At 37.4% G+C, this 65639-nt stretch overlaps 1 protein-coding gene across 4 annotated transcripts; it reads left to right on the forward strand.

Annotated features, from left to right (window-relative positions):
* The first annotated feature begins 16471 nt into the window (after window positions 1-16471).
* MNS1 (alpha-mannosidase 1) lies at window positions 16472-53454 on the forward strand. Of its 4 annotated transcripts, XR_016079457.1 has the most exons (17): window positions 16472-17030; window positions 17804-17851; window positions 18171-18353; window positions 21702-21814; window positions 22505-22570; window positions 22799-22970; window positions 23508-23597; window positions 24081-24205; window positions 26242-26307; window positions 40156-40264; window positions 40371-40469; window positions 43910-43990; window positions 44077-44247; window positions 52167-52392; window positions 52468-52581; window positions 52903-52963; window positions 53062-53454. XR_016079457.1 is itself a non-coding variant. In XM_010278407.3 (15 exons), exons 1-15 carry the CDS (start codon window positions 16878-16880, stop codon window positions 52488-52490), a joined length of 1725 nt encoding a protein of 574 aa, XP_010276709.1. In that variant the 5' UTR covers window positions 16472-16877; the 3' UTR covers window positions 52491-52723. The 4 variants fall into 4 exon arrangements, 1 of the variants encoding a protein (XP_010276709.1); XR_016079456.1 differs by having other exon boundaries at window positions 52903-53454; XR_016079458.1 differs by lacking the exons at window positions 52903-52963; window positions 53062-53454 and adding an exon at window positions 52786-52883.
* Window positions 53455-65639: the final 12185 nt, after the last annotated feature.

The following is a 65639-nucleotide window of genomic DNA, read 5'->3' on the forward strand; positions in this document are numbered from 1 at the left end:
TCTCTAGGGACTCACTCGTACTAGAGGGAAAAATCACTTTGTCAACGACTATAGGTAATGGGCCGAGGATGAGCACCATCATGGTTGACTCAAGTCACCCTACAATGTCATCATCAGACGACTGACCTTGAAATCACTACGCGCTATAGTCTCAACATATCACCTTGTAGTGAAGTTCCCAATTGCACATGGTGTAGGCATTGCTCATGGAAACTAGTGCACAGCAAGGCAATGTTACGTGGTGACCTGCAAGGGAAAGGCCCCTGCTCGGGAAGCACTTGCCACTGATGGCTTAGACCTTCAAAACGAGCTTCTACCCAACAAAGTCAGCACGTGGAGGGTCTGACTCATGTACAACTCTTCAACTATAACTTGTAGAAAACCATCCAAGTAGGCTCCTTATTAGATGTTCGGATCAACATTGTCGAGTTTCTGAGAACTAACACAAATGTTTTTGCTTGGTCTATAGAAGACATGCGGAGACATGATCTACAAAAACTTTTGGATGTGGGCTTCATCAGAGACATGATCTACATGGACAAGCTCACGAACGTGGTGATGGTGAATAAGGCTAATGCAAAGTGGAGAATTTGCATTGACTTCACTGACCTAAACCGAGCTTGCCCCAAGGACATCTTCCCCCTGCCAAGGATAGATTAGCTTGTCAACATAACAGCATGGCACGATTTACTAATGTTCATGGATGATTCACAAACTACATCAAAATGCACCCCAAGGACCAGGAGAAAACCTCCTTCATCACTGATCGAGGACTCTACTACTACAAAGTGATGCCCTTCAACCTCAAGAATGCCAACAAAACCTATCAAAAGCTAGTGATCCGTTGTTTAGAGATCAACTTGATTAGAACATGGAAGCCTACCTCAACGATATGTTGGTAAAAGGCAAGAAGGTCGCAGACCACCTGGTCAACCTAGAAAAGGTCTTTGATATCCTCAAACAATACGACATAAAGTTGAACCCGATCAAGTGTGCATTTGGCATCAATTCTGGAAAATTCCTTGACTTCTTGGTGACATAGAGAGGAATCGAGGCCAACCCAGATAAAGTCCAAGCCATCCAAGACATGCACCCTCCGTGGACACATAAAGTAGTACAACGCCTCATCGGACGGGTCGCCGACCTCAGTCAGCTCATGTCGAAGAACATGGACTGTTGTCTCCCCTTCTTCATGGCCTTGAAGAAGGTAAAGGACTTCTAGTGGATGGAGAAATAACGCTTTCCAACAACTAAAGCACTACCTCAACCCACCACCCATGCTAGCAATGTTAAGCCCCGATGACCAGCGACTATTATACCTTTCAGTTGGTGACGAAGTGGTCAGCTTGGTCCTAGTTAGGGAAGAAGACAGGGTCCCAATACCGACTTACCACACAAGCAAAATTCCTTGCAGACACAGAAACTAGATTCCCAAACTTGAAGAAAGTTGCCCTAGCCCTCATCACCTCGGCTAGGAAGCTCTGGATGTACGTACTTCCAACACACAACATTCACATCCTGACCAATCAGCCCTTGAAGCAAATACTGTAAAAACATGAGACGTTAGGGTGGCTGGTAAAGTGGAGCGTGGAGCTCAGCGAGTTTAACCTTATCTATGTTCCTCGGCTTGCAATAAAAGCCCAAACCTAGTTGAGTAACCCCCATCTTGGATGCTGCACGTGGATGGGTCGTCCAACCAACAAGAGAGCAGTGCCGACCTCATTCTCCTTGGGCCAAACAACATTGTTCTCGAGCATGCCCTCAGATTCGAGTTCAATGCCTCCAACAATGAGTGGAGGATGAAGCCCTCATTGCCGGACTCTACCTTGCATGAGAAGTCAAAATGAAGTGGGTCAAAGTCTTCAACGACTCCCAATTGGTGGTGAACCAGGTGAATGGACAGTTTGAAGCATGAAAGCCTATCATGGCTAGTTATCTATAGAAGGTACAGGAGCTCGTCACATAGTTCGAACACTTCACCATACAACAAATACCAAGGGCTAAAAACCTTCGAGTAGACGCCATATCCAAACTTGCGATCTCACCACGAGCTGAGTTTGGAGGAACAGTTTGGATGGACACCCTGGCCACCCCAACATCTCTGAAGCAGCCATGATGGTCTTGCTAGTGAAGCAGGAACCATCCTAGATAGACCCCATCTTGTAGTATCTCTAGAGCATGATCTTTCCCAATGATCAAGCAAAGGCCAAAAAACTCACCCATAAGGAATCTCGGTGCTACATCATCAGGGCTCATCTCTATCGCAGCCCGTACACCCTGTCATACCTGAAGTGCCTCCCACCAACCAAAGCCGATAATGTCCTTAGGGAGATACATGAAGGCATCTGTGGTGACCACCCCAGTGCCTGGACCCTAGTGTACAAAGCCCTCCGACAAGGCTACTTTTCACCGACCATGAATCAGGATGCAACTCAACTCATACAAAAGGTGCAACCATTGCCATAGACACTCCAACTTGCTTCACTAGCTACCAGTCCCCCTAACACCGATCCCTAGCCTGTGGCCCTTCGCCTAATGGGGCATGGACATCCTTGGTGCTTTCCCCACCACTGGCAGACAGAAGAAGTTCTTCCTCGTCGTCATAGACTACTTCACAAAGTGGGTTGAGGTTGAGCCCTTAGCTCGAATCATTACTCAAAATGCCAAAGATTTCCTTTGGAGGAACATCGTTTGCTGCTTCAGCATCCGCAAATGCTAATCACTAACAAAGGATCGTAGCTCATAGACAAGAAATTCGAAGCGTATTGCACCAATCTCAGGATCAATCACTACACAATGGTAGTACACTGACCTCAGAGCAATGAATAAACCAAAAGTCACCCTGGTGCACAAGCTAAAGAAGAGACTTGACAAAGCCAAAGGTAGATGGGTAGAAGAGCTGCCAAGTATTCTCTAGGCCTACTAGACTACAGCAAGAACAACCATTGGAGAAACCCTGTTCAACCTAGTGTTCAAAGTCAAGGCAGTGATTCCCATAAAGATCGGATCCCCCATGCTCTGAACCAAGCTCTACAACAAAGAAACCAATAATGAGGACCTCCATGCTGAATTGGATCTCCAAGAAGACACCAGAGACCAAACACAAGTTAGAATGATGGCATACCAACAAAGGATGGCCAAGTACTATGATACCAAGGTCCACCGAAGGGAATTCAAGAAAGGTGGCCTCATCCTCCGCAAAGTCATCGTGCCAAAACCAGGTGTAGGTAAGCTTGGACCCAATTGGGAAGGGTCATACAAGGTCACCAGAGTGCTTGGACTAAGCCCGTACAAGCTAGAAGGCCTCGACGATTGACAAATACTAAGGAACTAGAACACTATCAATATGAGAATGTACTATCAATAGTCAGTGCTGAGCCCAACGGCGGTCGAACCCACTTGTACCTTGCATTCAAAATAATAAAGAGCAGTCTCTCTTCAATGAACCGAGCAAGCACCACACAATCATATATCCCAATACAACACACTAATTCCTGGTCGAATTGTAATGGTCGAGGACCGACCTCAACCACACACACACAAGGACCTAGCTAAATGTTAACGGCTGAAGTCCGACATCGAATCAGACTAACAATGTTGTCGGAACGACACCCCTGCCACTTATGGTTGGAGAGGAAGGCAGTCGAACTCTGCACCCTAGTGTCAGCAACGGCTCAGCAAGCTGAAGATACCTAAGCACCCATCGGACCCCACGTTGAAGCAGAGTCGACCAAGGACCATAACCAACCCAACCAAGGAGCCTAGGCTCCATGGGACTAGGTGCCATTGAGCTCCCTATTGCGACTTTTGAGAACTCGGAAGCACCTCGACCAACACAACCCAAAGTATTCTAACGATGGAATTTTAGCTAAGGACACGCGTTTCAAGTCCTCCCCCAACCAAAGATCTTTGAGGATGTCCTCAGTCTAATAAGTGTAATGAAAAGAATAAAAATAAGCAATGAACATAGGGCACTGAGGATTGAAGCCAAAAAAAAATTAACTTACATTCGCTTATCTCAAAAGGAAAGGGAAGCAAGGGGTCATCACTCATCGAAGGGGGCATCGTTAGTATGGGGGCATCCCTGGTTAGACTGTTCCTCGGTCGCCTCCTCGGGGTACCAAGCACCGAACCCTTCCACCACATGGACCACCTCAGGGCACAGATGCAAGACACCCTCCTCTTGCACCTGGTGAATCCAGTCTGCAAGAGTTCATGGCATAGTCTCAAAAGGAAAGGGATGCAAGACCGCCTCTTCCTTCGCCCGAGCCACCTTCGCTTCAACCTCCTCAACTAATTTCCTTGCCTTGTCCTGAGCCTCCTTTAAGTAGTATAGGTGGCTCTTTATCTTCTTCAGGTCATCGTCCTTGTCCGTTGCGGCCTTCTTTAGCTCAGCCACCTTAGCCTACATGCAGGCATTCTCTATCTCTCTGGCCTCAACCAGCTTTCGGAGGTTGCTCATCTAGTCCACCAAAGTTGTGACCATGCTCAACAAATAAAAATAAAATAAAAAAAAAGAGAAGGAGATTAAAAGGGGCATGAAAGGGAGAGCTATATCGCCATCAGGTCACGAAAGGTCATGCTCTCAAAGACTCCATTTATATGTAGGGAGGCAAATGGATCAGATCGGATTTGAATAAGGGTATATTTGAATCCGATCTGACATTGTTCATGGTGGATCCGATCAGAGGATCTTATAGGCCTCAATCTGATTATGAATCCTATTGGTAAGTCAGATTTCTAGATCTAATCCGATCTGACTTGTTTTCTTTAAAAAATACTAAATTATTAAAAGAAAAATAAAATATACTAATTTAAATAAAGAAAAAACAAAAAATACAAGCATTTCTTAATTATTTTCATCATATATATACATGCTTTTTATAAAAAAGTAATATAACAGTTTATAAAAATACAATATAAATAATATATTTATAAATAAATAAATAACATGTATACATGTATTATATATATATATATATAACATATATCAGATTGGATCTTATTGGATCAAATAGGGGTGCTCCGAATCCAATCCGATCCAAAGATCCAAACAGGGGTGATCCAAATTCGACCAAATAGGATCAGATCTCAGATCGGATCGAATCATGATCCAATCCATTTGCACCCCTATTTGTGTGGCCAAAAGCCTCCCTCTAGATCTCCCACAATAGGATCCCTTGAGGTAGTTGCTCGGGCACACCCTTAATCTCCAAACTGTCCCCCGATCAAACACTCCAGTTTGGTCAGTGGATCCCAACCTCTTCCTCTACATGGGCCAACAGGACTAGACCTTTAAGACTGCCCCGAGGAATTAGCTACAAATGGACATGCTGAGGAGTCACCTCCTCCAAGTCAATCTCTATGACCTCCCCTTCCGCCGACCTCGACCTCTTTGACTAGCAAGGAGTTGTCTCACTAGATTGCTACTATTGATAAGTCGCGCTTGACAACTGAGCCGCCACTCTCCTATGGTCCACGGCTTGCATACACCTCACCCTCTCTTCCATGATGCCAACCATAACTAGGTCTACAAGAACAAAAGATATGTCAACCGTCAGAAGCAAAAGAGAAAGAGGGAATTTACACTAAGTCAGGACAAACCAGTCGAGGGCTCCATCAGCCCAGCTCGGACCAACATCACGGACGAGGTAATCTCAACTATAAATACGCCCAAGGGGTACAACTAAGATCATTAGAGAATGTAAGTGGAAGAGGGGTTAAGAAGGTTCGAAGAACACTCATTACCCCATTCTGAAGAAGTAGTGGTCTCTCCTAGGTCAAAAGTTAGGTTGAAGCTCAATTTCTACACGAAGTGTTAATCAAGGCAAGTTTCTACTGTAGAAGAACTAGGCCGAACCAACCCCTCTAGCCTTGGTTCCAATCGGCCTCTTAGATCCTACCATGTATACTGAAGTAGGATCTGACCCTAATATAATGTTATCCCTTGCCTTCTAAATATTACAAACCAAATAACATGCTTTCTTCATGTTGCACCTTGGTTGTTTGCTAATTCTTGAAAACCATTGGGATTTCTTCTGTTGTTGTGGATGAGCTGAAATCCTATTTGATCCACTAATTCCATGAAATCATAGCTAATGTGCAATCAAGGAATAGGCAATCTATCCTTTCTTCATATTGGGAACAAAGAAGACAATCATGATTGATATTCTGGCCCCAAGTAGCCAACCTTGATCTAGTTAGAATTTTGTTGAGATTCCACCTTCCATGACCTATGTTCTAATTGATAAAATCCTTGATTCCAGAATCTATATTCAATTGTTGATGATCTTGTATGAGAATGTGCTTGATTAGAGGACTCAATTTGTCCATTTGTCCATCCAAAATTTAATTTTCTCACAATACCCATCCTCCAATTGGATCCCTCAATAATCAACTCTCTAGCTTTTAGGATCTTGTTCTAGCAAAGAGAATTAGTTTAAGAGGCTCTATAATCCATAAGTTCGTTTGTTCTTAGATATATGACTTTGCACACTTTAACCTAGATGTTATCATGATCCATTAATATCTTTCATCTAATCTAAGCTTCGTTATGTTCACTTTGCTGAACTTAGAGCAAACTTCATAAGAACTACTCTACCATCCTTAGAACGGATGTTACCCTTCTTGCCAACTAAATAACAAATTTTCTTCTTTTCTATATTTTAAACTTTTGTGGATATAATTAGGATTAGAACAAGAAAAAAATAAAGCAAAAGAAAAGGAGGAAGAAGAAGAAGAAGAATTCCAATATTATTCAATATTTCAAAGCATATGTTTTTATCTTTGAAAACCCCCTCATTTTTTGGAATTATCTTAAACTTACCCTAACTTTTGTATACCTCTAGGAACTCCCTAATTTCTTCATAGTCACTAAGGAAAGGTAGGTATATTAATAAAAAAATATTTAAAAGGGGGGTCTTTGGAAGTATTGAAAAGTCAAAGGTAAATTTAAGAGAACCCCAAAACGTGATAATTTTGAAAAAAAAAATTCTAAGCAAAGGAAAAAATTTGGTTCTTTACATTTAATAGCTTGTGTGGTCCATAAGGTTCTCCTTGTACTACACCTTAATCCATATGTATTCCATGCAATAGAAATTGTGTCGTTTAAATTAGCTAAATGTGATAATTATATAGTGGGGTTATTGAATCAATGATAACATGCCAAGCATAAATACCAAAGTAAGAAATTGAGTGGTTATAACCAAGGTTTTAAGAACTGACCCGAAAGTAGGATAGTTTTGGGCACCATTTTCTGGCTTAGCGATTCAACCATCCAAATTGAATGCTTCGACTCATGATGTCATAAATAAATTAAAAATAAAATTGGAAAAAAATCCATAAATATAGAAAAAAATCCAAAAAATAGAAAAATAGAGATATGTTTCCTAGTGTATGAAGTATTATTTTAAATTTTTAACATTTTAAGACTATATGATGAATTTCATGATTCACACCTCACTTTTATGTAATAATAAGCATGTAACATGTATCCCACAGAAAATTGCAAAAAAAAAAAAAGATATGTTTCCTAATTCCTAATGCTTGAAGTATCATGTATCCCACTAATCATTATTTCGCTGTAGTGAAACATAATGATATTCCATTCTTTTCAAAAGCTAGATTATTTTTATTCTTTACCCCGTTTACCATAAAAGTCATCTATAAAAAATCTGTAAGCTTGTAACATGTATTGCAGTATTATGTACCTTCATTTGATGACCTAAAATTCAAATAGCGTCCTCATGAATCTGCCCTCTTATTCTTCTTGCTAGAAGCTTTACTTTTCCTCGAATGTTTTCTTTTTATATTCTCTACATGAGCTTCATAAATACAAAATATGAAAATAAGATAAAATAGTATTTTGAACCCAACTTATACAATTTAGATATGAGAATTGAGAAGAGACTCACCTTACTCCAACAATTTCCTATGAATTAATGGCCAATGGTGAGTTCATGCCTAAGTTCTTGAGTTCTTGAGCTCATGTTTGAATTCTTTGTGCTTCAAAGTATAAACTTGAGTTCTTGTTAAAAAGAAAAAAAGTAAGGAGACTAAAGAAATAATTAAAAGTGCAAGAGTGAAAAAAACTATATTATGTGAATTCATGCATCCATAAACTACCACAAAACAAGACAATTATAATCATCAAATTAAGTAAATTTTCTAAGTCTCCATAACTCATAATTTGAAACTAAATAGAAAATATAAATCATAAAGTCCACAAATTAAAATCCAAGAAGTTCCAATGACTAGTCACTGAATTAAAATATAACTAACAAGTTCAAAATCCAAATCCATAAATTCTTTGTCAACGGAACCAATTAAAACCAAGTGTTATATCATCATCCTCATCTCCTTGTTGTGTTTCATTTTCATCTCCAGGTTGTATTTCATCTTCGTCTGCATCTAAATGGCCATATCCTGGATTTTCCCTTAACATCTCATTGAAAAAATTACGATCATCTAAAAAATAAATAGACAAAATTAAAATTTTATACACATTAATCATAAGGCTCAAGATTCAAGAGTAGAGTATGAAACCAGGAATATGAGATGATATTAACCAAGCAACCTTCATTCTTAAATCATTTGTTTTCTTGAGATTCCAATATTGGATTTATTGTCGCATCACCACAAAACATATCATCCTTTTCAGCATTGTCAAATAGTTGAGGAATCCTGTCCTCATCTACCATCTTCTAGAATATCAATAAGTTGATCCTCAATTAGGTCAAACTTTTGAATTTGTCTCCCACATGCTATTATCACAAATGACAAAGTAAGATGTAATGACATAAGAAATTAGAATTACATTATAAAACATAAAATATATGTTCATCCATCAAGCATTTGTTACAATAAATGTATACCAGATCATTAAGCCTTTGATACTACAGCCTATTCCTTCTCTTTGTGTGAATGTATTCAAAAACACTTCAATTACGTTCACAGCTAAATGAACTACAAGTCTGGCTAAGAATCCACACAACAACTTTTGCAAGAATCGAGGTGCCACAACCATACCTCATCCACCATTCACCTACAAATTACATAGACCAAATAAATAAAATGAAATAAAAGATTACATAATAAAAATGAAATAACAAACATGTCATAATAAAGAAAACAACTATTACTTGGCGTCATTCTCTTAGCTTCTCTTAAAGCCATGTCCCTCCCAAAATTACCAAGACAAGATTCAAAAAGAGAGAGCTCTTTGTTAATTTGTATTTGCACATCAAGAACAACTGATATAATGGTTGGGGCTTTAACTTTTGAATTTAGATCATATAGAAAGGCTAGATTAAGATAATAACCTACAAGATGAATCTTTTGACCCATTTGTTTATCTCATCTTCTTTTAATATTCTACATAATTGGGTCATATTCAAATCTCCTATTATTGAAATGTTTTTTAATTGTTTACTTTGCCTTCAACATGATATGGTACATAAAACCCATTGTAGGCCTCCTATTTGAATCAACAATTCTCAATGCACTAACAAATGGTGATGTGAAACCTACAATTATTTTGCATAATTTTCAAAATGCAAGATCCAATACAATCATTATCACTTCATTCCCCTAGGCATCTTTTGTATATTTAAATTCATTGAAATTTCTATCAGTCACCAAATGTTATAGATCATGCATGTGCTTTAAAATACTATCTAAAGCAATGAAACTAGTTGTAATGTAGGTGGCTCCAAGATGCACTATCTATGTCCAACCAAGTCTCTTCCTTAGCATTGATAGTACAAAAGTATGACTGTACACAAACTTTGTTATTTTAGAAGCACATCGAATCACATCTACAATATAATCAATCTCTACAATTTCCTTCAATATCAAGTTCAAGCAATATGTTGTACAAGATCACAAAAAAAAAAATGGAAATTCTTCCTCCAATAATCTTCCTGAAACTACATAATTTGTTGCATTGTCCATGACAACTTGAACATCATTCTTAGCTAAACTCAATCCATAACTTCTTGAACAAGCAAAATAACTTCTCTACACTCTTAACTATGTCAGAGGCACCCACATATTTAATAAATGTAATTCTTCCAATACAGTATGCTAAAAAGATTATCAAAGTTCGGTTATGTGTATCTATCCATCCATTAGCCATTATGATACAATCAAATGCTCCTCTCTCCCTATGAAAAGTTTATTAGTAGATAATTGAGCCTTATTGACCAAATCTCTCAACAAACTAGTCTTACAACTATTATTTGAAGGAGTTGTATAACCTAAACCAACATTAACAATTGCATCCAACATAGGTTGAAAATATTTTGAGTTAATAGGATTCAAAGGAATGCAAACATCACACATCCATCTCATAACAACACGATTTACAAGGTTAATTGCTGCCTTAGATGCTAATGTACTCTTAATGGATGGTTGTGCACTTGGAGTGGTTTGTGGAGCAAAATGGCTAGTTATTAGTCCTGTAGGTGCTTTCTCCTTTCCTAAGGGTACACTTAGTTTTTTCTCTTGACTATTAATCAAATTCTCTTAATTTGTACCAAATGGATGCACTTTCCTAATATCAACAACATCACTTGTTTCAATACTATCCAATCCAAAACCAGAGCTAGAACTTTTTTTTCTTTTCAATAATTCTATCTGCTCCATTTTAAACTTAACATCATATGATACTTTTCAACAAAATGCAATTTCTCCTTTCCTTTGTGCAAGGTGTTATTTCATCCTATTAATGCCCCCTCTTTTAAAGTCTTCTAACAATGCATGCATGTCATTCACTTTGCTCCACTAATAGGATCTACTTTAAGGAATACATGATCCCATGCGGGATCAGTTTTGGCCCTAACATTTGAAGAGGTAGACTCTATTGTTGATTGTAGATCAGATTGATCATTATTTATGTTTGTTTCCATATCTATTCAACAAAAGAATTACAAACACCCATCAAATATCTTCAACTATTCATAAAAACTTTAAATAATAAATTTAGAATAGTTTAAAAGAATCATTACGCTTTAAATTCTTGTTTCGTTTTCACATTCTCATTGACTAAAAAGAAAATTGAAAATCTAGAATCATACATTTAATTCTCCCCAAAAGAAATAATATAGCATAAAAAATTGATTCATTCTCATTGATTATAAAACAAATTATATATATATACACACACTATTGATTAAGAAAACAAATTAAATTGAAATCGGATAAACAACCTAAAATTAAGCTAAAATATATATTTTTGGTATTAATAAAATAAATTGAAATCAAGATGAAAGTTTTCAACTTGATTTTATATGATTTTATATCTGAAAATAAAATTATTATATGGAAAATCAACCTGAAATATATTTTGTACCTAAAAAATAAATTAGAATGAATCAATGAATCATATAATTATATTTATGTAACCAATTAAACTAATCATATAATTATCTAACATATTGAATTTAAACAAATAAGTTGAATAACAATTTAAGTTATTTAAGAAAACAAAATCAGCAAATTTAATAAACTAAAATTCTAAAACCACAACCACCTATTTTGTTTATGTTGTAGAGATTAAGAACACTAATACAAATCAAAGATTATATAGAATATACCAGTTTAAGCTTCAAAGAAAAGTATAAAATACAGTGTGCGAGAAATGGTGGTTCTCGGCTCTAATGAAGTTTCCACTGCTCAATACTTGCCAACGTAAGTGGTGGTTTTCGGTGCAAAAAATCCCTAGTATAGCAAAAAAAAGGGAAATGAGAACCTAAATGTCTAATGCACAAAGATATGATCATATGAGAGAAAAAATAAAAAAAACACCAAAAATGGAAGTTTTTTACCTGATAATTGCTATTGCAATCCTTCCATAGTGGTCACCGATAGTTGCCGCAAATCTTGGTTGTCATAGGTTATGATGAGGGGTGATTTGGCCTGACCTGTAAGACAGCGGACACGTGGACGCAACTTGCCGACTAGGCTATGACTCAGCACATTTACTGCCATCTCAGCACCACTTGCCACCTCGGGTGTCTCGGGCACCTCGGCAATGACTGAGGCCCGAGTAGCTCGGGATCGCCCAACTTACTGAGGTGACACGTACTAGACTTCTAGAAGCATGCCATTTGTCTTCGAGCTTTTCGGGATCATGCCATACAACCATAGGACTTATCCTCATCCCACCCAAATTCGATAGACACGATAGGCCTTATCGACTAGCACGTTATCCACCTCCTGAGGCGGAACAGACTCCTAACAGTGCAGGCCGGGGATCTCGGAGGTGTTTCGTGAGACCCACGACATCCCATCTATATAAGGGAATTAGCCCCTGAGACCCAGGTACACACGATTATTTTCTTACTAGCTCTCACACTTACAAGCCTTCAGCTTGCATACAGCCAGTTACTAACTTAAGCATCGGAGTGACCAGACCAGGTTAGCCACCCCAGGTTCTTTGATCCTTCCTGCCTTGCAGTTTGATCCGCCAATGAAGCAACCAACGTTCGAGCTGCGATCCGTCTAGGAGTGACCAGATCGCACACCATCAAGTTGGATGTTTAGAAAGATAGGTGTCATTGTGCGGCAAGAGATGTTGGATTGTGGAGCATGGATTTGCACCCCAAACCAGTCACTCCACTGTGGTTGTTGGTTGTCATTGCAAATCGTGGTGGTTGGTGGTTGGTTGTTCAGACTTCAAGAATGCAAGTGCTCGATGTGCCACCATTCTCTTCTTCAGTGAAGCTTGAAGGAGATGCTGGGTTTTGGCAAAACAAAACCCTAAACAGGGAGGCATCGAACAAAAATGTTTATGGGGACATGTTGGTCATTTTTTATTTTGAAATAAAATAATGGATAAATAAATTAGAATGGCGAATCCATACCTATTACCCTGGTCAAACGATTCGACTATTCGGGTTGACGGGTATTTTACCATTTCAACGGTTTTAAGATGGTTGACCGTTCAAGGTAAAACCTAAACCGTTCAAGCGTTTGGTTTCTAGTCCGAACGGTCTGACTGTTCGGGTCAATGACGGTTTGAAAACATTGGTTATAACTTGTAAGCCATATATATTTTATTTAGGGTCATTTACTCTATAGTTTCACATATTTACTAAAACTTACTCTATTTTGCATGAGGCATAGGGTTCAAGATAAAAAATGATCCCGATCGGATGATCGAAATTGGTTCTGGCTTCGAGTCTTGAGATGAAGGGGTAAATGGCGTCGGATTTGGGTGATCTTGGTGTTGTCAGACTTGGATATTTGGGATCTATGTACTTATGATTTTGGATTTCAGACTTGATGTAAAATGAGGTTCAAGATCAAAATGACTCCGATTGGACGATCATAATTGTTTCCAGCTTTGCGTCTTAAGATGAAGGGGTAAATGGTGTCGGATTAGGGTGATCTTAGTGTGGTTGGATTTTGATTTTTGGGCTCTACATACTTATGGTCTCAGATTTTGGACTTGATGCGAAATGAGGTTCAAGATCAAAATGACTTTAATCGGATGATCAAAATCGATTTCGACTATGGGTCTTAGGATGAAGGGGTAAACGGTGTTAGATTTGGGTGATCTTTGATGTCATTAGATTTGGATTTTTGGGATCTATGTAACTATGGTCTCGGATTTTGGATTTGATGTGAAATGAGGTTCAAGATCAAAATGACTCCAACCGGATGATTGTAATCGATTTCAGCTTCGGGTCTTAAGATGAAGGGGTAAATGGTGTTAGATTTGGGTGATCTTGATGTCATTAGATTTGGACTTTTGGGCTCTACGTACCTATAATTTTGGATTTCTGATTTGATGTGAAATGAGGTTTATGATCAATATTATCTCGATTGGACGATTGGAATCGATTTTGGCTTCAGGTGTTAAGATGAAGGGGTAAGCGATGTTGGATTTGGGTGATCTTGGTGTTGTTGGATTTGGATTTTTGGGCTCTATGTACCTATGATTTTGTATTTCTGATTTGGTGTGAAATGAGGTATAGGGTCAAAATGACTCCAATCGGATGATCGAAATCGGTTCTTACTTTGGGTCTAAAAATGAAGGGGTAAACAATGTTGAATTTGGGTGATCTTGATGTCATCGGATTCAATTTTTGGGCTCTACATGCCTATGGTCTTGGATCCTTGAGGCCCCAACTTTTGTATAATTCCAAAAATACCCCCGGGTCAGCTGAGAGGTTAGTTGAAGCATACTTGAAGCTCTAAGTGTTGCAGAAAGACTAAAGATCACAAAAATGGGGTGTCTACACAAAGTTTTACTAAATGTTTTTCTTTTTCTTCGTAAATTTAGGACCTCTGTGATGAAACCGAATTTAGTTAGTGCAAGGCACGTCCGAATAGCCTCTATAACCTTGCATTGGGAATATCTCCCCATGAAATAAAGCACAAAAATACGGAGATGTTCTCAATGCAAGGCTTTAAACACTATTTGAACGGTTCATGCACTAATTGAATGATCTCGGATATGTCATCATTTTTAACATTAAAAGAAAAATGAATTGGGATCTGCTCCTCACACAGGGCACCTTACAATGACCTCACAGGCACATCCTACCGTGTATTGGGAATGGCCGGTGGGATGTGCCTGGGAGGTTGGTGTGAGGAGTAGATCTAGTCTCAAAAAGCATTTAATACAATGCTGGGTAGTGTTCATCCACCATCCAACATCATGTTTTAAAGGACGATTGGTAAAAATATCAAGGAGTGAACATTTTTTCCCAAATGATAACAATTCCACGAAAAATGACTTTTTTGCTTTCCATCCAAACGATTAGAAAAGTTGAACTTTTGGTTAATGACTCCAACAAGAACTAAATTTTTTTTTGGTGTGATCTAAACTATAATATTTACCATGTTGTAAATTTATGGATGATCCATCACATCTATAAAATTAATTTTTTGTTACATTTTATTTTTTAATTTTTGTTATAAAAAAATAATTGTTTGAATAAGAGATAAATAATCATTTAAAAATTATAAAAATATTTTATTAAATAATTATTAAACTTATATTTTGTAGTTATAACCTTATTAGAGAATACCCTTATGTTTTCGTATATTGATTATGATATATATTGTTTTTTATAAAATCACTAAAGGATGTGTTTTTATGTATATATATCTCATTTAGGCTCTATATTTAATGTTATTGATGTATATTATGATTTATTGAAGTATTTATAGTGTTTTCATGTGTTTCCCTTTGTATCTTAATTTTCCGTATGTATTTATGCATATCTAAGGGTATCCCGATAGGTCTCTTAAATTTGTCTTTCCGATACATTTAGCATTTACTAAACTTTGAACATTGGGTGTGTCTAAAATATGAAGGGGCATTGGTCCAAGATTTTTATTCCAAAAATAACTTCTTCTATCAACATTTTAGAAAACAAATAAATGTGATATGAAAACTTTTAGGGGTAATCTTTTCTTTGTATTTTGAAAGGGGTTATGGTTAAAATGGTCATTTCCTTTTTTAAATAAAATTTCCTAGGTTCATGTCCCCTCACATTTTCTACGTGCTTTAGGAGGTCAATAGCCATTCCCTGATAAAAATAGTGTAGGAGGGTTGAATAAGTAAAATAATTACAAACTATAGGGACGGTTTAGTAAAACGCAAATGGATAAGTATTTGTAAAATGGGGAGCTGGATAGCCAAAGTTTTATCAAATGTTTTTATTTTCTCCGTAAATTTAGGACCTCCGTGATGGATACGTCGTCATTTTCAACATAAAAAACACTTAAAAGCTGAAAAGCACTTAATACAATGCTGGGTATTGTCCATCCAACATCCAACATCCAACATCCAACATCGTGTTTTAGAGGACGATTAAGGGTGTTTATAGTTCGATTTGGAGAAGATCTGAGACCAAATTAGTAAATTATGATTTGAGAAATTTTTAAATCGAATCAAATTATTTTGGTATGAAAACCAAATTAAACCAAACTGTTTTATTATGGTTTAATGTATTTTCTAATACGGTTTAGGGATGTTGGACCATTCTATAGTTCTTTTGGTCTTAACTCAATTAGAAAGCCCAAATAGTTCCCTTAAAAATAAAAACTTAAAAACTTATTTATTATTTTATTATAAAATAAAGAATTTATTATATATTTATAATTTTACGCATTTTATTTAGATATATTATATATAATGTTTATATATCATATATGTATATAAAATTTCGATTTACCGTTTAATTCGATTTATAAAATTCAATAAACTAAACCGAAACTGCAAATCGTAATTTAGAAAATTCTCAAATCGAATGAAACCATTTATAGAAAATTCTCATACTCGTTAAAAATATCAAAGGAGTGAACAATTTTTTTCCCAAATGAAAACAATTCCACGAAAATGACTTTTTTGCTTTCCATCCAAACGATTAGAAAAGTTGAACTTTTGGTCAATGACACCAACAAGAAGTAAAAAGATTCCAAACGTAGTGATATTCGGACTGAGTCTACGGCATGGACGTAGGCCCCATGTCTTAATTTCCATTCCAAGCATGAAGCATCCAACCGAACCAACTCTCTCTCAGTTCTACCGTCCACCCGAGACCCGACTTGCCGAGTCTTCCCCCTTCTTTGCGACGACCGACGAGCGTCAACTCGTCGACCCAAACCAACAAATATTTCTCTTCCAAGTTAAGATTTCGAAAACACATTAAACAAATGATCTACCCAGAGCCAGAGATCCCTGATCTCTTCCTGCCCACGTTACTCCAGAAATTAGGATCCAATTTGAGATGAAGAACAAGAACATTTAAGATTTTTAAGAATAAGAACATCTCTTTCTTGTTTTTCTTTTTCCTATTTTTGTAAATTATATTGTGTAATTTCTGGGTCCTGATTTCTGATTCGTGAAAGTCTAAATTGTAATGGCGAGGGCTAGATCTTCATCCAGTCGATGGAGATACCTTCACCCATCGTATTACTTGAAGCGGCCAAAGCGTCTCGCTCTCCTGTTCATCGCCTTCGTGTCTGTCTCGTTGGTTGTTTGGGATCGACAAACCCTAGTCAGAGAGCACGAGGTACTGCTTCTATTTCTTATTCTTATTGTTGTTGCTTAGGCTGAGATTCTTGTTCTCTTGGGTAATCAGTTATGTTTTAATTTCTGAATTTTAGTTTTTTAATGGGATTTGGTGTTTGGGTTTCGAAGAAAGTTTTGCTTTTTGTATTTAGAGAGGAGTTTGTTAAAGATTTTGATTTAGGAATAGATATCTCTTGGAAAAGAACGAAAGAATCTCAATTTCGAGAAATGCTGTAATAAAGAATTATACAGTTATATTCTCCATGAATGCTACAAGAGAAATTTAGAAATGATGTCTTTTTAATACAGAATGAAATAAACATTATGGATTTGTAATGGATTTTCTTGCTTAATTGTATTAGTACCGCAAAATTTTTAGCTTTTACTGAACAATCAGTGGAGCAGATTTGTTGCTGTTACCGACTTACTGGTGGTGTTTTAGCAAAGGATAATACAATATTTTGCTCATCTGATCTGTCAATCTATTTACCCCCTAAAAAATTTATCAGGTTGTGGTCAGTTTTGTACTGGCAGTGTCCTCTTTTTGATGGATTTTGTTCTGCCTATATGCTTTATGTGTATATAACCTTTGAGTACTTCTGGGGAAGTGCTAGTTTTGCTAAAGGTAGCTTTTGAGAATGCCTTAGATAAAAATGATTTGTATTTAAATATAGTCATGAATGTCTTATAATCAAAGCCTTTCTCCCTCTTTCTCTCTCATTATGCATTTTTAGTGCAAGGGATTTACCTGGTTTAACATGTTCATATTTGCAGGTGGAGGTTTCTAAGTTAAATGAACAACTGGTCCAACTTCAGAATCAGGTAAGATTTATAAAATGCTTGTCTTCCATTTTTTGACTATTTCGTGTATGTCCCATTCAACTACATTTGTTCCTGTAATCCATAGCCTAAAAGAATGCAACAGCGAGGACGACCCACCTATACAGCCAGTAGCGTCAGGCTGCTTTGTCTATGTGCGCTTGTGTGCATTGTAGTTTTCTATTATCATTGTATATTATCTTTTTGTTGTTATCGTGATTGGGTTGGGGGGGGGACAAATTTTAAAATGTTTTAAACTTTAATTTTCTTTCAAATGTTCTGGGAGAAGCATTTAGACTGAAGTTCTGTTATATACTTGCAGCTGCGTAACTATGTAGGAGATGTGGATGACATCATTAAGACTAGTGGAAAAACTAGTGAACCCAAGAAGCAAGCTATTGAGGATGATCCTGTTGACATTGAACGAAGACAGAAAGTTAAAGATGCCATGATTCATGCATGGACGTCATATGAGAAGTATGCATGGGGCCAAGATGAACTCCAGGTTTGCAGTTTCTTTTTAATAGAAGATTACTGTCACTTTGGATTTCCACTTACATTGCATTAAATAATTTTGCTTTTACATGGTTTCTGACTTGTTATCTTATAACACGATAGGCTTGTGAGAACGTTATGTTTTTCTTTTCTAATTTTTGGTACCCATTCTTTTATTTCTTCTTTGTTTTTCATAAGCAAAATCAGTTTCATGTGCTATTTGACTTGCAGATCCAACTAGCTGATTTGTCCAGCATTAGAATACTAGATATAGAGTTTTTTTTTTTTGGAGTACATGGGGTCATCACCAGAATGTAGAGAAGTTTATCATCTGGGGTGGAGTCATCTGTGAAATATTAATAAAAAAATCTTAGGAGTTTTTCATTTCCTGAGGTCATAAAATGATCCCAGTTGTAATTCTATTATCGTTTTCTTACAGAGAATTATGCTTCCACATGCCTTTGGTATCCTCTTCTCCAATGAGGGAGAAGAGGATGCTTTAGTCAAACAAGGGGTGACTTCATAAAACTGAATTTTGATCGGAGCAGCCAAGGTAATCCTGGGCCTTCACGAGTAGGAGTTTCTAGAGATGTTGGTGGTAACATTGTTGCCTTGTTCTCGGGCCTGGTGGGTGTGGGGGGTTCTGTTAGAGCAGAACACTATTGAGTCCATACATTTCAGATGGACAATCTATAATTTCAGGGATCATGGAAATCAAGATTTTTTATCAGTAAAAATATGCATGCATAAGCAACATACACTATTACACTTTGTCTTTGAGCAGGTCCAACGGAGCTTTGTTTTCGCCAAAAGGTGCTAACATTAATGAACCTGTTCCCCTCCATGCAGTACTAATGGCTTCACTTACTACTTACTGATCTTCTGTCTCCTCCTTTGTTGACACCACTGAATGACCCTCCCGGTTTTCTCTCCCTTTTCTGAAAACCATTTTCATCCCTCCAGCAAAACTTGCCGAAGGTATCTTTCCTTCTTTCTTTGGGTTTTCATCTAAGAGATTTTTACCCTTAGTTTCCTGCCTGCCTTTTCAGCATCTCCAGATTGTCCTCCAAGATCCTCAAAAACTCATTAATATGATTCAGAATCTCCCTCCAACCTGCACTCCCTCTTCCCTCTGGAAAACAAATTAGTTGTTTCTTCCCCTGTCCAAAAAAAAATCCCAAAGAGCTAATGTCTCTTCTGTTTGCACTACTCTTTCTTTCTGCTATATATCTTCTTTCATTATTTTCTTTCAAATCCTTCCAATCTTCTCCCTGTTTGGTAGAGACTGCACCTTGTAGGAAACCTTTGAACCAAACAATGGCATCTCCCACTAACAGTATGAATGCGTTCTTAATTTCTCTGATCTTCAAAACTTGTTTCCATTTGATTCTTGTTTCTTCAAAAATAACTCTTTTTCTGAAACATTCCAATCTTCTCCTTAAACTCTTGTATTTGCATTACTTTAAGGCCTTGTTCGTTTGCATCTTTGTAACTTACCCAAGTAAGTGCACTTACCCATGTTCTTTTGATTTACAGGATTCCCAGTTAAGTAACAGAATGACATTTTTACCCATAAAAAGCTAATATAAAAATGGGTAAAGTTGTCCCATTATGCTTTATAAAATTTCCCCCTAGGTGGGAAAGTTGCTTGCCCACTTGGGAGATGGGTAAGTATTACCCGGGGAAGTGGATCTTATTTTACTGTGGGGTCCATTAGTAAATGCAAAAAGAACATTGTAAAGTTGGTCAATGGGAAAAGGATACCCATTGACCAACTTTCCCAAGCTTTTTTACCAGTAAACGAACGGGGCCTAAATAGCTAGTGTGATTTTAAACATATTGCACTCCTAATCCTAGGAGATTAGAAAGTGGGGGGAAGTTACAGGTTCATCATCAAAAGCCGATTGTAATTCAGAAATAGTGGGTGCCACTGGAAAAGAGCTTTACCAAACTTAATTTTAATGGTAGTATTTGGGAAATCCAGGGCCCTTAGGAGTGGGAGGGCTGTTCATAGATGATGGACATGCAGTGGGAAAACTTTTGAGCCCAATTGGAGTTGAGGGTTCATTAAGGGCAGAAATTATGGCTATTATACAAGGGATTCCACAGGCAAGAGAGTTGAAGATGGAAAGATTAGTCATTGAAGGCAACTCTAAAGTCTGGCTGATGAACAGTGAAGCTGCATTTCCCTACAGAAATGAAATAAAACAATTTTAGATGGCTGATTAAGGATGTTCAAATTCAAATTAAATGGGTTCAAAGATCAGCAAACTGTATGGCTGATGTTTTTGCAAATTGGGGGGGGGGTAGAAACCAGCTCTTTTTCTTTCGGGGGCACAATTGTAAATTAATGTTAAGGGGTTGAGGGAGTAATTAGTGAAGTTGCTCCCTCTAAAAAGTGTATGTAATCTTGTATATATATGTTGCTCATCAATAAAGCTGGTTATTACTTATCAAAAAATAAATGAATGAATGAATGCTTGATAAATAAATAAATGAGTAGGTGAGTAAATAAAAATTCTAGGACATTGGCCCTTTTCCTCTGGAAGGGCCCCTCGAGGCAAGGATCCTATTTGCAGGAATATGGCTTCAGGTGTTTAAAAGGTCTTTTTTTTTGTATTATAGAAGTTAATAAACCATTACTAGTGAACAAACATCAATAAAAGGTAATTTAGAAGTTGATGAACCATTAAAAAGTTGTAAACACATAAGAATCCAACAAAAAGCAGAAAGAAAGGCAATTTTATAAAAACATGCACTTGGGTTGAGGAACAAGGTGCACATGCCTGGATTTAGGCAAGGCACGCCTAGCTTGTGTGCTTAAGTGTGCCTTTCTCTTCCCTATCTCTTGAGTTTTAGCAAATTTTTCTTGTTACCCATTTTTTGATAATTAATTTTTCTTGTTACCTATTAAAAAATTAGAATATAAGTTACTGATTAACTTGCTGTTTGGTTCATAGTTACAGCTTAACTAGGACTTTTTACAAAAAGCAATTCCACTCAACTAAATAAGGGGACACAAAAATACTTTTTAATGTCAATTCGAGAACATGGTAGATAGGTAAGCCATGATTTGCTATAAAAGATGTAACCTATGAATAAAGTGTGGAGTTGCTAGACAGTCAATAATTACCACAAGTGGTAAATATGAAATTTGATATGTTTATCTATGATTTATTAGATGTTTCACAATGATCTTTTTATTGGTCAGTCAGCTTTTCTATAATGTATGAGAAACTGTTGGAGATAAGTGATCTTTGGCTTTTCAGAAGTATGTATTGCATGTATGTTTTTCCTTCTTTGTCTGTACTGACATAAATTTGACAAGTAATATTTCAAATTCCTTTTTCTTAACCAGCCACAGACAAAGAATGGTGTCAATAGCTTTGGTGGCCTTGGAGCAACTCTAGTAGACTCTCTTGACACATTATTCATAATGGATCTCAAGGAGCAGTTCCAGAAGGCTAGAGAGTGAGTTCCCAGTTTCTCTTTCAGCTGGTCTCTTTTGAAGTATGCATGTGTGTGTGCACCTGCCTTTTGTTCCCTCTATACTAGCTTAAATCATTTTCAATTTTGACGAAGGAGTGGTACATGGATTGTGGTTGCTTTTCAACTGGTTCTGGAACATAAAACCAGTAGGTGTTCTTATATATTTGGTTGTGGTTCCAAAAAAACACAAAACCCATGGTTTTGGATTCATAAATCTCCCACTGTTTGAAAACTCCAAAATCTCGTCTTTCAGAATCAACAACTTCAAAATCTCATTTTTTTTGCTGATGTAAGTATGAAGTCATCAGGCATGCTGTGAGACATAATCATTATTCATATGGATTTTCAACTACAAAACCATGTAAACGACACTGCAGGCTAGAGAACATTCTCAAGTGGGTTTAAGCACCAGTTTTCAGTTTAAGAACAATGGGGTCCAATCTTCTCAACCACACCATAAATTCTTTCAACACTCTATTGAATACCACCTAAAAAGATTTCAAAAGCAATAAATAAGGTTTTTAACTTCACACTATATGTTATAGAATAGATTTATGAAACTTAAAAACCTTTCCTTTTCTGTCATTAATATATTCTTAATGATGCAGCGAAGAGAATAATATACATAATACCAGTAGTTTCTGATGGTGTGCAAATGTTGCTATATGGCAGGTGGGTTGCAAATTCATTGGATTTCAACAAGGATTATGAAGCAAGTGTTTTCGAGACAACCATAAGGTTGCATAATAAGGTTTAATCTTATTGTTTTTTTGGCAAACTTATACTCTTCCCTGTTGGAAAGAGTCCTATGATGGTTTTGAAAATTTTACTTTATTAATCAAAAAGAGTCCTATGTGCACTGTGAAAACTTTTCTTTCCTAATATGTCAAGTCAGGGCAAGAGACTAAACTTTCCATGCTCTACCTTCTCCTTGTCCATCTCATATTTGTTTTTATGGAATTCCAGAGTTGTAGGTGGACTTATGAGTGCATATGATCTATCTGGGGACAAAGTTTTCCTTGAAAAGGCAAGGGATATTTCAGATAGGTTGCTTCCTGCATGGAATACACCTTCAGGGATTCCTTATAACAGGATTAACTTGGCACATGGAAATGCACATAATCCAGGATGGACAGGGGTAAGTTGTGATTCTTTCTTCATGGACTTGCTTTTCTATTTTGATATACTCTGTTGTTATTGTATGGAGTAAACTTCATTTATTGTTCTCAAAGTTATGGTCATATAATTGTTGACAGAGGCATTCTTTTCAATGATTTAGAGCCTCGAAAATTTGAGTTTTTTTTTTCCTGGTATTGGTTGAGGCATGGCAAGTGATCAGCCATTTGGTTTATTAGGCTCTTGTTGTGTGGTTGTGTGTATTGTACTACTGCTGCAGGTAGTATTTATTCCTATTTCTCCATTTAATCTATTTTTATGACTAACTTTACTGAGCTTGTTGTTTAATGGTTTAACCCTTTGTTGGTATGGAACCATGACAAACAACAGCTTTATAGGTGATATCTTGTTCCTGTACTGCTTATGATATACATAAATCTGTTGATCCATTAAGCATGTGCACCTATATGCTGGACCTGTAAATCTTCTTAGTAGATTCCATATTGCATGTACTTTATGAATAATTTAGTTTAGTAATTTATAGAATTTTTGTTTATAGGGTGACAGTATCCTTGCGGATTCTGGCACAGAGCAGCTGGAATTTATTACTTTATCCCAAAGAACAGGAGACCCCAAGTACCAGGAGAAGGTAAGTTCTGTTTATATACATGGATGCTCTAGTAAAAATTTGTGAATGTACCCTTGCTTTATTAGTTGAAAAGATTATCTTTCCTGTTTCAGCTGGTAGATATATAGTAATGTCAAATTATTAACTTCTTTGCTTATGCATAAGTAAATTTTTTTACAAAATCATAATAACTGTGGAATATTTCATTAAAAATGAGCTTTATTAGGGGTTCGATTCCCTGGGGTTTGAATTGTACTCTGCATTTCTGGGTTCTTGAAATTTATAGAATGGGGGTAGTCTTGGGGCTTCTCCTTTTAATCTCTGGGGTTGCTTGTGAACGTTTCTCTCCATGTATCTTCTCTTTTTATTTAATAAAACTTGTCCATCATTTATTGACAAAAAAGTAACCATAGAATGGTTCATTTTTTGGGTTTTAAGTAAAGCTTATCACTCTTTGTTGGTTTTCTTGCAATAGACTGAGTGCTTTGCATACTGATTTATCAGGTGGAGAATGCTATCACAGAACTTCGTAAAACCTTTCCTGCTGATGGCCTGCTCCCAATCTATATCAATCCTCACACAGGAACAGCCTCGCACTCAACAATCACCTTTGGTGCAATGGGTGATAGGTATTGGCTTTTCTAGGTTTCAGATGTGATATATGTTAAAAGTTTGACAATGAGCAATGCTAGAATCACAGGCTTTGTTCCTCAGACCTTAAGTCTCCGTTTGGGGACATGCAGATACATATATGCATGGTTCATACACATAGGCTCCATTTGTATTTGCACTCTTCCTAAACAGAGCCTAAATCACAAAAAAAGACAAACTGTAAACATTTTTTTTCTTCAAATATGGGGGCTGTGACATGTTACATCTGGTCCTTTTGTTATTTAAGGACTCCATTTGACTGCCAAGCCCAAGATGCTAGTATTTGCCAAAATAAATTGAGGCCATAAATATCATATAGGTTTCTGATTTTCTTTAGTTTCTTTCCAAGTTCTGAGATGCAACTGGGCTGAAATAATTTTTAGGTCTCCAGTTGTGAAATGACCTTAGAGATACTAGACGACAATATTCTTAAGCCTTTAAGGTTTGTGGTATGATATCCCTTGAAGGTATTTCCTTTTATACATTTTAACAAAACCAGCAAAGTGGTGGAGGGTGGTATTCCAAGGTAGCTATGGGTTGGCTAAAGAACAATAATCAAGGTACATGGCAACATCTGCACACATTAAGGGAAATTAAAAGGATAGCAATGGATCTGGTGAGCTTCTTACATTGGGTTCATAGATCAGCAACTGGCATTGCAGATTTGCTAGCAAAGCATGAGGTAAATGTGGAAGAGTTCTTTTGGGGGACAACCAACTTATGGAGTATGTAAAACTGTATGAGGGTGGGTAACGAGGATAGGCCAACAAAAGGGGCCAACCATGTTACATTCTTTTATCACAGTAAATATTAACAATTAAAAAAAAAAAACTAAAATCAATAGTGACAAGCACATTTTCTTTGAATAGGGTTTCACTAGATTCTTATCAATCTTCAAGTTTTTAATTCCCATCAGGGATAAGGGGTGTGTTCAGGAATGCAGAAGGGAATATAATTGCTTTATACTCGGGCTCTGTATAGTGGGGGACTCTATCCATGCTGAGTTTCAAACAACTTTGCAGGGAGCACAGTTTGCTAGAGAGCTGAATGTGGATAGATTGATAATTGAGGGGAAGTTCAAGTTGGTAGTTGGATGGCTAATGGATCCGGACACGGTTATTTGGACTTGCAAGGAAATGGTGAAAAGATTTAAATGGTTAACCACTAATATGACTGTAAGGAATGCAGAAGGGAATATAATCGCTTTATACTCAGGCCCTGTATAGTGGGGGACTCTATCCATGCTGAGTTTCAAACAACTTTGCAGGGAGCACAGTTTGCTAGAGAGCTGAATGTGGATAGATTGATAATTGAGGGGAAGTTCAAGTTGGTAGTTGGATGGCTAATGGATCCGGACACGGTTATTTGGACTTACAAGGAAATGGTGAAAAGATTTAAATGGTTAACCACTAATATGACTGTAAGGAATGCAGAAGGGAATATAATCGCTTTATACTCAGGCCCTGTATAGTGGGGGACTCTATCCATGCTGAGTTTCAAACAACTTTGCAGGGAGCACAGTTTGCTAGAGAGCTGAATGTGGATAGATTGATAATTGAGGGGAAGTTCAAGTTGGTAGTTGGATGGCTAATGGATCCGGACACGGTTATTTGGACTTACAAGGAAATGGTGAAAAGATTTAAATGGTTAACCACTAATATGACTGTAAGGATTATTTTGCAAAGGAAATCGGTCAATGGGATAGCTGATTACTTAGCTAAGCTGGGGGTGCATGTGGAGAATATCTGTTTTGGATTCAATGGAATAGCTGATTAATTCCCATCCTATTACTTGACTTTAAGGAGTTGCCAAATATATTTCTATGTGTATTTTAGCTTGAATGTTCCCTTGACTTTAAGGTCTCCTTGTCTATTTCAAGGAGACCTTTAAGAGCTCTAGAGGAATTAGCTCTGGGATGGAAATTACTATATGTAATGCTACTTCTCATATCATGTAATCATGCTTAGATTGTTTTTTTTTTCTTTTTTCATTGACTCATATTTGATGGTTGCAGCTTTTATGAGTATTTACTGAAAGCTTGGATACAAGGGAACAAGACTGAGTCTGTAAGGCATTACAGGTAACAAACTTCTCATGTCCTTATTTTCAAAGAAGTTTGTTATGGTACCATCCGGAATTTCTTGTTTTATTGAGAAATTGTATGCGACATCTTGCATGTTATTTACCTGCATTAGCCTTCATTCTTTATTTCAAGCTGTGAGGTGATGACTAGTAATTTTGGGCTCTCTAGCCAATTGGATGACTAGTTGATGCTTTGGTTTTGACTGGTCATCTAAATAAAAATATGTTATAAATTTGAGACAGTGATACAATCTCATAAGTTAATATAGATTGCAAATATGCATTAAAGAATATGTCTCTCAAATTCAGATTTAAATCAATAAATGAATTTCTTTGCTGATAAAAAAATGCAATAAAGAATGATATATAACATTTAGTTTGAAGCCTTTAGAAGAAATATAATCCAGCAATAATCCTGATTTTAGAGAAGAGAAAATAAAGAAGGAAGAAGATGTTCAGGGGAAAGAGAAAGAAAGTGGAAGAGAGAAGAGATGAATCGTATCTCTCTCTATATCCCACAATCGATTTATATATGCTGAATAAAAAAAGAAACAAAATTACATGGATGCCCCTAGTTAGGTGGCTGACCCAAAGCACATAAGAAATAATAAGTTTGAGGCCCATAAACAAGGCACAATACAACAAAAATAAAGATATTGAATAAACAAACTCCCCTTCAAGCTAAGTATAGATGTCAATCATGCCCAACTTGCATGCATAGTGTTGGAGCTTCACCTTAGGAACTCCCTTGGTCAAGATATTTGCTAGTTCCTTTGAAGAAATGAAAGGAAGATCCCCTGATACCACTCTCTCTCTTGTATGAAGTTTTTATCTACCTCAATGTGCTTACTTCTATCATGCTCAATGTATGCGCCTCGCCTAGGTCCTAGGCGCAGTCCTTTCAAAAGGTGCATGCCTGGTGTGCCTAGGTGTGCGCCTGATGTGCCTTGCGCCTCAGCCCAGGTGCCCTTTTGAAAATTTGACGCTTTTTTGGTAATGTTGTTCATTCATTCATCCTAATTTGGTAATGTTGTTTGTTCATTCATCCTAATAAAATGTCTTTTTAAAAAGTAAGTAAAACTATAAAATCATATTTTTTGTGTGAAAACTAAGAATTTAAGAGCTAACATGGACTTGTTTAGGCTTTCCTTGAGGGGCATGGCACAAAGGTGGCTCGTAGAATCAAGAATGTAATATGTTTTACATTACATTAGCAACGTGAAGTAATGCAATTGAGTGAAAAAAGAGATTAGAGATTTTAAATGCTTGAAAATGTTTTATATGTTTGATTTTATTTTTAAATTCTCATTTGAATATGCTTTACATAATTACATCTTATGTTTATGTATTTTAATTTTAGTTAATAGGTTTTTTAAAACATTATTTTAAAATTTAAGTTTATATTTTTTATTAATATTATGTTTAGTATTTTTTTTTTGACTTTTTGGCATTTTTTTTGAATTTTCTTTTTTTTTTTGATTTTTAGCATTTTTTTATAATTTTGTGCCTTGCTTCAAAAAGGCATGCGCCTCACCTTACGTCCTACGCCTCAAGCGCAAATTGATCCCTGCGCCTTTTTTGCACCTTGCGCTTTTAAAACATTGTGGCCTATCATAAGTAATACCCATCTCCTCTATGAGAGATTTGAGCCATAATAACTCCAAAACCCCATGGTTCATAGCCTTGTACTCTTGTATTAGCTGAAAATCGAGCAACCATAGATTGCTTCTTATTTTCCAGGACACAATATTTCTAGCTACCATGGCGCAGTAACCCGATGTGGATCTTCTGTAGGGGTGTACAATCAGTTGGTTTGGTTTGGTTCGGTTAGATCCGAGGACCTAACCGACTATTCGGTTTGACCATCTTTCCCAACCACACCCAACCAAACTAGAGTTCAGAACCAAACCAACCTTAACCAAATTCAGTTCGGTTTGGTTTAGTTTTAATAATTAATGAACAATTAATAATTAGTCTTAGTCTAGGTTTTAATAAAGTTGTAAATCACACCTGCAATAACTCCAAAACCCCATGGTTCATAGCCTTGTACTCTTGTATTAGCTGAAAATCGAGCAACCATAGATTGCTTCTTATTCTCCAGGACACAATATTTCTAGCTACCATGGCACATTAACCCGATGTGGATCTTCTGTAGGGGTGTACAACCGGTTGGTTTGGTTTGGTTCGGTTAGATCCGAGGACCTAACCGACTATTCGGTTTGATCATCTTTCCCAACCACACCCAACCAAACTAGAGTTCAGAACCAAACCAACCTTAACCAAATTCAGTTCGGTTTGGTTTAGTTTTAATAATTAGTGAACAATTAATAATTAGTCTTAGTCTAGGTTTTAATAAAGTTGTAAATCACACCTGCAATAATTTGAATTAAAAGAAAAGAAATAGGAGAAAAGAAGGAGATTGAAGAGAGAGAAGTGATGGAGGAAGAAGATGGAAGAAAAGGAAGAAGAGAGTAGTTCAAAACCTGTCTTCAGCCCCCAATGATCTCTTTTATTCTTGTAAAAACTAAAAAATAAGGACAATTACACGAGTGCCCTTAGTAGGGCGTCCATCACTAAAGACAACAATAAAAAACAATAAAAAAAGAGAAAATAGGCCCATAACTAAGGCCCACTACCTACTAACACAAGTTATAAACATTACTTAAAGTAAAAAATAGAAACTAAGGCCCATTCATCCCCCTCAAGTTGAGCATAGATATCAATCATGCCCAGCTTGCTTACACAATGTTGTAACTTTGCCTTGGGGACACCCTTGATCAGAACATCTGCTAACTGTTGCTTTAAGGCAATAAAAGGAAGGCAAACTTCTCTAGAAGCTACCCTTTCTCTTATAAAATGCCAGTCAACTTCATTATGTTTTGTCCTATCATGCTGAACTGGGTTGTGAGCTATGTTGATCACAACTTGGTTATCATAGTAAAACATTGAAGGTTTATCATGTGTACTGCCCATCTCCTCTAGAAGTGACATGAGCTATAACAACTATGAAACTTCATGTGCCATTGCCCTGTACTTTGTCTTAGCCGAAGACTTGGCTACTACTGTTTGTTTCTTACTCTCTAGGAGACAATGTTCCCTTCAACCAAGGCATAGTAAGCCTCTATCAAGTATCCCTATCATCAATACTACCAGCCCAGTCGTCATCTGTGTAAGCCTCTATCAAGTATCCCTTCAAGTAACACAAAACTCGTTTTGTAGCAGCCATATGTGTGTCTCTAGGGGTATGCATAAACTGATTGATCACACTTCACAACATATGAGATATCTGGTCGTGTCATGCAAAGGTATAGCAACTTCCCCAAAAGTCTCTGGAACACTCCCTTGTCTTCCAAAAGCTTACCATCATCAACTGAGAGTTTATGGTTAGCATCAATAGGTGTAGAAACAGGTTTGGCACCAAGTTTCCCGGTCTCCGTGAGAAGATCTAACACATACTTCCGTTGGGAGATGAAGATGCCATCTTTAGATCTAGCAATTTCGATTCCCAGGAAATATCTCAATTCCCCTAAATCCTTAATTTCAAATTCTGAGTTAAGGAATGACTTGAGTGCCTAAACTTCCTTTGTATCACTCCTTGTAACGACAATATCATCAACATAAACAATGAGGAAGGTAACCTGAGTGCCTCTCCTCTTCACAAACAATGTATGTTTGGGTTGTGTCTATGTATAGCCAAACTCAACAAGTGCAGCTCTGGATCTATCAAATCAAGCTCGTGGGGATTGCTTGAGTCCATAAAGAGATTTCTTCAACTTGCATACCTTGCCCTACATTTCCTTACCATACATATTTGGTGGAAGTGACAATAAAGCTCTTCAGTCAAGTCTCCATTTAAGAAAGCATTCTTTACATCAAATTGATATAAGGGCTAGTCATAACTCATTGCTTAGGATGGCAGGACTCTCACTGTGGTCATTTTTGCAACTAGTGTGAAAGTCTCCATATACCTGAGTATAACCCTTGGCTACTAGCCGAGCCTACCTCTCAATGGTGCCATTAGCTTGATACTTGATAATGAACACCCACTTACATCCCACTGGTTCCTTCCCTTAAAGCAAATCCACAATATCCCAAGAATGATTTTTACGAAGTGCTTCTATTTCAGTTCTCATAACCTCCCTCCATTCTGGCTTAGACAATGCCTTTGTAACTGACTTGGGTATAGGCTGAGAGGAAATGAAAGCTAAGAAAGAATAATAAGATGGGGATAATAGGCTATAAGATAGGTGTTTGGAAATACAATGTGCTGTACATTTTCTCTTACCTTTTTTCACAGCAATAGGTAGGTCCAAGTCTGGGAGGTGAGGTTTTGGAGTAGGCGGTGAAGGACTTCTCCTCTCTTTAGGGGTTGAGAGTGTCTGAGGCTCAACTGTAGATGAGGGAACAATGTAATCATGCCGTAGCTTTTGTCTCTGATACCATCTTTGAACAATAGGATGAGTACTGAAAATTGGAGGACTAGTAGGAGGAGGAGGAGTAGGAATGGTAGACTTGGGAGATGAAGGCTCTGCCACTAGAACAAAAGGAACCATAGGAGATTCAACCTCAAGATCAATAGGAGAAGGCAAAGGAAGTGGTGAAGAAAATAGTTCAACGGAATGCTCCCGTTCATATGAATGACCATGCTTGGCAAAGAGTATACCCTTCCTAAGGGTTTCCTTAGGATAATATAGCACCCTTTTTGCAGTAGCCATGTGTCTCTGTGGGCATGCATAAATTGGCCAATCACACTCACAACATAGGAAATGTTTGGCTGTGTCATACAAAGATATAGAAACCTTCCCAACAATCTCTGAAACACTCCCCTGTCAATCAAGAGATCTCATCATTAGCCGAGAACTTTTGGTTAACATTAATAGTAGTGGTGGCAGGTTTGGCACTAAGCTTTCCAGTCTTAGTGAGAAGATCTAGTGCATGCTTTCACTGGGAGATGAAAATCCCTTCTTTAGATCTAGCAATCTCAATACCCAAGAAATACTGCAACTTCCCCAAGTCTTTAATATCAAACTGAGAGTTAAGGAAGCATTTGAGATCCATGAATTTCCTGTGTATTGCCTATATCAACGTCATCCACATATACAATGAGGAAGGTGAACTGAGAAGCTTTCCTCTTCACAAACAAAGTGTGGTCTGATCGAGTCTGAGTAACAAGAGCAGTCCAAAATCTATCAAACCAAGTATGCAGGGACTGTTAAGTCCATAAAAGAGGTTTCTTCAATTTACATACCTTACCTTGCATCTCCTTACCATACATTCCTGGGGGAAGGAACATATACACCTCTTCAATCAAATCACCATTCAAGAAAACTTCCTTGATATCAACTTGATAAAGGGACCAATCATAGCTCACTACTAAAGACAACAAAATTTTCACAAATGTCATTTTAACCATCGGAGAGGTCTCTATATAATCAATCCCATACACCTGAGTATAGCCCTTGGCAACAAGGCAGGCTTTGTACCTCTCAATTTGACCATCAACATGATATTTTATAGTGTAAACCCATTTACAATGAATGGGCTTTTTTCTAGTAGGTAAATCTACAATATCCCAAGTTCTGTTCTTACGAATTGTTTTATCTCAGTCCTCATAGCATCCCTCCATTTCGGCTTAAACAAGGCTTTTGATATATTCTTACAAACATGTTGGGCTAAAATGGAAGCTAGGAAGGAATAATAGAAAGGGGACAACAAACTATAAGAGAGGTGTTTGGAAATGCAGTGAGCAATACATTTCCTTTTACTTTTTCTTAGCGCAATGGGTAGGTCAAGTTTTGGGAATGAAGGTACAAGTGATGGTTGTATATGACCTGTCCTCTTTTCATTTCAGTGGTTGCAAGTACTAGAGGCTCACCTAGAGATGGGGGGAGCAAGCTGTACATGCCTTAGCCTTTGTCATTGGTGTGACCTTTGAAGAATAGGTGTAGTGAACACAAGAGGACTAGGAGGAGGTGGAGGTGTAGGGATAAGGGAGACAGGAGATTCACCTAAAGGGACCGAAGGAGCTTAAGAAGGACTAATACAAGATTCAACAAGAGTTGGTAAGGACAAGGGAGAAGCAAACAACTCAATAGAGGTCTCTCCCTTAGAAGAATGGTTATAAAAGAGAACTAACTTTGCAAATGCGACATCCAATAGAAACAAACCGGGTGCCACTACTAGGATCAAAGCAACGATAACCCTTTTTGTGTGGGGGCATACCCAATGATTTAAAAGGTGCTTCTAGGCGCTCAAGTGATGTGCATTTTAAGGTATATGCCTTGCCTAGGCCCTAGGCGCAACACTTTCAAAAGGCGTGCGCTTGGTGTGGGGGCATACCCAATGATTTAAAAGGCGCTTCTAGGCGCTCGGGTGATGTGCATTTTAAGGTATATGCCTTGCCTAGGCCCTAGGCGCAACACTTTTAAAAGGCGTGCGCTTGGTGCTTCTTGTGCTTTAGCCTAGGTGTGCGCCTTTTTTATTTTTTTGCAATTTTTGTTCTTTTTTGAATGTAGTGCTTTACACTATTGTTCATTCATTAGTGCTAGTAAAATATCTTCTTAAAAGGCAATTAGAATTATAAAATCAATTTTTTTTTTTGTGTAAAGATTAAGAATTTAAAACCTTAAGATGGACTTGTTTGGGCTTGCCTTGAGGGGCTTGGTACAAAGACGGCTTCTAGAATCAAGAATGCAAGATGTTTTACATCACATTAGCTATTTGAAGTAATGCAATCGAGAAGAAAAGAAATTGTGGGTTTTACATGCTTGAAAATGTTTTATATGTCTGATTTTATTTTTAAATTTTCATTTGAATACGGTTTACATGTTACATTTATGTATTTTAATTTTAGATAATAGGTTTTTAAAAATGTTTATTTTAAAGTTTAGTTTATACTTTTATTAATGTTATGTTATATATATTTAATTTTTGATTTTTTGGCATTTTTTGTATTTTTGTGCCTTGCTTTGGAAAGGCATGTGCCTAGCCCTGTGCCTTGTGCCTCAAGCACAAATTTCCCCTTGCGCTTTTAAAACATGTTGAAATATGTACTACATGCTGCAAGGGCATTTTTGTCTTTTCCTCATTATTTTTTGTCTTTGGTCGCCCTAACATATAAATATTAAATCTGGTGCCACCAGAGAACTCTCTTGGCTCACACGTTCTTCTTCTTCTTCTCCTTCTTGCTGAAAACATGGTATCAGAGTGGGACATTGCTCTGTAAATTCTCTCCTGCTATTCGAAGATCTTCCTTGCTCCTCTGAACTGAGAATGGAAGAGACAGGTGCGAGCTTCATCTGAAGACTGTTTGATTCCAGTTCCTGCCCCTGTTTCTTGGACTGTAACTGATTTGTACGGCACCCAGAGACCAGTGGATGATTGATTGAAGTTCCTTAAGAGGTTGGTGTTCTCTTTCTGTGTTTGTTTCCCTGCTTCTGGGCTGGAATCGATAGAAACCCCCTGGACTGAATAAGGACAGAAGTCAAAACCATTTTTTTTTGGTTCTTGGTGTTGAAACCAAGAACTGGTTAAGCTTTCCTGCTTGACCGAATGGTATAAAGGGAGTTTGTCCCTCTTTGTGGGTGTGAAGACCCAATAATCTTCATGTTGAAGGAACCTCTTTAGGTCATAAGTGACCTGGTTCGACTGACAGAGTGCAGCAGCCCTCTTTAAATGTATTTCTGTAGTTCTTATTGCCTTAAGAAGGGGCCTATCAGATCTGTGAATACCTGTGTCAGCAAGGCCTGTGCTCTGATCTAGCAAATCTTTTGTGTTAGCTTAGTTGGGAAAAGACTTGAATAAGCTTGTGTGTGCTGCCTTCTTTTGACTCCAATGAATTCTGAAGATTCTGCAACTTCGGGAACCACCTCACATCAAGGAGGAATGACTGGTGGTTATGAGACCCTATATTTTCCTATGTTCATTACCCCCTTGGATGGAAGAAATTATTTAGCTTGGTCCAAGGAGATGTGGTTGTACACTACTGCCAGGGGTAAGACTGGATATATAAATGGGAAAACTAAGGAACCTAAGGCTGGTACTGTTGATTATGATAAGTGGGACCAAGAAAATTGCATGATAATGTCTTGGCTTTTGATCTCAATGCTGCCATCTGTCAAGCAAAATTTCATGTGGGCTGAGACAGCAAAGGAAATTTGGGATCAAGCCAAGGCAACATACTTAGAACAGAGACACTATGCTAGGATTTATCAGCTACAAGCATAATCTTCGACATGTAAGTAGGGAGAGAGGAACTTATCGACATATTATTCTGCCCTCACTTCAGTTTGGAAAGAACTTGACTATTACCAGAACATTGAGTGGGAAAGTGAAAAGGATGCTAAAGCATATAAAAAGTTAGTTTCTCAACAAAGGGTGTTCGCTTTCCTTCTGGGTTTGAATCCTGTGTATGAACCTATTCGTGTTCAGATTTTAGGCAGCAAGGATCTTTCGTCCGTCCAAGAGGTTTATGCTCTTGTTCAGTCTGAAGAGAGTAGGAAGTCTGCCATGAATCCTCCTGAAGGGGAGACTATTGCTCTTGCTGTAAGGGGTAACATTGGGGCACCGAAAAAGGGGAAAATCAGAAAAAGATGGATGATAAAGACAAAATGTGGTGTATTCATTGTCAAAAACCTAGGCACACCTGTGAAACTTGTTGGGAATTAAATGGGAAACCGAAATGGGCATAAGAATTGGGTAAGAAATCAGCACAAGAACCAAGCAAGAAGTCATACCAGAAAAAGTTTAATTCGGCTCACTTAGCATCTCATGAACATTAGAGTACTTCTCAGGACTGTTTCCTTTGTTCTGATCCAAAGGAAGATATTATCAATTCCTTCCGTGACCACTTAGAGCAATATGGTAGGGCTCTCCGCAATGCTGACTCTGGACCCACACCTTCTACTTCCTTTGCCTCCTCTTCAGGTAATTCTGCTTCAGCTTTCCATGTGTCTACTGATAACCTCGAATACCCATGGATCATTGATTCCGGTAAGTCAACATTGTTTCAAACATATTCTCTTCTCTTTGGGAGAGATAAAGTGAGGCTAGCAGATGGATCATTCTTCTCCATTGCTGGTCAAGGATCTATATATCTGCCTTTTGGCCTCTCCTTATCTAATGTCCTACATGTTCCTAAGTTACCTATTAATTTGTTATCCATTAGTAGTATTACTCATACATTGAATTGCTTAGTAACCTTTCTTCCTCATTCTTGTGTTTTTCAGGATTTAGCTACCGGGAGGACGATTGGTAAAGAGAATATGGTGCTACTAGAGAACTCTCTTGGCTCTCACGTTCTTTTCTTCTTCTTCTCTTCTCCTTCTTGCTGAAAACAAAACACATGCATACCCTAGAAAAATGCACTTTCTATATTTGGGTTCAAAGTTGTCTTTGGGAACTAGGAATGTGAACAAAGTGCATCCAAAACATGTAAGGGAATGGAGACAAGGTTTGGAAAAAGGACACTGAAGAGAAACTTGGACTCCCAAACCCTTGAAGACATACAATTAATAAGATAAGAAGCTATCATCCCTGCATCACTCCAAAATCTTACAAGGATGTGGGAAGCCAAAAAGATACTCCTAGAAACTTTCATATTGTGTTGGTTCTTTCTTTTTGCCACCTCATTTTGCTCAGGGGTGTGAGCATAAGAGCTTTGGTGAATAACTCCAAACTTCTCAAAGTAAGAGGTAAGATCCCTCTAAAAATATTCCTTAGCAATGTCTGATTGGAATATTTTGATTAAGGTGTCAAACTGGGTAAGCAGAAATTCATGAAATTGTTGAACAAGTTTGGGTACTTAAGCACGACAAAGTGTAAGATAAAGCCAAGTATAGCAGGAAAAATCATCAATTAACAGATTAAAATATTTGTAGCCTCCCATGCAAGGTAAATGGTAAGGCCCCCACACATCAGAGTGGACAATGTTAAATGGAAAAGTGGATCTTTTATTACTCACATGATAAGAGTTTCTGCAATGATTTAAAAACTCAGAAGACTCACAATGTAGACTTGATAAACTGACTCCTTCAAATAATGTAGAAAACAAAAGCTTTAATGAAGAAGCTGGGATCCTCTTGAATTTGGATTCTTCAAATTAAACTTTGATGGGAGCAGCTATGGTAACCTGGGTGTGGCTGGAATTGGTGGGGTCCCAAGAGATGACATGGGGAAAGTAGTGGGGCTGTATTTGGGCCCTATTGGATGGGGAGACTCCATTACAGCTGAACTAAAAGCAGTGGTCTTTGGAATACCAAAAGCCATGGAAATAGGTGTGAGAAAGCTGGTTGTAGAAGGAGACTCCAAAGTAATTATAAGCTGGCTAAAGCAGAATGGAAAGACTCCATGGGTGTTCAGAAATGAGATCAAGAAACTTAATCACATTATCAAGGACATGCATTTATTATTTCAGTGGACTCCAAGAGCAGCAAATGGGTTTGCGGACCAGCTAGCGAAGCAAGGGCTAATAGGGAACATTGTTTTTGGGCTCTTTTGTAAGGATGTAAAGCAAAATCTTAGGTGGAATTTTAAAGGATAATGGGGTAGCCGAGGATACTCATTTTCTGTACTAATTCTCATATCATTTTCTTAATAAAATTACCTTTACTGATAAAGAAAAGCTTTAATGAAGAAAAAGAAAGAGACCTAGATGATAATGACATAACATGACACGACCGACTCTAACACTGTTGATCCAAAAGATGATTTTTGAGGCTTTACTGGGCTTTGTTCAAGCATGTCTAACAGATATATCCCATTCACCTCATGGCCATTCCCAATCACCTTCGAAGATTTCATGTCCTAAAAAAACACAATAAGAAGCGAAAGGGTTACACTATAGTTTAGAGATTAAGTTAAATTACTAGCTGAAAGCATATTAGTATTAAGTTTTGGCACATGAAGTATAAAGGTCAAATTAAGGGAGTTTGAGGTTTTGATGTCTCCTTTGCTTGAGACAGAGGCAAGGGAAATTTTATCACGACCAGATAAAAGTTGGTAGGTAATGAATAAAGTGGAAACACCAGTCATATGGTCAGAAGCACCATAATCTATTATGTAGAGGATCCTATGATTAGGGGTGTCCACAGTTCGGGTAACTAAACCACGGACAATTTTTGCATTACTGAACCGGTACCACCGGTTAACCGGTCTGCTGGTTTTGGTTTTTGACCAGTTCGGTTCTTCAGTTTTTTGGTTTTTCATATTTATAATATATTATATAAATATGTGTATAATATTATATTATAAATAATAAATGCTATATAATATATTATAAATACTATAAAATATATAATATATTTATAAATAGATTATTATAAATATAATATATGTATATATTTATATATAATGAATTATACATATTTATATATATAATGAATATATATTTGTATATAATATATAGAAAATATGTGACATATATTAAAAATATATAAAATATACATATAAATATATATATCGGTCGGTTCGGCTAACTGCCACTTTTTTTGTAGGTTATCCAAAAACCGAACTGGTCCTTTAGTTTTTCAAAAATACCAAAACGAAGCCGAACTGATCGGTTCGGTTAACCGCATTTTCCGGTTTGGTTCGGTTTTTCGGTTTTTCATGGACACCCCAACCTATGATTATCTGAGATAGAAGCATGGTTCATAATGGCACGAATACTTGAGTGAGCATAGGCAAAAGTGGAGCCTTTGCTTGGTGAAGTGGGTGCCTGCTTTGATACGTAGAAGAAATATAATCCAGCAATTATCCTGATATTAGAAAAGAAAAAATAAAGGAGGAAGAAGTTATTCAGGAGAAAGAGAGAGAGTGGAAGCAAAAAGGAAGGGGAGGAGAGCTGAATCGTATCTCTCTCTATCACACAAGTGATTTATATATGCTGAATAAAAGAATAAACAAAATTACATGGGTGCCCCTAGTTAGGCAGCTGACTCAAAGCACATAAGAAATAATAAGTTTTGAGGTCCATAAAGAAGGCCCACTACAGCTGAAATAAAGCTACTGAATAAATAAACAAAACTAAGGTCCATTCAGCCCAATATCTCTTTACACCTTTGTTTTGAAAACATATTGGATGGTCTAGGATATGGACTTGGAGCCTTTATTTTTCGAAGAGAGATTATAACGTTGATCATTTGAGGTCTTCCTTCTTTATAGAAACAGAAAGTATTTCATTAATATAAACATGCATATACATAGGATTACAACTGGGGTATGGGTACCCTTAAAAACAGATGGAACAACAGAAACCAATGCAGTCACTACCTATCCATCAACATACAAAACTCCCTGCCCAACCCTTGCCCACAGGAGTAGTTGCACACTCACACCTTAAAACAACGTAGCCCAAAATTACTGTTCCCTTTCAACCCCTTGCCTTGATAGAGAATCTGCCATCCCATTAGCAACCCTTGGAACCCAATGAAAAATTACTGTTACATTTCTCAGTCTCTCAGATGCCACTTGGTCTTCTTTACCAAATCTTGGTAGCTCCAAGCTGCCTTCTTTTCATTCTTTAACAAAATTACCACTACATGGGAGTCTTCTTCTATTAACAGCCTTCTTAAATTAAGATTTTCTGCTAATTGGACTCCATACCATACAGGAGATAGTTCAGCCTTAGTTGAATTCCCTTGGGCAATAGGATCCGAAAATAAAGCTAAGATAATTCCATCTTTATCCCTGAATACCCTCCTATGCCTGAAGGGCCTGGGTTGCTGAAACAGCTCCCATCAAAATCGAGTTTTACAAAGCTTTCTGGTGGTGGTTCCCAAAGCTGAACTCTTCTTGTCTTTCTTGTAGACGAAAAAGGCCACTTCCCTCCAATTCCTTTTTATGCCATCAAAGGAAAATGGAGAGAACAGATCCAGGGGGTTAACCCAATGAATCACCCTTAGGAGGATATAGTCTAAAATTACATCCAGATTTCTCTCCTCATCTTTGAAGAGTCTCACATTTCTTTCTTCCCACATTGACCAAACAACAGTGGCCCTAGTGCATCTCCATAAGATTCTTCCTCTTTTCCTTGGACACCTAAAAAGTTCACCTGTAAACAGACTAGGTAAGCTTGTAGGTGGAATCCACCTGCACCCAAAGAGGTCAAAGAACCACTCCCAAATAAAGGATACCAATGAACAGGAAATTAGAATGTGATAAGCAACCTCGCTGTTTTCCTTACAGAGTGTGCACCAATTAAGGGATAAAAAAACATTTTTTTCTTCTCTTTTGCAGCATATCCAAAGTGTTGTTCCATGAAAGACCTCCCAACAAAAGCCTCTGGTTTGCACCAAACCTCATTCACTGGAAATGAAGGTCCTAAAGGAGCTTGAGCAATTAAGGAACAAAAAAAGGAGGCACAAGAGAAAGAGCCTTTAGGGTCCGGGATCCAAATTCTTTCATCTGGGGTGGAGGGGAACACAACAATTGAATAACGACTCCAATTACTTTGGTGTGCTAGGAAAATGGAAAATCTTTTGTCCTGGGCCTTTTACTATTGACTGAATAATGACTTCAATTACTAAATTCTATAATATCATGGTTAGGGAGATTCAATGCTTGGGACTTTGGTAAGATGAAGGGGTCTTCTAGACTATCTCATGCAAGCAAGGAAGTTGCTTCTTGCTCTCCTTATTGAACATCCCTTCCATTAGTGTGGCTAGATAAGTGAAACAAGTTTGCAATGATACTTGAGACAGCCTTTGATTTTCTCATCTTCTTTGATAACCTTTATTTTTTTTCTCATTTGAAATCTTCATAAGAAGAAGATTTTTCTTTCTTTCTTTCTTTTTGAACAATAACAAAAAGAGAAAAAAATGAAATTTCTGACTTTCATATCTGGAAACAGAGAAATGTGGGAAACATCAATGAAAGGTCTTGTAAGCTTGATTCGGAGAACAACACCCTCATCGTTTGCATACATCTGTGAGAAAAATGGAGATCATCTCTCAGACAAGGTAGTCTTTTAATACTGGAAAAGGAGCTCTCTATTGTACTGTCTGATGTTTCATTGTGGCTTTATATATGATTCTGTGGAGTTTTCAATGCTTTCTATATATGCAGATGGATGAATTAGCATGCTTTGCTCCAGGAATGCTGGCTTTGGGTTCATCTGGTTATGGTCCTGAAGAGGCTAGGAAATTTTTATCACTTGCAGAAGAGGTATCTTCAAATATTAGTCAGTGTTAGATTCTCAACAAGTTTGTTTTGAGGAGTTTTCCCTTATTCAATTTTTTGGATGAACACTTAACTCAGGTTAGGAATTCTTTGCAATAAACCTTCTGAAAATTGTCATACTAGATTATGGTTCCTTGCCAAACAAATGATAGAGCTGAACAAGAGCCTTTTGAGCAATTAGCTTTCCCAAGTAAAATAAAAGTAACAAATAGAGTAGTGTAATAGAGAACCTTGTATTAATTGAATCACAGGACAACTCATAGTAAACTAGGATTTATGATTTTAAATGCATAGATAAAAACATTGGTCCTCTAATCCTGTTTTTCTTCTGTTTTTTTTTTTAATTATGTAGTCCTCTAGTCCTTTTTCCGATAAAGAAAATATTTATTTTCTTTTTCTGTTTCCATGGTTGGGGGGTGTGAGGTGGAGTGGGTTGGGGTGGATAGTCTCTCTATAAGAGCAGTGCTTATACACTGAGAGACCACCTGGGTGAGGGGATTTGGTCCTTGGACCACTTCCTCTAGAACAAAGGTGGTACCCAGATCCTTTATTGTTCATGACAACAGCTACATCATTTTGATCTACCATAACTTTTTTAAATCATATCTATACCCCAGTAATTTAAAAGGAACTCTTAGGAACACAGGTGAGGTGCATTTTAATCGTGATCTACCTAACTTTTGTAACCATATCTATATCCCAGTTATTTAAAAGGCATGCCTAGTCACACATGCAAGGTGCATTTTAGGGTCTGTGCCTTGCCTAGGCCCAGGTTTAGCCCTTTTAAATAGGCACGTGCCTAGTGCACCTAGGAATGCACGTGGTGCACTTTGCACCTCTGCTTAGGCACGTGCCTTTGTTAATTCTTGCACACTCATTGAAGCTCCAATTATGGATATTTTCTAAAAGATGATTAAAATTATAAAACCATTTTTTGTAGGGATTAAGATTTAACAATTTAAGACTAACATGGATTTGTTTGGACTTGCCTCAAGGGACTTGGTACAAAGGCAGCTCATAGAATCAGGAATGAAATATGTTTAACATCATATTATCTATTTGAAATAGTGTAATTAGGGAATAAATAAAGAACTTGGAAGTTTGATCTAGTTGAATATGTTTTATATGCTATGATTATGCATTTATATTTGAACTAATAAGCTTTTTAAAATATTTAGTTTAAATTTAAAGTTTGTATTTTTAATATTTTCTTAATTTGTTTTGATTTTTTTACATTTTTTACATATTTTTTGAATTGTTTATTTTTTTTTATAAATTTTGGGCCTTGCGCCTCAGGCACAAAATCCCCTTTACACTTTTTTTTGTGCCTTGCACTTTTAAAACACTGCTCTACACATAAAAGAGAAACGGGAACTGTCATGTGATTTCTTCATATTGCCTTAGATTAATCATTGATTAGCATGACTTGTAAGGTTGCTTATAGGTGCATATCTAATTCAGAACTTGCTTTATTTGAACAATGGACATGCTTGAGCTTATAAGAATATCATAAATTATAAGATTCTCACAAAGATGGTGCAGGTGCTTCCTAGTGTTTTCAAACCTGCATTCACCTGGGCAATTGACTGGGTCAAAGTTTTTTTATTATTTCTTTTGTTAGGGGGGGGGGGGGGTTGACTGGTTGATGGACTAACCATTTTGCTAGTGTTCTTGGTTGTCAAACAGTCCAGTTTTAAAGTTGGAAACCACCTCTTCTAAGATAAAAGATAAGGCTGTGATTCAATGGAAACCACCAGAAAATCAATGTTTAAAGCTAAACTTTGATGGCAGCTTACTAGGCAATCCAGCACCAGCAGGAATTGGAGGTCTAATTAAATATGCAACAGGAGCTATCAAAGCTTTGTATTAAGGCCCTATTGGAGTTGTTGATTCAGTTAAGGAAGAAACAATGGTGGTACTACATGGGCTGAGAATAGCCAAGAACCTTGAAATCCAACTACTGGAGGTGGAGGGGGACTCCGGTGGTTATTTCTTGGTTAAGCAACAATATTCCAGGAGCTTGGGAGTATAGATAGACAATAAGGGAAATTTGATCTTTAGCCAATGAAGTGGGAGCTTCCTTCAATTGGAATGGGAGAACAGAAAATGGAATGGCAAGATTACTTGGCCAAGTAAGGGATATAATTGTTTTGGGCTGAATTGTAATAGGGCTGGCTGAAACCATAATGGACTGGACTATCATCCAGCTCTTGTACTCTTTCTCTTTTTGTCAATCTTTTAATGAAATTAATGTTAATAGTAAAAAAAAACAATCTAGTTTTAAAACATTGGTGCCTTCACAGATAGGGCAAAATCTCTTGCACTCATATTTGATTTTCTGCAGAAAAGAAGGCCTTCCTCCTGCCTCTCTCCTCATATGTGCTTTTTATGTAGGGATAGTGGACAGTCCCTATCCCGCTTAATAGTCTCCTGTTCCTTTGTACTTTTTATTTGGGAATTTTTTTGTTCTTTCTTTGGCTGCAGTTGGGATTCTCCCCAAGAGGTGATGGACATTTTAAATTCAAACTTCTTGAGGCAACAAAAGAAGAGAGGGAGAATAATGTGGAGAGCCACTAAGGCAGCTGTTGCTTGGGTAGTGTGGGAGGAAAGGAATGATAGAATTTTTGCTGGAAAAAGTAGAATTTTGGAGGAGGTAATTGACAGTATAAAAGTGAGGGTTGCCTTGTGGATAAAAATATTAGACAGTTTTCAGCTTTTCTCAGTAACTAACATCCTAAAGGCATGGAAGGATATAGCAGTCGTAGAGAAAAGGAAGAACTAAGAGTTGAGTGGATAACTCCAGAGGTTAACAAAGTAAAATTGAACTTTGATTCTTTGGGCAACCCGGGATTGGCAGGAATAGGTGGAGCAATCAGGAATGCAGAGTGTAAGATTGTGGCTCTATATTCAGGTCAATTGGCATTACAAACTCAGTAAAGGCTGAGTTACTGGCTTTACTGAAGGGACTCTGGCTAGAAAAGCAACTGGTTTTCGACAGGGAGGTGGAAGGAGATTCAAAAGTAATTATTTTTTGGGCAAGATGTAACAGACATATTCCATGGACCCTTACACATTTCTTCAGGGAAGTGGAATGATTAGTAAAGGATATAAATACTGATTTCAGGTGGATTAGAAGTGCAAATGGGCTAGCAGCAAATACTTTGCCAAACAAGGGGCTGCAAGGCAGCATCTATATTGTGCCTCATTGTAATCCTGGGTTTGTTTCTTGGGGGGATGACAGGTCATCTTTTTTTGTACTTAATCCCATATATTTTTACTTAATAAATCAATCTTTGTTGCTGATAAAAAAAGGGCTCTTGCACTCATTGATGCTGTTGATAGCTTACAGAAAATTATTGCTTTTTATACATTAACCAGATTCCTTCGTTCTTCTGTTTATTTTCTTCTATTTTCATTTTGTGCAGCTTGCTTGGACTTGTTATAACTTTTACCAATCAACACCAACAAAATTGGCAGGAGAGAACTACTTCTTTCATGCTGGACAGGTTAGATATGTGGATTCTCCTGTTGTTATTGTACATGATAGGATCATGATCTGACGTTGCTTGTTCAATTTATGCACAATTGGCAGGACATGAGTGTGGGTACATCATGGAACATATTAAGGCCAGAGACAGTGGAATCCCTCTTCTACCTTTGGCGTTTAACTGGGAACAAGACATATAAAGATTGGGGTTGGGACATATTCCAAGCTTTTGAAAAGAACTCCCGCATAGAGTCTGGATATGTTGGGCTGAAGGATGTAAGTACTCCTCAAGTCCACTACTTTTTTAGACATATACCAATTTTCAAGTTCTCTCCCATTTTACTTGAATTGTTTTTAGGAAAAGTGAAAAAAATTTATGAGGTGATTCCTTCATCTCAATGGTAGGGTCTTGCTTTATTTCCTCTAGTCATGTTGTCTTGCATTGTCTAATTAAGTGTCCCTAACACAGAATATTGAATTCTCCTATGGTATGCTTCCCTTGGATGGTTGATAAGAGCATCTCTTATCTCAAACCATGTCACCATGCTTCAATGTTTTAGGCTTTGGGAGAAATTGCAGCTGTTAAGAAATGGCAAAATTTTCCAAAAATCTTGAAATTCCTTGATATTTTGCTAGAAAAATACAAAAATGTTTTCTTTTATTGTTTCCAAGAAGTTGAAAAACACTCCTGTAGTAATTCAGAAAACAAAAATCTTGAAATTCCTTGATATTTTGTTTCTAGAAAAATACAAAAAATGTTTTTTTTTTTTATTGTTTTCAATAAGTTGAAAGACACCTGTAGTAATTCAGAAAAAAATAGAAAAGGAGAAGAGAAGGAAGAAGAAAGAGAGATTTCAGCAGAAGTATGTAGAAGGAGATGAAAGAAGAAGAGAAGGGAAGAGAAAAGATAAGAGTTTGATCTCTTTCTCTCTAGTCCCCTTTTGATCTCATTTATTCTTTTAATTTTAATCTAAGTACAATTCAATGAGTGCCCATAATGGGGTGGCCAGCACTTAAAGAAACAATAAAAAACAAGTAACAGGCCCATAACTAAGGCCCACTACTCAAAGAACATAAACATAACATGACTTAAATAAAATAAAAGAAACTAAGGCCCATTCGGCCCATTCTCACTACACAAGACTATAGATTATTTAAATAGGCATATCAAGACACATAATAATACAAAAAGCAAAGCAACCATGTGTAAAATACATGTCCAATTTAGAGAAGAAAATTAATTCCTAATAGGCATATGGGATACCCTTTACATTCAGAACATCTGGCTATGGTTCTCTACTTCTCTTATCTTCTTTCTTAATCATTCAAAACTATATGTAATTTAATAAATCTAGATTCCAGCAATGTCTTAAAATGTGGAGGTGTGATGTGAGGTGTTTCTCTGCTGGGAGGCATGAGGCATAGTTCAGAACGTAAAAGGCATAAGCCTCCCAAGCACAAGCCTCCTTGAGAGGAAGGGGATGAGGAGGAAGGAGGAAGAAGTGCAAAGAAGAACATTTTTTTTTTATATGAAAGATGTCTTGTAAGAAAACTGAAAATGCATAACACTAGCTGAAAGGTAGAAAAGTGTCTTGTATTAAGAAGAATGGGATCTTTGTATTAAGAAAAATGAAGATACATAACACTAGCCAAAGGAAACTCATAATTCCTTTCCACACACATACCTAGGGGTGAGCATGGGTTGGTACGGTTCGATTCCATGGTAGAACCTCGAAGGTCAGTTCTTGGTTTTTTGAACTGGAAGCCTACCTTGTGAAGGTGGGTTCTAGGGTCTACCCATGGAACCTCTTCTTTCTAAACAAAAACATGTTCTTTAAAAACTTGATTTTCAATAAATATAATATATATTTTAAAACTTATGTTATCTTTATTGATTAAATTAAGTAATTTAATATGTAGGTTATCATAATATATGGTTCAAAACATATCATTATGATTTAAATTTTGTAAACATTACCATTTTCATTACCTATTATACACATTCAAATATTAAAATGAAAAGAAATGATCAAATCACTTAAGTAACTCCATCGTCAAGTGAGACCATGGCCTTTGTAACCATGAGTGCTTGGGTTCAAATGTTCACATCCTCAAAAAGTATTTTGGGGTTTATTTCAAGGCAAGTTCGGTACCAAGGCCAGTTCATCGGGTTGGTTTGGATAGGGTAAACCGCTAGACCCTAGAACCGGCCTGGGTAGGGGTCAATTCCAAGAATTTGGAACCCGACCCTACACTGTAACAGATTGGGTGGGGTCGGTTCAAGGCCAGTTTGAGGTCAGTTCCATTCAATTCTGGGTAGAACCTACCCATTTGCTCTCCCCTACACATACTCCATAAGAAGATTTCACCTCCTTTTCCTACGCAAAACCCACTACACCATACTTGCAAATCACCATCTTTGTCCAAAGAGCATTCCTTTCAATACCAAACCTCCATAACCAATTTACCTAACAATGCCTTATTATTGAATATTTTAACCCTCCTAATCCCCAACCCTCCATTCTTCTTATCCCTACATACCTACTCCCATTTGACTAAGTGAATTTCTTTTCTAATCCTTTAATGCCCCAAAGAAAGTCCCTCTGCATCTTCTTGATTGAATTTTCCACAGATAATGGAACATTAAGCAAAGAAAGATAATACACAAGCAGATTAGACAAAACACCTTTTATTAGTGTTATTCTCTCCCCTGAGGACAAGTTTTTCCCTTTCTATCCTGCTAATCTCTGATCAATTCTATCCAAAACCGATTGCCATGTTGATGAAAGAGATGCTTTTGCACCTATCAATAGTCCCAAGTATGTGAATGGAAATTCCCCCTACCAAACATCCCAAAGATGCTGCACAATCTTCTAGGCATGGTTGGGTCTATGTTTGGTAGATGTTAAAGCTTTTGTGGTTGACTGCATCACAAGTTCCTCTGAGACTAGGGGAGAATTCCTATACCCCCTAATGCTTTGGAGTTTGGACCTTTCCTCTAGTAATATTTTGCCAAATTTTTGAGTTGAAAATATGTTGCTAAAAGTCTCTTTAGGCCCTGAGGTACAGTAAGGGGCTATTTGCTAGCACTCTTAAGCTGTGCATAATCCTCTTCGCTTCTACATTTTTCTCATTAATAATATCAAGAGTATCCTCTCTAGTAATTTGTAATGATAAAAAATAATGAGTAAATAAATAAAAGCTCAGAAAAAATTTTTTATGGATTTGTATTGTAACAAGGGCTCTTAGGCTGAACATGAATGTATATTGTGGTGATTGGGAGAGAGAGAGAGAGAGAGAGAGGAAGAGAGAGGTACGATTGAGAGGAAAAAGTTACTATTGGCTGCTGCTAGTTTTCTATTTATATTAACTTCATAAAAGAATTAGAAATTACAAGTATGCCCCTGGTGGCATATCCTAGAATCAGAATAATAAGAAAAAAGAAATAAGTAATTGTAATTGTCCAACAACCTACTAACAACAGCTATAAAGTAACAATTAAGTAAGCCTTACAACACTCCCCCTCAAGTTGGGCTGAAGATGTCTATCATGCCCAGTTTGTCACATAACTCATTGTGCCGCGAGCACGGCAGCCCCTTTGTAAGGACATCAGCAAGTTGTTCCTTGGAGTTGACATAAGGGATGCAAATTTCTCTTTTTTCCAGTTTCTCCCTTATGAAGTGTTTATCCACCTCAATATGCTTGGTCCTCTCATGTAGGACTGGGTTGCTGGCGATGTTTATTGCAGCCTTGTGCTTAACTGTGAACACCCATTTGCACCCCACGGGGTCTTTCCCCTTTGGAGGATCCACCTATTCCCAAGTCTGATTTTTGTGGAGGGCATTAATCTCCTCCTTCATGGCATCTACCCATTCAGGGCATTTTACGGCTTTTGCAACATTTTTGGGAACAGGGGTGCAATCAACTGCCGATAGGAAGGCTCAGTACGAGGGAAGAGATACCTGAACCTGCTTCTCTTCTACACTACGACTCTCTCCCTGAGGAGGAGGGAAGAATGGCTCGGACTCAAAGGACACATCCATAGACAAAAAATTTACGACTAATTGGGTCAAAGCACTGATACCCTTTTTGAGAGGAGGGGTACCCCAGAAAGACACAAGGAATGGACCGAGGTCTAACTTACCTCGGGATGGAGACAAATCATGGACAAAGGCCTGACAACCAAAGATTCTCATGGGGATGGAAAATAAAGGAGACTGAGGGTACAATAACTGATGAGGGGCCATGTAGTTCAGTACTTTGGAGGGCATGCAGTTGATGACATACGCTGCTGCAAGTATAGCATCCACCCAAAACCTTTTTGGGACATTCATGTGTAACATCATCCCGCGGGCTACCTCAAGAAGGTGTTTGTTTTTCCTTTCTGCAACACCATTTTGTTGTGGTGTTCTGGCGCATGAGCTCCTATGAATGGATCCGTGGGAGGCGAAGAACTCATTGAGCTCCCCATGGAAGTATTCCTTCGCATTATCAGATTGGAAGATCTGTATTTCAACATGGAACTGCGTAAACTCCATCCTCTGGAAATCTTTTACTATCTTCGAAACTTCGTCTTTGCTACGCATAGGAATTACCCATGTATAGCGAGAGTAATCATCGATCAATGTAATAAAGTACTTATATCCGCCCTCAGAGATTCATTGGTAGGCCCCCATATATCAGAATACACAACATGAAAATGAACATTTGATCTTTTATTACTTGAGTGAAAAGTTGTTCTACATTGTTTGCTCAACTGACACGTTTGACACATGAACTCTGACACTGAACATGACTTAAATAAAACTGGAAACAAAGATTTTATTATTTCGAAAGAAACATGACCTAAACGACTATGCCACAAGAAAATTTGACTCTTATTTGACTGACTATGCGACTCTGAGGATGACACCGAGAGACCAGCTTTGTTGTCGAGAATGTAGAGATCATCCATTAGGCTTCCTCTACCAATTGTCCTCCCAGAAGTTAGATATTGAAAAACACATGAGTCAGCAAAAAATGTCACACTACAATTCAAGGAGCTTGTAATGCTACTAATTGAAAGCAAGTTTATGGGAAGCTGAGGGACATGCAATACACAATTCAGGTTAAGGCCATGGGGAAGGGATATTGATCCTTGGCCTGCAATGGAAGAAAAGAGCCATCTGCAAGTCTCACTCTATCCCTTCCTGTAAGACTGGAATAAGTTAGGCTTACCGGTCATGTGGTTGGAGGCCCCTGAGTCAATGATCCAAGGGGAATCTGTGGGAGTGACATGGAATGCAGAAGCCATATTACCTTAAGTAGAGGGAGTACCAGTGACTGAGCTGTCCATTTGCCGCAAGGCCCTACCATAAGATTCTAGGTGCTCTCTGAAGGAATTCATTATATCCTCCTTGGGGTCAGACTTATTAGGGCGGTCTCGGGTACTACCGGAAACTTGAGTATCTTGGGTTGCCACATGTGTTGTGCTCATTTTCTTCAAATGACCTTTACCCTATTCTTGATTCTTTGCTGTCCACTTCGGTTTCCCGTGGATGTCCCAACAAGTGTCACGTGTATGTCGTGAACGCCTATAATGGGTACAGAACAGCTTATCTTTATCATCTGCCTTCTTAGGGTCACTCTTCTTTCCCGTGGAGCTATTATTCATTGCAGCCAAGGCAACTTGTTGCTCCCCCTCAGCTGTAACCATCACATTCCACCTGCTTTCTTTAGATTGGACAAAGGAGTATACCCCGTGATCCGTAGGCAACTCTTTGCTTCCTAGGATCTGCACCCTCAACGGTTCATATGCAGGGTTCAGTCCCAACAAGAAAGCAAACACCCGTTGCTGAGAGACCAGCTTCCTGTAGGCCTTAGCATCATCATCGTGCTTCCACTCTATGGCCTGATAATGGTCCAATTCCTTCCATATGGAGGTAAGGGCTGAATAGTATGAAGACAAGCTACGGTTTCCCTGTTTACATGTTGAGGATTCAGCTTGCAACTGGTAAACCTTGGTGTAATGCCTTTGCTCAGAATAGGTAGTTCTGGCCTGTTCCCAGATCTCACTGGCGGTGTCTGCCCACATAAAATTCTTTTTCACATCAGGTTCCATGGCTGCGAGGAGCCAAGACATCACCATACTGTTTTCTTGGTCCCACCTATCATGTTCAGCCGTCTCACCCTTGGGTTCTTTCACCCTTCCATTGATGTAACCAGCTTTACCCCTTGCCGTTACATAGAGTTTTACATTCTTAGCCCACTCCAGGTAGTTCAGACCGTTTAAAGGGGTAATTGGCATGGGAAAAACCATGTTTTCACCTCCCATACCCGCTGTGCTGCGGGTTGGTATAACCCCCGATGAAGTTAATTCATGACTTGCCATCGAATACTACTGAAAACCAGTCCAAATACCACCCAACAACACAGCTACCACAATCAGAATGTGAGCAACTCAGGGTTTACTCCTAGAATGTGAGCAAAAGAACATTAAATACTGCTGAGAACAAGGGGTTTAGTCAACACAACGTCCAAACAGAACAATAAACCAGTCCGGTAATCGGTTCAGCACCACCAATACAGACATTACAATCAGTCTGACTGTAGTTCACACACTCTAACCATCCAACGTCCAAACAAATAACTATATAATCAAGGCATGAGCCCTACGCACCATCGGCCAAAGAAGGCTGAGACAAACTAAAACAAAAAAACACACCTGTTCAGCACTTGTACGAAGGTGCTAATCTGAACTTGACTTCACAGCATCGAACAGAGGAGTCTGCACCAGCATCACCCTTCTCCGACTAGGGTTTTCTTTCTATTACGGCCAAGAAAAAGAAATCACAAAAGCTGCCGCCAGAAACCTGCTAGGGTTTCTGCAGAAACTGCCACGTCCAAACACTTTTTAAGAATAGGGCAGGAGGGATCGTAGGTCTTTTTCAACCTAGAAAACCTGCTCTGATACCATGTGGTGATTCGTGGGGATTGGGAGAGAGTGAGAGATGTATGGTTGAGAGGAAAAAGTTACTACTGGCTACCGCCAGTTTTCTATTTATATTAACTTCATAAAAGAATCATAAATTACAAGTATGCCCCTGGCGGCATATCCTAGAATTAGAATAATAAGAAAAAAGAAGAAAAAAGAAACAAGTAACTGTCCAACAGCCTACTAACAGCAGCTATAAAGTAACAATTAAGTAAGCCTTACAACATATATGATATTACGAGTGAATAATGTGTAGTGACTGATTGTTTATGATTGGTATTTTACAAAGAAAGCATCTTAAAGTCCACCAAAGAGATATATTTGTTTTTTTTTTCTTGAGGAAATATAAACAAAAAGTTCTGGCCAAAAATTTTTCTTCCAATTAGTTGATTAGGTTCATGCTGTGCAAATATATACAAAAATGGTAGTAGTTTGACAATCAGAACCGAGCTCATGCATTTCCCCAAACAACATTTTTCCAAAGGTCCCAGATCAGAGGGACTATAATTAATAGTTTTATCAATTTCTAATTTTAAAAGATTTTGTCTTAGTCATGTCACACAGGTTTAGTAGTTTCCTATTTTGTTTTGGAAACTATTGGTTTGAGTCAACTACTATTTTTCTGACCTTCTATCAGGTTTCTATTCTTACCTCTATTTCCATTGGGATTCTAAGCAACTCATTTGCAATTTTAGTAATTGTCAAATTTCTATTCACAGTTATATAGCAGAATGCTCCTCTTCAAATTGGTGTTGGAGAACTTGATTTCTTTTTTCTATTTGTTAATTGTTATTCTGTGGTAGTTCTTTCTTACTAGAAGAAAACCAGCAATTATTCTTTGGATTTTTCCATAGATTCAGAACATACTTAACTGGATTTTGAAGAAAAGTTACCTATTGACCTTGTCTACTATCAACCAGCTCTTTTATTAATACAAGAGTTGATTTCTCCTAAATCTGTGAGTAATCCATAAAACTTCAATGAGTTGACAAAAATAAATAAATAAATAAATGTGTCAAGCTACCCCCTGCCTTCTGTATCATTTTCTTTTATTAACAAAAAAATAAAGTTGAAAAGTGGTTCCTTGACATTTAAACATAGCACAAATCAAGTAATTTATGCACAAAAAGGAGTATGTGAAGATACATGATATAATTTAGCTATGATTTTTAAGGAATGGATATTGTACTGTCCTACTCACTACTGCTGCTTTCTTTTTCAGGTCAATACAGGTGTTAAAGACAACATGATGCAAAGCTTCTTCCTTGCGGAGACGCTCAAGTATCTCTACCTCTTGTTTTCACCCTCCTCTGTCATTCCTTTGGATGAATGGGTGTTCAATACAGAGGCCCACCCTCTAAAAATCGTGACACGGCATGATCACATTGAAAATATTAGAGGATTGAATGAACAGAAACCACCTGCTAGGTTCCGTTCCAGGAGGGAAGGTCGGTCAGGAGATGCTTAGGATTTATCATATCACTGAAATTTTGGGTTAACCCTTCCTTTTCTTTTTGTCATAGATCAAAAAGTTCAACAGCATTAGTTCCCTGGAACTGCACGCAGGGCCTCCTGTGGGTAGGGATCAGACTGGTCCAGATGGATTGCAAGCTGATAGTGGCCCCTTTCAGTTTCAGGTGTGATGAATGTGTAACGTAGATATAGATTATTATTTGCTGCAGCTTTTTTTTTAATGAAATATCGGGGATTTCACCATGGGGAGTTATTTTTTGGGGAACTTGTGACATGGCAACCTTAATGAATTTCTCATTTCCAAAATTTGAGCCTCTTGAAGCTTACTTCTATACTGGGTCATAGTATTTTGGAATGAATCCTCACAGGTTAAACCAAGTAGGAGGTTGGGAAAAACCAAATGGTGGAATCTTCTGAATTTTGAATTATATTGACATCCAAGAAATAAATCAAATTAGTGATGAACTACATTTACCTGAGCTCAGGTTGGATCACAGTTTGATGAGTGATGCAGACTTATAGCAATCAACTGAAGCATCAAATCCAGTAACCAACTGTTCTTTTTTTTTTTTTCAATTTTTTTCCATAATATTCTTTCTTGAGCTATAAACTTTTAGATATGTAAGCGCTTGAATTGGACCCAGGAGTTGAAATGTGGTGAGGAATGGGAATATGGAGGGCGTTGGGTATGCTTCTCCTGTGTCATTCAAAATCCACTGTGCTACTACGTGTCAAGTAAGAGATCCCATCATTTGTCATTTGTATAACACAACTGGTTGGACGACCAGAGAAGAGGCAAGCGAATTCTCCGAATCAAAAGGTGTCCGACAAATTCAGCACACGCATGAAAGAAGCACCACCACTTTAGGGTTATTTGTAAATTTACTTGTAAACATAGCGACTCTCAGAAGCTAACTGAGAAAGTATGCTTTGGCTGTTTGATGTGTTTTCATACCAATACCACCTTGATGAGTGTATGGGATTGATATGATATGAACACTCCATCAACTTGCTGGCTTCCATTGCTTTCCTGAAAACCCTTGCATGTGCTGTGTGCTGCGTGCTGCCATGCCATGTCCTATCCTTTACCCCATATGTTCCAACCAATCCACATCTCCTATCCATATGACACATGCAAATGTGGGAGATGTTCTCAATATACAGCTGTAGCGAGGCGTGGGTAGAGTTTGTGTGGGTGGATCGGAATTGATGTTAAACTGTTACACGGATGCATGGTTCAAAGTATCGATACATGTGATACACAATTTTTGCATATTGCAGTATTCAAACAATCATTTTTTTCAATTTTCTTGGATCGAGGCTTCAACCATAGACATGTTAGGAGGGTCTCTTATGTTTGAACATAAAAATACATAAGACCCTGTAAACTGCATATCAATGGGTTTAAAAACCGCTACGTTACGTCATAGGATATGTAACGATACGGTATTTTACATCAAACCTTGCATTGGTCGACAATGTGTTGTTGTTTGGTTACCCCAGATTTTCCAATTATGAAGGAAAGCTTATGGCAAGTCATTCTATGCGGTCCCACTTAGTGATTGGTGGGTGCTAGGATCCTGAAGTTTCTTTGTCTGTGATAATGGTTTAGAAGAATCATGGAGATGGCTTCTCATATAGAGGATGAGAGGAAAGAGCATCTAAAAAGGAATCAAATGAGCTTTTTATTTCATTTATTCATTCACTTCAGTGGTGTCGTTTTGTTTGAGAAATGCACACCACTGAATACCCAATGATGGAAGCAAATTATTTGGGGAACATCAGACACCAATTTCATGAGATCAAATAATAAATAAATAAATAAATGAAAAGATGAGATTAAATAGGAAGATGGATTGAATCATCATGAAGATGAAAAGCAATTGTGAATTATAAAAGGCAAATGAAAGGGGGTGAGGACCAAGGACATCATTATTACACTGTCAAGGGGTCATTTACTATTTTCCTTTGGACTTGGGGAGAAGGAACATCACAAACCCTAGAGTGAAAAATGACTCAAGTGGGCTTACACTTTCAGGAACAAGCTAATAAACCCCTAAAGAATTTTATTCTTCTTCTTTTTCTTTTTATCAGGACAAAAACTCTAAGCTTCACCATTATCTGGAATTCATTCTCACTTTTCCCTTTTTCCCCACCCCATCTCAAAGCTTCATCAAAGTTTAGATAATATGATGTGGCATCCACGGAAGAAAGACTTGTCAATTCACCATCCATAATAGATTAGGTAGATGGATGTAATTGGCTATTATTGTCATACCAATCTCACAGTTCAATTGATGTCATACTTTTCAGATAGATTCATGACCAAATCCACGTGAGGTGGACATCCAAGGTTTTCCTCCTTGGTCATCCACTTAATGAATGTGTTCTTGTACGTGTTCTTGCAGCAATTATGATCCCTCAAAACCAAGCCATTAGAGAGAGAGAGAGAGAGAGAGAGAGAGAGAGATTTTGGAGTATGACAACCTGAAATGAGTGGTTAATGTCCCTTTTTCCTTTAATTATAACATGTTGTCACTTCTCTGTTTGCTTAATCTGATGGCTGATTTAGTTTAACTCTTGGCATTCAAAAAGGGCTGGTCCAGTTCAAGCTGGTCTAGGCCAATCTGTGTGACCAAGTGACATGGAACAAAAAATAAAGAAAAATGTTAAATTAATTTACCATCAGACCAGTGGGTTCACATGAATTTTCCAGTCAAGCAATCAAGTTCATCAGTTCTATTTGGTTTTAAAGGGTTCTGGTTCAATAAATGAACCAAAGTGTAGTAGACTAGGTTCTGTTTTTAAAACACTCATGTTCTTGGGTTCTCAGGTTTCAAACTGAAACCGAAGCCATGGATTTGCTTGAGGGATGGCTGTCCATAGTCCATACAATAGTAATATGGGAAGCATATTCTCTACAGAAGACGGTCCTCAAGTGAACAGAAACAACTTTTGTCTCTATCTACTGATGTCCATGTCTTGGTAGTTCTGTAACCAACCCATTTATGTCTTTTTCTTTACCAAACTAATTGCCTGAAATCTACTTTACTAAGATACGCTTTTACAAAATGGAATCTCATCCAATATATGGTATCATCTGGTTGAACCAGTTGGATAAAAAAGATGTTCAATGAAAGATTAGCCAGTTCCTTTGATACAATATATAAATTTTATAAAAAGGAAAGAAGAAAAGATGCCCAAAATAAAAATAAGTATGGCCTATGAGCCATTCTAGGGCAAAAGGTCACTTGATCACATCTGGAAATATCATCTTTTTCCTTTTTTTTTTCTCAAAATATAGATATAATAGCATACATTCACAAGTTCCCTTTTGTTCTTTTTTTTTTTCTTTTCTTTTTTTGGGTGGATGGGGAGATGGATTCCATAAGCTTTCAATCCATCCAAAATGATGTAATTGATCATGAACTCAAGGCCACCTGATTATGCTAAATGTGTGTTTGGTAAAGAAGTCATGAACAAACCAGTATGATATTTTTCCACTTATGGAAGTAGTAATCAGTGTTCACATCCCAAATAGGAAGAAAGACTATCAGGTTTGTTAGACTCCGGATCTCACACTACATTCGTGCATTGGAAACATCTCCCATACATAATAAGATGTTCCCCATGTGTGTGGCTTCGATGTTATGTGAGTAGAGTTGTCGTGGGTAGGAAATTTGGACTCGGTTTACTAATGGTGAGAGATAAGTTAAACTCAATTTATTAGCAATAATAAACCTAGGCAGTGTGATAAGGGAATAGTTTTGGGGCTGGGCTCTAAGTCTACAGTGTGTGGCTTGCTTTTCTTGTTCCTTCAACAGAGACTCTCTTGGTAATAAGGGCCGGTCCAAGTCAAGTGGAGAGACAAAGAATAATAAAAGAAAATCTACAAGAGCAAGCAAAGAAACATTCCTTCAACCCTACCCAAAAAGGTTAAACAAAGAAAAAAGTTATCACCACCACCTCAGCTGCAATGATGGCAGTAAGGGTGAAAGTGGGCTTCAAAGTTGGAAAAAAAACAGATGGGCTAGTTCATTTGTCTTGTTTACTCCCATGCAAAGAAAAATGAAAAGAAATAAAACAAAGTAAACAAAACCCACATTCTCTTGGTCTTCGACCTAAAGTTGATAAAAGGAGAAAAGTAAGTAGAGCAAGAAAGTAGAAAAAGTACTATCTCTTGATGGAAGTGATGGGTTTTGTTCTGGCAGAGAGAATCCATGTTTAGAGCTTGAAAAGGTGAGCCTAAGAAACAGAAATAAAAACAACTAAGAGTGATATATATGTGCGAATGTGTGTTTGTGCGTGTTAGAGAGAGAGAGAGGAGGAGAAGGAGAGAGAAAGAGAGGATTGTTTTGTATTTGTCAGCTTGATGGGCATGCGTTGTTCAAGGGGTGCCCTTCAAACATAAGGAATTTTAGGGTTTTGGGTACTTTCCTTTTGGCGTTTTCCCACATTCCCTTCTATTCTTAGGCTACGGTATTCCCCCTTATTCCCCTGTCAATAAATTATTTTGTTTATATGGATTTGTGTATAAACAAATACACTCATCCCCCCTCCCCCCCTTTTTCTGTATTCTGTGTGAATTGCTTGTATTCTCGAGACAGTGAATGAGAAAGAGAGAGAGAGGGAGAACATCCCATCATTTGGTCCTCTTGGGCTTTCACATTGCAGAGAGCCCAATACATTCTCAAACACTTATATCTGAGATACGAACTAAGCTTTTCTTGATCCGTTTCCCTTCCCAATGAATTTAAAACTTTAGTTGCTGGTTAGACAAAGATCCACAAAAGAATGTAAAAGCTAAGGTGGTTTGATCATCTTTTGGGCATTAACCCATGTTTGTATGTTCATTAATAATATGTATTACAGAGCACAAACACCTTTTCATAGTTCACATTTCAATGAAGAGAAAACCTTTTTGACTCAAAAGTTGTTGTGCTTGTTTATTTCACGTGTATTAAACACTCTTACCATACAACAGTAGTACTTTCAACACCCGGCCGGACCGGACCGGACTGGATAACTCAAAATTTTGGTTCCTTTGACAGTTTAGACTAGTCTCACTACTTGTTGACTTATCTTGAAGATGTGAATTTATATACCATTTTCTTTCCTTTTATTTCCCACCTCAAAATAAGCAACTAGGTCTGAACCCTAACCCGACTTGCAGCCCCAAATGGGCTTGCCCCAAGTGACTCAGGATGACCCATCTCACTAATGAGATCAGCATGTGATCAGGGGTTTCAGACATTGTTATCATTGACATTAATAGGTACGAAATGGACCCAATTGGAGTTTCTATAGGCCATGAAATCGACCCTTCAGACCGGTTCGGTCTAAACCAGACTAGAGATGTAAATACTTGTGTTTTTATCAAAATCAAGCAAAATTCAAGTGTACCAAACAAGATTCACGTGCACAGAGAGTTGAAGCCATCCCATGTAACCCAAGGCCCATCACTGGGTCATTCAAATATGGTGATGAACCATCAGAGCCCATTCGGTTGAATGACGTGTACGGATGCTAGGCATATATGTGTGTACAATATATATTCTTATTCTTATTCTCATTCCTGATTGATTTGGAGAAATGTCTGATGTGTATGTAACACATCAGATTCTTTTAGAGCTTATCTCTCTCTCTTTCTCTTATTTCTCTTATTGTATTAATTTTATCAGTTATGCATGCATGAGAGTACAGTGATTGGACCATTATTACCATCTGTTCTATTGTCCACCCAAGGTTGGATACTATTTTCTGTTTGTCATGTAACAATGCAAATTGAGGAGTCTATTCCACAGCCAACCAGCCACACACAGAGAGAGAAAGAGAGATAGGCTTTTGTAAATAGATGGGCAACCCTAGAAAGGTGGGTGCTAGTCCTCTGCCATTACTGAGGCCTTTGAGAGAGAGTACCTTTGGCTATCAATTATCAGCTCACTTTGTTCATACACAAACATGAGAGAATCTTTGTCTTAAGGTTTTCTTTTTTAACTGTCACAAGGAACAATTGGTTGGAGCAATATTGCAGAATAAATCTATTGTGCTATACAAAGAGAAACTAAGTACAACAGATCCCTTCAATTCATTATCCACCACAAGAATCTCATTCCTTGCCATCTCCCAATCTATTTAATTCCATTTGCATGTTGTACGTATACTTCAGTAATATATATATATATATATATATATATATATATATATATATATATATATATATAACAAACACAAAGCATCACCACCACCTTGGATATCATTAAATTAACCAGTCTATATATGTCTATTGATGACCCTTTGATCCAGCATTGTGGGCCCAGCCAGCTACATGTGTATATGCTTACAATCTGTTTATTATTACAAATCATGGTTTTAAAAAACGATTCAGAAATGGAATTATTTTGGCCACCGGTTTTTGAGTTGACAGTTTGATCGTTCGATTCAAATAAATGGTCTGTTCTTACAAAAAATTAAAAATAAAAAAAGGTCAAAATCATTAAATGAGTTGATGGTTCAACCACCCGAATCAATAAGTTGTTGAATGATTCAATGATTTTTGGCCAGAGACCAGATTTGGGGTAAAATAAAACCAATTACCTAAATAGTTCTCAAGCCAAACGGTACGGCCATCCAAATTAATGGCGGTTCAAAACCATGCTACAAACTTTGTAATACAAGAAAAATATATACAAATGTTATGCCACTAAAACATAGTGTATTACATAAAATCTTTAAGTATTGCATTCTAAACAATGGATTTAAATAGAGATGGAGAGAGAAAGAGAGAGAGAAGAGTTCATGGGGATCAGAGATGAAAACGAGTGGCAGTAATGATGACTAAGGGTGTCATCGTTTTGCATGCAATGAGAAAGAAAGAAAAAGAGAAGGAAAGAAAGCCCTTTTTCTTTCTTTTCTTTTATCTTTTTCTTCTTTATCCCTTTCATGCTTTTGGGGGGACCCATTCCAATCAGCTCCTTAGATTTCAGCAAGAAAAAGTTTTTTCCTTCCCTCTTCCTTTTCTCCTTTTTTTCACTTTCTTTCTTAACCTATCCATCCGTAGTTTGAAGTGAACTGCTGTAAAAAGAAAATCACGGAAACTCATAATAAAAAAGCAAAAAAAAAAAAAAAAAGAAAGAATTGAAGATGAAGAAGAGAAAACATGAAAAGATTTTCTTCTCTATTTTAGGTTCCATGGAAATAACACCTTCATAAATGAATCACTTTGGCCTTCAAGAACTCATTATAGCAAGATTGATGGCAAAACCTGCTTAGAAACCCTACCTCCTCTATTGATGTATGTCCTCTTTCATTCATGGCTTTATAGACCTACCCTGATACCTTTTGCAGGTTCAGTTCATGGGTCCTTTTTTTTTTCTGTTTTACACTGTAAAATTGGTGGGCAACCTTTTTATTCAGTAGGGTTCTATACTTGTCATTTTCCCAGACAAGCTGAGTCACATAACTCATTCACCCAATCGAGTCATGACTCATTCCCAGATAAGTAATTCCATTTTAATGGTGGGCTTAGCTCATCCATTAGATGGGGAATGCAAATTTAACTAATATAGTTTATTGCTGCTAATTTTCTTTTGTATGAATCAGTCTTAATTAGTTGGGGGTTTGGACTGTTGGATTTATAACTTTGTAAGTCTTGGGCCTGAATGGGCTTTATCAAAATTAGAACTAGAAAAGTAGCGGAGGCTAAAGACCAGCAGCTAATTAGGCTTGTGTAGAGACTGAACTAAGCAGCTGGGAGAAGAAGCTCCGCTCAACCCGGGAGTTGACGGTCCTAGATGCAGCAACATAATTGAGGGTTCTGGGGTGGTGTCTGAAGTTACATTGTTCATGGATTGGTCTATGGTCCCCAAAACTGACCACTAGTCTGATTGACCAAGGCACTAAATGGGTCTCAAAGAAAAGGATTCCTAGCTATTCGATCATCTTGAATAAGACTAGACAGTCTCTTAATTGAGATTCTCATCTGCTAGTAGATCCTGACCTTTTGAATATGTGGCAACTGGTGAGTTGCTTAGCTCTTGACCTTCTTATGGGTCCTGTGGGCCCATATCAAGGAATTCAAGTTGTTTGATATTTTTATCAAGAAACTACAATTGGGTCTTCAAGAAAAGGGGTCCCAAAGGGCTGTTTGTAAAAGAACAAAAAAAAAACAGATTGGGTGAAGTTCATGTCCACTAAGAGTTGTGACAAAATAAATGGAACAAAGTCATTTTTGAGGAACTACCAGTTTTAGCTAGTAATGTAAGTGTCTTCCAAACGCATTATTGTTTCCTTGATATTTTGTGTGTGTGTTGGGGTGGGATTGCAAGTAAGAAACACTAAGAATCAATGTTTTAAAAAGCGATCCGGAATTGGAACTATTCTGGTCACTGGTTTTTAGGGTGATAGTTCGACCGCCTGATTCAAATGGATGGCCCATTCTGACAAAAAAAAATAATTAAAATAAAAAAATAGCCAAAAAACATTGAATGGATCAGCGGTTCAACCGCCTGGGTCAACAGGTCATTGACCAATTCAATGATTTTTGGCCAGAGTAGATTTAGGGTAAAACGGAACCAGTTGCTTAGATGGTTGCTGGGCTGGACAGTCTAACCATTCGGGTCAACAGCGGTTCGAAAATATTGCTAAAAACCATACCTAAATTAAGAAATTAGCCAAAGACAAGGTATATATAATGCCATTCCCCATCCATGATCCACCCAAACAACATTCTTTTGTTGAAGAGAAACCCAAGTTTGGAAGTTCTGAAAAATTAGTGGGTTTTGCTTGTCACGACATAATCACTACCGGTTAGCATGTCAAATCAAGATTTAGAGAAAATTAACAGGTAGAAGGGAGAAAAAGTGGAATGCACACACAGTATTAAGAAAGTAAAAGAGAGAATTTTGTCGTGTAATAGTAATGTGAATGTGAAAGACCAAAGTCAGCTTTTTGTAAAAAGAAATTTGGAGGCCTCTGTTTGGGGATTTGGCATTTTCTCCCGTGAGAGCCGTTGCTTCTCCCTTTTGTTTTTTGTATTTTCACTTAATAAATTCTTTTTCATTTCTCTGTGTCTCGACTGAGATGCCAATGTCGTCTGTCGAGGAGGAGGGGAATGTACTCAATGACGATGCAAAGGAACGAAAGCAAAGAGAAGAGAGAAGAGAGAAAAAAGAAAAGCAAACGATGAGAAGCATATCATATGTTGTCGGAACATTTATTGTATAAAGTTGCACGCCTTCTTTTCACCTCCAATTCCCCCTTTTTAGAGTCAAGTGTTGTTCTTGTATGTGTAAGTGTGCAAGAGTCCTTCTTTAGACCGGCTTAGGCTGACCCCTCAAGGCAGGGGGACTGGGCACTGGGGGAGGACCAACTGAACTGACCTCCTCCCCCTCCTCCTCCTTCCTCAGAGTGGGACCCACACCCCCCTTATTGGTCCTACTGCTTTTTGTGTCCCCTCAGTAGCTGCCTCTGTGTATCTCCCATCAACATCATCATCAACCCTTCATCCATTCCACACTGCAATATCTGCCCATCTCTGTTATAGTGTTATCCCCCTATTTAATTAATTGATTAATTAAGCTATTATATTGCATGGTTTAATTCTTTATTTGCTATTTGCTGCTAACTATGGGCTATTCCAGGCTTTCTAAGCATGTAAATGGACACTCACGATGATCATGATCATGATGATGTGTCATCACTATGTGCTGACACGTGGCTCGTTCAAATGCAGCTTACCCATCAAGACCAAGAGGCTAGACATCGATCCTAGCTTGTCATTGCAATTGAATGCATGGTTAGAAGCAGCACAAGATATAATTTGTTTCATCAACATCTTTTTATTAGTTGAGGAGATGGGTTGTGTTGGGTTAGATGATCTCTCTCTCTCTAACACACTGAAACTTTGCTGTGTTGGGTTGGGACAAACTGCATTGAAATCTTGATGTGTTGGGTCAGGACAAGTTGAAACCTTGTTGTGTTGGGTTAGGTGCTAGCTGCATTATCTACTGTATATGTCTGTATTTTGGAGAGAGAGATAGGTTCCAAGGTATAACCAACCCTTTGAGACTCCCAAATGGTCCAAAACCATGGTTGCAGAAATTGTTACTGAGTGTCGGTGAAGGCCCATCTGGTCCTGCTGGTACCTCCAATTAACTGAAAAGGCTTTTCAGGTACATTGTTTCATACGTTATCAGGGTACCCTGTGGATGTGTCATTGGGCATATTTGTCGGAAACTTATTGCCTAATTGTTAATAAACAATTAATAATTAATGATGACGACTTTGGTTTAGTGCTCAGCCCAATTACATCAATACTAGTGTTATATCTATTAGGATCTTAAATGCTTAATTTTTTGAAAATTTGCTAGAAAGTAAAAATTAACTACATTAAACATTCAATTCGATTAGGTTAATTAACTTTGCAAAGTTCAGTAAAATAAATGAAATACCACCCGGATTTTCAAAATATAGACAAGATTTTAATATGCCAATTTATTATAAATACATTCAAGCTTTGGATCAATCAATTATCAATTAGGGTCCAAGATTTTTGGTAGAAAAAAGTTATATTAAATGAAAATTTGTCTTCAGCCAACCTTTTCCCAATCAACTTTGCTTGATTGAGTTTTAATTTTTGACAATCTATTTCTTTATTAAAAACCCAATTATGAACATTGGAATAACCCCATTATGGGTTGAACCAGACAAACCAGGGTCCAGTGTTTTCACAGTAAATATTAATGTTTTGTGTGTGGGAACATGCTAGATGATGATCTGACCTGGAACAAAATTTTTCACAAGGACAAGAAGGATATATACCTTACTTGTAAGTTCAGGAACCCAACTAATTTTCCAACTTAATAAACTCATCACCACTTTCACATATGGCCAAATCAGTGAATTGGATTCAAACGTCCATTTCAAGCTTTATGAGTTGGAGATTTGAAATGGTCAAAGTCATCAGTAGGGTATCTGTTTGACTGCACATGCACTATAGTCGGCAAAATATATATGTAGAGCTAGCCTAGCTACACGAAATCTAAGATTTTATTATAAAGCTAAGTTAACTCCTAGCAAAAAGTCATTATCCAATTTTAGGACCTGTTTGATTGATGAGTACAAGTTAAACTTTTTGTATGAAATCCCTTATTAGGTTCAAAAATATTGATACATCCTCATATTTTGATCCTTGCATGTTTTATCTTTTTTAAATTTTTTTGTTTCAAAATTTTAGGAGTGGGAAATAAGATATTTAATATTTAAAACAAATGTTTCTTTTAAAAAATTTAAATCCTTATAATAAATATATCAGTGATTCACCGATATTATACAGAAGGATATTTTGATCTTAAAGGATAATTTGGCGTGGGTTTTGGATAAAATGCATTTTAGGGGGCACTCTTTTTCTTGGATTTTGAGAGAGGGGAAAGTTGGTCGATGGGATTTTGATTCCCATTGGCCAAGAAATCCATGTTCTTTTTTCAGATTTATGTAGGGCCAGGGAAAGTTTATTTTCCTAGAAATGATACCCATCTCTCACTTGGGCAAAAGTTGACAATACTTGAGTGGGACAAAAATGCTCATTTTAATAATGGATTTTTATGATCAAAATGATCATTACCTTATTTACATGAGAAATAAAAGAACATGGATAAATACACTTTTCCAGGTAAATCTTTCCTGAGAGATACTTGTCCGGATAAATAACTTACCGAAAAATGAACGGAGACTTAGAATTTGCAGTCTGCAACCATTAATTCATGCCATGAGTTGGATATAAGGAGACTTAATTATCAAGAGCCAGCATGGGCTGACTTGCAACTAAGAGGGTGCATGCCTCCATAGATTAATGAATAATGAATGGCTCTCAACCATTTAATCCACTCTTCATGCTTCATTTTCTATGCCTTCCAATAATAATAACTTTGTTAATTAGTAGCTTTTTATTCCCACCGTACGTCCAAATATTGGCAGAAAATTGCATATATAGTTAGGATTATATTCTATGCTGATTTTGTCCAAATAAATGAATAATCCTTTTGTGTTGGATAGATCTAATGGTGGAAATTCGAGGCATCCTATGCTCGACACCCAAGGTTTTCTCCTTTAATTAGAATTGTGTGTTTGAGGGAGAGAGAGATATATATAGATAGATAGAGAGAGAGAGAATAAGAACACCATAAAAAAAAGAGAACTTAGAAAGCTTATTGATTCAATTATCCAGTCCAATCTGAGTCTAAAAATAGTTTAAAACAATGAAGATTGAGTAACCTGCTCTTCCTCTACAAGGTCTGGACATTGGATACTGAGATGGAAGCTTAAAGAAGAGGAAGAAGAAGGAGGAGGAGGAGGAAAAAGACCAACTTTTAGACCTTTTCTCTCAATATCCACTAAAATGGGTCCAAATAAATCATTGAGGAGAGATGGAAGAAAGAGAGAGAGAGAGAGAGACCTTACATCCAAACAAGCCATTATGGCCTGATGAGTGGAAATAATATTTGAGACATTATTGAAATTGAGGTCCTGACAAATATTGGAAAAGAAGTCTTGGGATGATCTTTCTACCTGAAAAGAACTACTAGTTACTTTGAAGCTATGAGATTTGAACGTGCTTTATCAACCCAACTCTCAATCAAGTACTCCTCTTTTAGTTGTAACTTTATCGATTTCTTTTGGCTCCTTTTAATGCCATTAAATTTGTAGCTTTACATCTATCTACACCCTTTAATTCTTAGTTAGATGCTATACTTGAAGAGCACGCGTAATGCTTCCAAATTTCAAGTCTCAATATTGCTTTATAGCCAAAAAGGTTTTATAGTGAATACACGGTATTTATTTGTAACAACCCTATCATCTTTTTGCCCTTTTGTTTCCATGCACTTATTTATTTATAGGTAATTCTAATTCTGATTTTTTAAACTCATCTTTCTCTCTCTATCTCTATATATACACATACATACATACAAACATAATAACGCTAGACCATCAAATAGACTTCTCTCATCTTTGGGTTTGACTATGATATGAAAAAGATATGATATCTGAAAAGCTTCTCACCAGTCAATTGGAATCATAAACATAGTATCCAATCAAGTGTTATTTATCAAAATTCCTGGGTGGGTTTTGATGGATCAAAACTCTTCCCATGCCATATCATCCGGTTAAGAGGCATTAAATTATATGTGCTCACATTGTTATTGTTTTGTTGTACCCAAGTGTT

Source organism: Nelumbo nucifera, chromosome 8, assembly GCF_055504915.1.
Source record: "Nelumbo nucifera cultivar China Antique chromosome 8, China Antique-T2T, whole genome shotgun sequence".
Lineage (NCBI taxonomy): Eukaryota > Viridiplantae > Streptophyta > Magnoliopsida > Proteales > Nelumbonaceae > Nelumbo > Nelumbo nucifera.

What these genes read in the sequence shown, in the direction of transcription:
- MNS1 (XM_010278407.3), top strand. Translation starts at nt 16,878, where the DNA reads ATGGCGAGGGCTAGATCTTCATCCAGTCGATGGAGATACCTTCACCCA. An exon ending in GGGGCCAAGATGAACTCCAG is followed by an intron (nt 18,354 to 21,701) that starts GTTTGCAGTTTC and finishes TTTCTTAACCAG; the next exon opens with CCACAGACAAAGAATGGTGT. An exon ending in GAGTCTGTAAGGCATTACAG is followed by an intron (nt 26,308 to 40,155) that starts GTAACAAACTTC and finishes ATCTGGAAACAG; the next exon opens with AGAAATGTGGGAAACATCAA.